This window comes from Dendrobates tinctorius, unplaced genomic scaffold (genome assembly GCF_039654945.1).
Source record: "Dendrobates tinctorius isolate UK_male_01 unplaced genomic scaffold, ASM3965494v1 ptg000154l, whole genome shotgun sequence".
Taxonomy (NCBI): Eukaryota; Metazoa; Chordata; class Amphibia; order Anura; family Dendrobatidae; genus Dendrobates; species Dendrobates tinctorius.
The window spans coordinates 5,533,675-5,605,763 of NW_027361821.1; positions in this window are offsets into that span (position 1 = coordinate 5,533,675).

Consider the following 72,089-nt stretch of genomic DNA (forward strand, 5'->3'; position numbering starts at 1 on the left):
ATCCATACTGGGCCTAACACCGTCTGAGCCTGCCTCCTGATGTGTAGACATATATTTTGAATGTGTACGCTATCCATACATGTTATCTGGGGATACGGTACCCTTTCTCACCTTTGTGCAATCACTTGCAAGCCATACTGTGCCTGACACCATCTGAGCCTGCCTCCTGATGTATAGACATATCTTTTGAATGTGTACGCTATCCATACTTGTTATCCGGGGAAACGGTACCCTTTCTCACCTTTGTGCAATCACTTGCAAGCCATACTGGGCCTAACTCCGTCTGAGCCTGCCTCATGCTGTATAGACATATATTTTGAATGTGTACGCTATCCATACATGTTATCCGGGGATACGGTACCCTTTCTCACCTTTGTGCAATCACGTGCAAGCCATACTGGGCCTAACACCGTCTGAGCCTGCCTCCTGATGTATAGACATATATTTTGAATGTGTACGCTATCCATACATGTTATCCGGGGATACGGTACCCTTTCTCACCTTTGTGCAATCACGTGCAAGCCATACTGGGCCTAACACCGTCTGAGCCTGCCTCCTGATGTATAGACATATATTTTGAATGTGTACGCTATCCATACATGTTATCCGGGGATACGGTACCCTTTCTCACCTTTGTGCAATCACGTGTAACCCATACTGGGCGTGAGAACGGCTGGCGAGCTGTTAAGCAAGCTACAGCACCTGTGGTTTGCACACATAAGTTTTTCATTTTTTTCAGGAATGACGGTTAGGCCTAATTCCGGAACTGCGGTTGACCTGCACTTACTGGGAAATCATCGTTCGCGAGTAATAATTGTAATCAATGATCCCCATCACTAACGTTGTTCAGCGGGTTATCTGCACCTGTAAGCGACAAACGCTGGCCTTTTCAGTGTAGCGCACATGCAGCCACGGACATGTAAGGGCATGACACACCAGTTATTGGCCAATCTCATGTGCCAGAGCCTCACGTGTCCCTCTAGTAAGCCAGACTCGGACCGCGGGGCATGACGGAGTCTCGTTCGTTAACGGAATTAAGCTTGCAATGTGTGCATCTGTTCTGTAGCTGGCATGGTTGAGGTTGCCCGTGTTGAGTCAAATTACGCCGTAGGCTCCACTCCTGGTGGTGCCCTTCTGGACATTCCTTTAAGGTTCAGCTTTGCAACCATACTGCCCACGTAAAACAAACACTTTGCCTTCATGAACGCTGTTTGGAGGGTCATGACTGGTGGGAATAACGCCGCCCAATCAGTTAACCTGCTAGAGAGATCCTTCGTTGCTCCCAAGCATGACATCACACTCCCTAGGAGGAAGGTAATGCCACTGTGGCGACCGTACTCCTGGGGGCGACACAAGTGCACTGATGCCCAGCCACTGCTCGATGAATCTGCTGGTACATTGACCCAGACCACTACATTCCCCTCGCATGCTACCCGGCCTGAATCTGACCCTGATGAAACTCAGGTTACCCTTCCCATATACAGTTCCATCTTACACGGTGACAAAGAGGAAGCTGCAGATGAAAGTGCAGGTTCGGCCCACCCGCCATCAGACACACCACCGTACTATCAGGGGCCCTGTGCCAGTGCTGTCGCCAACGAGTGGGCCCCCCCTGCTTGCTCAGGATCACAGCACTTGCAAGGTTGAAATACTGTGCAGTGAGATGGAAGATGGGGATGACGAGGAGTCCAGACTAGTACAGGGATTCCCTAGCGAGGAGACTTATTTGATTGTTTTCAATGTTGGGACAGCAATTTTTGGGGAGCACTATACTCTGGAGAATGATAGATGGGGCCCACCATACACTGGAACATTCCAAAGGTGGACATCAGACACTGGAGCAGCATTTACATGGCCCATTATACACTAGAGCATTAGAAATGGGGCCCATTATGTTTGGAGCATTATTTGGGCCCATAAGACAATGGAGCTTCATCCATGGGGACCAACATATACTGTAGCATTATGTGGAGCTCATCATATACTGTTTCAAACATTATATGGGACCAATGATTCTGTATGGAGAAATAGATGGGCCTCGTCATGAGATGTAAAAAGTGAAGTATTTTTCATTGTACTATACCGCTATTTCTCTGCCGTATCGGAGCATGATGAGTTGTGGTATTATGTGGTAAAGGGGCACTCTTTCGCCCAGGGCACATGAAAACCTGGAGCCAGCCCTACCCCCCCACAACTTTAGCCAAATAACCCCCATTTTTCAGTGCGTAACTAGTATTATGAAGTTAATTAAGGTTGACCAGCTTAAGTAAGAAGAATTGATGCTTTTGGCATTCAAATGGGCACTGTAGGTGTGTTTCCTGTCCTCCTCTCACTGCCAACTTTTATTCCCCATTGACTTACATTGGGTTTCGTGTTTCGGGACGACCCCGACTTTTCCCTATAATCGGCCGATCTTGCTCGACCCGACTTTTGGAAAAGTCGGGTTTCACGAAACGAAACTCGACCATAAAAAACCAAAAGTCGCTCAACTCTAATTATTACCATTACCATTCCACTTTGTTACAGCCAGACACACTATCCCCCAGTTAAAATTTCAGATTATCGAGCATGTCCCTTTACCCAGGAGAGGGGGTGACCATGTCCAGACCCTAAAAAGAAGGGAGGCCTTTTGGATACATGAACTTGAGACCTTATCCCCCAAGGGTCTCAACAGGGAATATGATTTGTTGTCCTTTATTTAACTGTTTTCCTAATTTGCATGTACCCTTTAATTCCTGCATTATAAATTGGAATGGTTTCAATGTTCAATCTGCATTCCATTTCTTCGGGTTTGTTTTTTGCCAACATTGTCTCAATACATACTTGTATATGATTTATATACTAACATATTGTCCTCTCTTTGCAGAGTCGTCGATATTGAATTGACGTCACGCAATTGTCACATCCTGATCCTCCTTCCCCTTGGACCTCCCTGCCCTTTTTTCCTATTTTTGTCCACCAACTGCCCTTGGTCCATCTCCTATTTATTCCCATTTTCTGTCCTGTTCGTCAGCTATGCCTTACACAGGTCACATAAAACACCTCAGGGTTTCAGCTTCTATAATCACGCTGCTGCTAGGGTTAAATGATACCCAACACACCCACGGTGATGTGCCTGACATGGAGCTCTGCCCCAAAACCCTCCTGAAACGCAGACTCAGCTATGAGAAGCAAACAGTGACACTCTTCCGGGCTGAGCAGGGACGCTTGTCCCGCCCCTTGCTTTCATAAACCCTGAGAATCTGCACACTGACTGCCCAGGAACAAGCGGTGGAAGCCGTGTTACTGATTGGCAGGCAGCACCATTATTCACCACTGGTAAGGCACACTTTATGCTTTTATAACTACTCCTTTTTATGGATGTTTATGGGACCATACTAATCTCTTATACAGACGTCCACACAGTCTGTTTACTCTTAGAGTCCTCCCACAGCACACTGACCATAACTCTAGCACTTTAGTATACACTTGTTTATATTTTATTCCAGGACAGATTGAGTCCGTGGACAGCACTTTGGAGATACCTGTCATTTTGGTTTAGCAGTCACAGAACTTTAACACATAACAGGTTGGTCATATAGGATGGGGATATATTTATTTACCAATGTCCTCTTACCTGACAAGATTCCTTTATCACCCCATAGAAGATCCCTATACATTCTTGATACACCCAGTATTCTTAACCAGCTGTCACAGGACCTTACTAAACAGGTTGGTCACACCATATGGCTTTCATATTTTAATTGCGGTCCAATTTTCTGATAATGGTCCTTTTTCACCTTATAGAATAACTCTCCACAGCAGGGGTATTGTAACCGAATAGGAGTCTATGATTCTCTCCATTTCAGTGTATCTATATCTTAGTGATTTTATAGAACAAATGACCAATATGCTTCTAGGGACCCACACTTATTGCCATATTCCTTTAGACTCCATGTACACGGACCACAGAGGAGCAGTCTGGTATGTGTTTTCCTCTCCCTTCCTATGTTTTTCCAATCCCTCATCACTTGTGCACTATTTGACGCATTTTGTCGCCTATTTTTCTTGTTATACTCATGGATGTAATTTACATAGTTGTATTTATTTATTTTCCTGTGATATTTTGGTTTCTGCAGTGTATTGATGAAGGTCAGATGTATTGACCGAAACGTTTACTGCCTTTGACTGCAAATAAAATCCTTCATTTATTCTCAAGTTAAGTGCCAATAATTTACTTTATTACCTTCCAAACAGAGACCTGCAGCTGATGTCGATATGCTCATCGCAGGCGGCGCATGATGTCACTGCCATGCACTTCCCCTCCTCCCTCCACCAGTAATGGAGGAGAGAACACTGCTCACTATGGGTGGCTGTGGAGGAGCGGATACTACTCACATCACATTAGAGAAGGGAGAGGGAAAAAGAGTCTATTATTTTTTAAATGTGTTGGAGTAGAGTGCCAGGACAGAGGACAGTTTTAAATGAAGGCACCATGATGGGTGACATTATTACATGAAGGTGCCAGGACGAGAGATATTATTAAGGGAAGGGGATAGATTAGGGCTATTATTAAAGAAAATGGCCAGAAATAAGCCTTAATAGATCAGAATGTAAGTTTTTCACAGTTACCGTATGGTATATCAAGTAGCTCAGGAGACAGATGGATCCTTCTCAATGCTCTCTGTGACATTTTCAAGAAATGCAAAATTAAATGGTTATCTTGAGAATGCATCACTTCTTCAAGAATTTCAGGCTGAATAGAAATTTATTTACATTAGCAGTGGCTAATTTCTCCAGTTCTTCAGTTATGGCATCACAATTCTTCAATATAGGTTCCTAATTTAGTAGTGTCATATGTATAGCTAATTCACTTGAATCAAGAGGGTGATCACTTCAGAAATAGAACCTGATTCTATGTTTCCTGTGGTCTAGCCATCATATTCCCCATGGAAAGTGACATCCACACTTGATAGGACATACAGACACAGTGTGTTATGAATAGGTCACCGAGGAGGATGGCAGGAATAGGCTAGGCCTCCTGGAAACAAATGGAAACAAAGTTTGTTACAAAAACTCACATTTAATCCACTATCTGCTTTCTTGTCAGAATTAAATGTTATTCTGAATGAAGCTACTGATAGTGGTATTATAAGTAAAAAATTGAGTCAGGCATTAATTATGAAAGAACCATTTATACCCACCTTTTATCTTCTACCAAAGATTCATAAGAGTCTAACGTCACCACCTGGGAGACCTATTGTGTCTGGTAATTCTAAAGCCTCCGTTCTCATAGCGATATCGCTAGCAATATCGCTGTAATGTCACCGATTTTGTGACGTAGCAGCGATATTGCTAGCGATATCGCTATGTCTGATACTTACCTCCGACCGGCTCCCCCGCTGCTCATCGCAGCTCGCGCGAGAACATCCTGGACCATTTCTCGTTGTCTGCTTCCTGCTGGGCTTCCTGTGGCGCCGACGAGCAACGCGTGGACGCGGGCGAGAGGACGTCAGGATCGCCGCATCTGACAGGTAAGTAGCGACCCCCGACCCCTGTTATGTCGCTGGTGAGATCTGCCTGTTTGGCAGCTCACTAGCAACCACTTAGCTATGCACCAGCGATCCATATCGTTGTCGGGATCGCTGGTGCATCGCTAAGTGTAACGGTACCCTAACTTTCTAGAAAATGTGGGTAAATATATTGATTCCAAACTACAATCTTCAGTAGAGTATCTTTCATCTTATATACATGATGCTAGTGACTTTTTGAGGAAAATTGATGGCCTATACATTGATGACAATGCATTGTTAGTTACATGTGATGTTGAATCACTATATACTAGTATCAAACACTCTGACGGTATACAAGCTACTAGATATTTTTTATCAATGTCAAATAATTCTCTTCCTATTACTACAAAGACAGGGATCGTCGAACGGTGTGCTGCCTACCTGGCACTCGAGTCCGACATATCGCTGATCGGGTTGGGAGGGGCTGTTGAGGATCCAGCGGTCATGGTGCACACTGGCACAAATGACAAAGGTAGAGGTAGGTGGAAGGTCCTTAAAGATGATTTCAGGGAATTAGGCTGTAAGCTTAAAGCAAGGACCTCCAAGGTGGTATTTTCAGAAATACTTCCTGTACCACGTGCCACGCCAGAGAGGCAACGGGAGATTAGGGAGGTTAATAAGTGGCTCAGGAATTGGTGTAGGAAGGAGGGGTTTGGGTTCCTGCAGAACTGGGACGACTTCTCAGTTGGCTACAGGTTCTACACTAGGGACGGGCTGCACCGCAATGGGGAGGGTGCAGCTGTGCTGGGGGAGAAAATGGCTAGAAGGTTGGAGGAGTCCTTAAACTAGGGATGGGGGGAGGGTATTCCTTTTATAGGAGAGGAAGACAGTGCAGATAGAGACCTGGGCACAAATAATGAAATTGGGGGTGGGGGTGGCATGGGGGGTGGGGTTAGAACAGTTAATAATTTAAGAAAGAATAGAGGTACAGAGAGATACATAAAGTGCATGTATACTAATGCCAGAAGCCACGCCAACAAAATGGAGGAATTGGAGTTAATGTTGTTGGAACATAATTATGACATGGTGGGGATATCTGAGACATGGCTGGATGAGAGCCATGACTGGGCGGTAAATTTACAGGGCTATAGTCTGTTCAGAAATGACCGGACAAATAAACAAGGGGGAGGCGTGTGTTTATATGTAAAATCATCCTTAAAACCCATCCTGCGTGATAATATATATGAGTCTAATGAAAATGTAGAGTCCCTGTGGGTAGAGATAAGGGGAGGGGGGAAAAATAATAAATTACTGATAGGGGTTTGTTGTAAGTCTCCAAAAATAACGGAAGCAACAGAGAATACCCTCATAAAGCAAATAGATGATGCAGCGACTCAGGGAGAAGTCATTATTATGGGGGACTTCAACTACCCTGAAATACATTGGGGAACCAAAACCTGCAGTTCCAGCAAAGGTAATAGGTTTTTGACAACTATGAGAGACAATTACCTTTCACAACTGGTTCAGGACCCAACAAGAGGGGGAGCACTGCTAGACCTAATATTAACCAACAGGCCAGACCGCATATCAAATGTAAGGGTTGGGGGTCACTTGGGTAATAGTGATCACAAATTAATAAGTTTTCATGTATCCTTTAATAAGATGTGTAGTAGTGGGGTTACAAGGACACTAAACTTCAGGAAAGCAAATTTCCAACGGATGAGAGATGATCTTGGTGCAATTAACTGGGACAATATCCTGAGACATAAAAAATACACAAAGAAAATGGGAGAAGTTTATTAGCATCCTGAATAGGACCTGTGCACAATATATACCATATGGGAATAAACATGCGAAATATAGGAGGAAACCACTATGGCTAAATAGAGCTGTAAGGGGCGCAATAAGAGATAAAAATAAAGCATTTAGAGAATTAAAGCAAGTAGGTAGTGATGAGGCATTAACTAAAAACAGAAGATTAAATAAATTCTGTAAAAAGCAAATCAAGACAGCAAGGAATGAGACAGAGAGACTCATTGCCAGAGAAAGTAAAAATAATCCCAAAATATTCTTTAACTACATAAATAGTAAGAAACTAAAAAATGATAGTATTAGTCCCCTTAAAAATAGTCTGGGTGAAATGGTGGATGAGGATGAGAAAAAAGCCAATATGCTAAATGACTTTTTTTCAACAGTATTTACACAAGAAAATCCCATGACGGATAACATGATCAGGGACAAAAATTCTCCATTAAATGTCACCTGCTTAACCCAGCAGGAAGTACGGCGGCATCTAAAAATCACTAAAATTGACAAATCCCCGGGCCCGGATGGGATACACCCCTGAGTACTGCAGGAATTAAGCACAGTCATAGATAGACCATTATTTTTAATCTTTAAGGATTCCATAATAACAGGGTCTGTACCACAGGACTGGCGTATAGCAAATGTGGTGCCAATATTCAAAAAGGGGACAAAAACTGAACTTGGAAATTATAGGCCAGTAAGTTTAACCTCAACTGTGGGTAAATTCCTGGATGGTTTTCTAAGAGATACTATACTGGAGTATCTGGAGAAGAATAACCTCATGACCCAATATCAACATGGGTTTACAAGGGACCGTTCCTGTCAGACTAATCTGATAAGCTTTTATGAAGAGGTAAGTTTCGGACTGGACCAAGGGAATGCAGTGGACATGGTGTACATGGACTTTTCAAAAGCTTTTGATACGGTGCCACACAAAAGGTTGATACATAAAATGAGAACAATGGAGAGTGGGGAAAATATGTGTAGGTGGGTTAAGAGCTTGCTCAGGGATAGGAAACAAAGGGTGGTTATTGTTATTAATGGAGCACTCTCGGACTGGGTCACGGTTAGCAGTGGGGTACCACAGGGGTCAGTTTTGGGCCCGCTTTTTTTAACATATTTATTAATGACCTTGTAGGGGGCATAGAGAGTAGAATTTCAATATTTGCAGATGACACTAAACTCTGCAGGGTAATCAATACAGAGGAGGACAATTTTATATTACAGGAGGATTTATGTAAACTAGAAGCTTGGGCTGATAAATAGCAAATGAGCTTTAATGGGGATAAATGTAAGGTCATGCTCTTGGGTAGAGTGAATAAGATGTATAATTGTGTGCTTAATTGTAAAACACTAGGCAAAACTGTCACTAAAAAGGACCTGGGTGTATGGGTGGACGACAAACTCAATTTAGTGGCCAGTGTCAGGCAGCTGCTGCAAAGGCAAATAAAATAATGGGATGCATTAAAAGAGGCATAGATGCTCATGAGGAGAACATAATTTTACCTCTATATAAGTCACTAGTGCGACCACAGTTAGAATACTGTGTACAGTTCTGGTTTCCGGTGTATAAGAAAGACATAGCTGAACTGGAGCGGGTGCAGAGAAGAGCGACCAAGGTTATTAGGGATCTAGGGGTCTGCAATACCAAGACAGGTTATTAAACTTGGGCTTATTTAGTTTGGAGAATCGAAGGCTTAGGGGTGATCTTATTACAATGTATAAATATATGCGGGGACAGTACAAAGACCTCTCTAATGATCTTTTTACTCTTAGACCTGTGATGGGGACAAGGGGGCATCCTCTACTTCTGTAGGAAAGAAGGTTTAAGCATACTCACAGATGCGGATTCTTTACTGTAAGAGCAGTGAGACTATGGAAATCTCTGCCATATGATGTTGTAATGAGTGATTCCCTACTAAAATTTAAGAAGGGACTGGATGCCTTTCTTGAAAAGTATAATATTAGAGGGTATATACACTAGTTTCCTTAATATTGCGTTGATCCAGGGAGCTAGTCTGATTGCCGTATGTGGAGTCGGGAAGGAATTTTTTTCCCCAATGTGAAGCTTACTGTTTGCCACATGGGTTTTTTTTGCCTTCCTCTGGATCAACATGTTAGGGCAGGTTAGGACAGGATATGGGTTGAACTAGATGGACTTAAAGTCTCCCTTCAACCTTAATAACTATGTTACTATGTTACTATGTTACTAACTTTATTACAGAGATTCTTGAATATAGTTTGTCTCCCAATTTTTTTTACTTTTAAAGGGTCCCTCTACCTGCAGCTCCAGGGTACTGCGATGGGGGCGCCATACGCATCGGCGTATGCAAATTTATTCCTGGGGCTGTGGGAGAGGGACCTCTTTTCATCTGATGATCTTCATCTAATGTATCGTGTCCTATTGTGGACACGATACATTGATGATACTTTCTTTATATGGCAGGGCTCTGTTGAGTCCCTGGAATTATTTATGTCTCATCTCAATGACAATTCTTTGAATATTCATCAAAAATGGTCAGTTTATGAGGATTCGCAAAATTTGCACAGACGAAAATGATTTTTTGGACCAAGCCTCTGATCTCTCGAGATGCTTTTTAGAGAGAGGTTATAGTAAGAGACAAATCAAGAAAGGTTTTAAAAAAAGCCTTTACAAAACCGCTTGAAGATTTGTTATATGGACATTCCAAAAAAATCAGAAATACTGAGGTTTAGCAACCGGTTAGGTTGATGACGGATTTTAATAAACAATGGCATGAATTATCTCTCATTGTCAGAAAGCCTTGGAATGTCCTCAAGACTGACCCTATACTGAACAAAACATTACCTGACCATCCATCTATTGTGGCAAGGCGTTCGAACAACCAGAGGGACTTTCTGGTCCATAGTCATTTTGATGCATTCCCTTCTAGATCCTCCAACTCTTCAAAAGGGTTTTTCCCTTGCGGTTTTTGTAAGGCATGTGGGAATTTGGTTAAAAGTAGACATTTCTGCAACTTCAATGGTATCAGAGAATATGAGATTCGGAAAACTCTAAATTGTGCATCTAAGGGCGTTGTCTACCATGCGGAATGTCCCTGTAAAAAGATTTACATAGGCCTTACCACAAGGGAATTAAAAATTCCTACCAGAGAACATGTGAGGGACATCGAGAAATCTAATTTGGTTGAGGATATAAACTCTCGAAAGACTCTCCCCAGACATTTTAAAATCGCCCACAACAGCAATCCTGTGGGTTTAAAAATAAAAGCAATTGACCAGATTTCTTTAGGTGTTAAGGGTCGTGATCTAGGAAGGGCCTTGGCACAGTTAGAATGCAAATGGATCTATAGATTGGGAACATTAGCACCTCAAGGGTTAAATGAAAATCTGGGTTTCAGTGCATTCTTATATTAATAATAGAAAAATATTCAGGATTGAGAGTCCTCAGTAGTTGATACCTTTTAATGGCTAACTGAAAAGATGGTAATACATTGCAAGCTTTCGAGACTACTCAGGTCTCTTCATCAGGCTAGACTAATACAAAATCTGAAGTCACATATTTATGCACAATACAGCCTAGAAAAAATGCAATAGATAAGACAAGTGACGTGAAGCAGAACTATCAATATGGGAGAGGGAGAAACATAAATATAAACATTGGACCAGTTCATAGATAAGGAGTCTGGATGTTTTATGGTCCTCTGATTGGGGTCTAGTTCTGTGTTGCCCTGCAAGGTTTTAAAAGGAAATTCCTTAATTGATGTAAAAAGACATAAATCCATGCGACACATTCATTCCAGCACTGAGAGTGTCAAAGTTCGTCATAAATTTGTACTCCCAAACTCGTCTCTCTATCTGAGATGTGAAGTTACCTTTCAATACCAGTAATTTCATATCCATGCTGCTGTGATCAGGGATACAGAAATGTTTTGCCACAGGTAGATCCATTCTTTTTTCTCTTATTGTGTGACGATGAGCATTCATCCTTGTTCTAAGCTTTTGCCCTGTCTCCCCCACATACAGACCCCCAGTTGGACATTTAGTACAAATAATTAAGTACACCACATTAGATGTAATGCAGGTGAAAGTACCTGGGATCTTGTAGTCCTGATGTGAGTTGGGGATCTTTATCTTGTCCGTGGTCATTATAAATAATAATAATAATAATAATAATTTTTTAAATATATTGTCTGGTTACCATTTACATGTTTTTAATTTACCTGTCTTTGCATGGTTTTAAATATTTATATCTAATTTATTTAATTTTTCATTCAAATTTTTCACCTTTAGTCTTGTTTCTACAAATTGAAGAGTTTACTGTTTCTGCGGTGGTTGTGTCCATTTTACCTTTGGAATTCCCCTATTTAATCCTTTTCTTGTCCTGGAATCTGTTCATCAGGACTTTTGTGTCGTGGAAGGACTTCACATTTGTCACTCGGCACTTTATTTATCTGTTATGTACCTTTTTATTATGGAAGGACTCTGTAATTTTCATTTTTTATTTGCACTTTATTTATTATGATATATGTGTACATATTTTCCCTCTGGTACTCAGGTCTTTTTGCGGCACACTTTCACCTTAATCTCGCTCCTTCTGCGATATTGCCACCTCTTCCCTCATTGCACTTCATTGAAGGGAGGTGAGCTTCTGCTCTCTCAGTCCGCCCTGACTTCCGGTCCTGCACAGTTGGTCCACTTGCGCTCCAGCTTGCGTTCCAGCGTGGTTACAGGAAGTCATTTTTCACTTCCGGGCGGGTCGGTCAGTAGTGGAGAAGCGCCCGTCACTGCCCACCAATGAATTTGCACGGTTACTCAGAATCCCGTATTTAAGAGACTGCGTTAAACCATGTAAATTATGCCCCCATAGATGAAGCATTTGCAAACTGGTGCTGTCGGGGTGAGGACACGCTCCTGTGGGACCGGCACTTTACAGCACTTCAGGTATTGTTGCACATTACTTTTTCACATTTCGGTTGCCTTACCTGATGTCCTCAGCATTTCTTTCACTGCAACGATTTGCATACTTCTTTTTATGTCATTTTTGTGTAGCTTGATTCAGGGTCCATTATATGCACTTTGCTCTTTACCAATGATATTTCATGGTCATTCCTTGTAGTGATATTTACACTGTAACTTGTGAGTTTACTTGTAGTATAATATATATCCGTAAAAATTGGAGAGGAGGAGGGGTTTGTCTTTATGTAAAGTCTTGTCTAAAGTCCACTTTAAGGGAAGATATTAGTGAATGGAATGAGGATATCGAGTCCATATGGGTCGAAATACATGGAGGGAAAAATAGTAACAAAATTCTCTTTGGGGTCTGTTACAAACCCCCAAATATAAGAGAAATTATGGAAAGTTTACTGCTAAGGCAGATAGATGAAGCTGCAACCCATAATGAGGTCCTTGTTATGGGGGACTTTAACTACCCGGATATTAACTGGGAAACTGAGACCTGCGAAACCCATAAAGGCAACAGGTTTCTGCTAATAGCCAACAATAATTATCTTTCACAATTAGTGCAGAATCCAACCAGAGGAGCAGCACTGTTAGACCTAATATTATCTAACAGACCTGACAGAATAATAAATCTGCAGGTTGTTGGGCATCTAGGAAATAGCGACCACAATATTGTACAGTTTCACTTGTCTTTCGCTAGGGGGACATGTCAGGGAGTCACAAAAACACTGAACTTTGGGGAGGCAAAGTTTGACCAGCTTAGAGATGCCCTTAATCTGGTTGATTGGGACAATGTCCTCAGAAATAAGAATACAGAAAATAAATGGGAAATGTTTAAGAACATCCTTAATTGGCTCTGTAAGCGGTTTATGCCTTGTGGGAATAAAAGGACAAGAAATAGGAAAAACCCAATGTGGCTAAACAAAAAAGTAAGAGAGGCAATTAACAGTAAAAAGAAAGCATTTAAACTACTAAAGCAGGATGGCACCGTTGAAGCTCTAAAAAACTATAAGGAGAAAAATTCTTTATCTAAAAAAATAATTAAGGCTGCCAAAAAGGAAACAGAGAAGCATATTGCTAAGGAGAGTAAAACTAATCCCAAGCTGTTTTTCAACAATATCAATAGTAAAAGAATCAAAAGTGAAAGTGTAGGCCCATTAAAAAATTGTGAGGAAAGTACGGTTGTAGATGATGAGGAAAAAGCTAATATATTAAACACCTTCTTCTCCACGGTATTCACGGTGGAAAATGAAATGCTAGGTGAAATGCAGAGAGAAAGAAAATCCTATATTAAGGGTCACCAATGTAACCCAAGAAGAGGTGCAAAACCGGCTAAATAACATTAAAATAGATAAATCTCCGGGTCTGGATGGCATACACCCATGAGTACTAAGAGAGCTAAGTAATGTAATAGACAAACCATTATTTCTTATATTTAGAGACTCTGTAGTGACGGGGTCTGTTCCACAGGACTGGCGCATAGCAAATGTGGTACCAATATTCAAAAAGGGCTCTAAAAGTGAACCTGGAAATTATAGGCCAGTAAGTCTAACCACTATTGTTGGTAAAATATTTGAAGGGTTTCTGAGGGATGTTATTCTGGATTATCTTAATGAGAATAACTGTTTAACGCCATATCAGCATGGGTTTATGAGGAATTGCTCCTGTCAAACCAATCTAATCAGTTTTTATGAAGAGGTAAGCTATAGACTGGACCAAGGTGAGTCATTGCATGTGGTATATCTTGATTTTTCCAAAGCGTTTGATACCGTGCCACACAAGAGGTTGGTACACAAAATGAGAATGCTGGGTCTGGGGGAAAATGTGTGTAAATGGGTAAGTAACTGGCTTAGTGATAGAAAGCAGAGAGTGGTTATAAATGGTATATTCTCTAACTGGGTCGCTGTGACCAGTGGGGTACCGCAGGGGTCGGTGTTGGGACCTATTCTCTTCAACATATTTATTAACGATCTGGTAGAAGGTTTGCACAGTAAAATATCGATATTTGCAGATGATACAAAACTATGTAAAGCAGTCAATACAAGAGAAGATAGTATTCTGCTACAGATGGATCTGGATAAGTTGGGAACTTGGGCCGAAAGGTGGCAGATGCAGTTTAACAATGATAAATGTAAGGTTATACGCATGGGAAGAAGGAATCAATATCACCATTACACACTGAACGGTAAACCACTGGGTAAATCTGACATGGAGAAGGACTTGGGGATCCTAGTTAATGATAAACTTTCTTGGAGCAGCCAGTGCAAGGCAGTCAAGGCAAACAGGATCATGGGGTGCATTAAAAGAGGTTTGGATACACATGATGAGAGCATTATACTGCGTCTGTACAAATCTCTGGTTAGACCGCACATGGAGTACTGTGTACAGTTTTGGGCACCGGTGCTCAGGAAGGATATAATGGAACTAGAGCAGGTACAAAGAAGGGTAGCAAAATTAATAAAGGGGATGGGGGAACTACAATACCCAGAGAGATTAGCAAAATTAGGATTATTTAGTCTAGAAAAAAGACGACTGAGGGGCGATCTAATAACCATGTATAAGTATATAAGGGGACAATACAAATATCTCTCCGAGGATCTGTTTATACCAAGGAAGATGACGGTCACAAGGGGGCATTCTCTGCGTCTGGAGGAGAAAAGGTTTTTCCACCAACATAGAAGAGGATTCTTTACTGTTAGGGCAGTGAGAATCTGGAATTCCCTGCCTGAGTAGGTGGTGATGGCGAACTCAGTCGAAGGGGTCAAGAAAGGCCTGGATGTCTTCCTGGAGCGTAACGATATTGTATCTTACAGTTATTGTTAGGTTCTTTAGAAGGACGTAGATCTGGGGATTTATTCTGACAGAATTTTATAGGCTGAACTGGATGGACTAATGTCTTTTTTCGGCCTTACTAACAATGTTACTATGTTACTATGTTATATAAACTGGACAAAAAAATAGGTTCCATTAGAATCATTACTTTTCATTTTTTACCCCCTATTGTGCAGTTGACATTTAATATTAATATTAACATCTTTGTGGTTTGTATATATAGTTTTTGTGAATACCTTGAGCTTATACAATTTTTAGGTACTTACCGTGTATCCCTTGGTCTGTGTTCTTTGATTGTGGTTCTAGTATTCTTGATGTGACTTTTTTATCTACTTTTTATTCTATATCAATAAAGATGACCTATTTCCATTATTTTGCATCGCGTCGTCCTTTTTCTCCATTCATTATATGGAGTATGGGTATATTGTTTATGTACCTTGGACATTTTGTTGCTATTATTGTTAGACTGTGTTAACATATAGAAATATATGCAGTGTATTGCAGTGCTAGGTAGGCAGGGAGTGTATGCATATCAGTGCAAGGCATGCAGACACTGTATGTGGGTATATAGATAACTGTTGTAGTCAGTCAGGCACTGTATGTGGCATACTTCACTGCATACATCAAGAAGGTCCATTCCATTACTGTCTGCTGCTGCTGCCTATTACAGATATTGACTGTATATACATAGACCCAGGTATCAGTGGCTAGGAATAATTTTTTTGCATCTTAATCCTGACTATTTTATTCAAAAGCAATCCAGAGCACACTTTTTTTCTCCATTTGCTTGTTGACACTGCAGAATACAGCCAGATTCTTTTCATAGTACAGCGTGAAAATCCAGCTATTTTAAACGGGTTTGCCCATTCCAGCGATCACATTTGAGTGCACAGAAAATTCTGACATTTTTTGGTAGAGTAAAATTTTTTTTGGAGTGTCTTATACAATTTCTTTTCACCATTTTGCTGCCAAAAATCATTTAGCTGCCAAAAAAATTTAGCTACAGAGCAGATATTTTCCACGGGGTTTTGTCCACCACACGGATTGAATATCATTGCGGTCAAAATTGTGCCATTTCAGGCCTCCATAGAATAGATTTTGTTGTGTCTTAGCCTTACTTATTGACACAATGTTACTGGCAAAAGAATAAAAAATACAGGCAAGATATTTGAAAGTGTGGTATCTCCGTTAAACGCCTCATCTATCTGTGGGTTACAAACTGTGGCATTTGAGACATCCATTCAATGTTTTTGCTGTGTGTAACCCTAGTTCTTGACACTATTTTGCTGTGAAAAAAAGAAAAATACAGGCCACATATTTTACAGTGTGGTATCTCCATTCTCCATTACACGCCTCATCTATTTGTTGACTACAAATTGTGGCGTTTGGGGCCTCCATTAAACTCTTTTTGCTGCATGTTACCCTAGTTCTTGAGACTATTTCCATGTAAAAAAATAAAAATACAGGCCACATATTTTACGGTGTGGTATCTCCGTCACACACCTGATCTATCTGAGGGATGCAAATTGTGGCATTTGAGGCCTCTATTCAACTGATTTTACTATGTGTTATCCTAGTTCTTGACATTATTTTCGAGTAAAACAATAAAAATACGGGCCACATATTTTACAGTGTAGTATCTCTGTCACGTGCCTCATCTATCTGTGGGCTGCAAATTGTGGCATTTGGGGCCTCCATTCAATTGTTTTTGCTGTGTGTTGCCCTAGCTCTTGACATTATTTTCCAGTAAAAGAAAAAAAATACAGGTCACATATTTTACAGTGCGATATCCACGTCACACGACTCATCTAACTGTGGGGTACAAATTGTGGCATTTGAGGCCTCCATTCAACTGTTTTTGCTGTGTGTTACTCCAATTATTAACACTATTTTGCTGTAAAAATACAGGTCATATATTTTACAGTGTGGTAACTATGTCACACGCCTCATCTATCTGTGAGCTGCAAATTGTGGCATTTAAGGCCTCTATTCAACTATTTTGCTGTGTTTTACCCTAGTTCTTGATGTTGTTTTCATGTAAAAAATAACAATACAGGTTGCATATTTTAGAGTGAGATATCTGTGTCACATGACTCATCTAACTATGGGGTACAAATTGTGGCATTTGAGGCCTCCATTCAACTGTTTTTGCTGTGTGTTACCCTAGTTCTTGACACTATTTTCCTGTAAAAAAAGAATGCAGGCCACATATTTTACAAAGGCTTATTGGTGTGCGTGAAACTTTGGTGCAGGGCAGGCCTTGCATTCAATGCAAAGGCAGACAGTATTAGAGGACCAAATGAATAATGGGACCTTTGGTTTCATGTGGACATCCTGGACATCGATTCAAAGGTTTATCGGGGTACGTTTAACTTTGGTGCAGGGCAGGCCTTGCATTTAATGCATAGGCAAACAGTATGGGAGGACGAAATGAATATTTTGGAACTTTGGTTTCATGTGGACATCCAGGACTTTGGTTCAAAGGCTTATTGGGGTGCATGTAACTTTGGTGTGTGCAGGCCTTGCATTCATTGCATAGGCAAACAGTATGGGAATACCAAATGAATAATGGGAACTTTGTTTTCATGTGACCATCCAGGACATCTGTTCAATAGGTTATTGTAGTGCGTCCAAATTTGGAGCAGGCCTTCTATTCATTTCATCAGCAAACATTATGGGAGTACCAAATGACTAATAATGGGAACTTTGTTTTCATGTGGCTATTGAGGACGTCTGTTCAGTGGGTTATTGGGGTGCGTCCAAATTTTGGGCAGCCCTGCCACTCACTGCATACGCAATAACAGTATAAGAGACCCACTGTTTAATAATGGGAACAACAAACCATAGCCAGCTGATGGCTCTCTTACAATAGTGAGGGCCAACTGCTGGCTCTATAAAAATAGGCTTTGTGGCTTTCAGAGTCCCTTCTTCATAAATGAAACAGGATGTGTCTGATGATGTGTCACTAGTGATGAGCGAGTATACTCGTTGCTCAGGTTTTCCTGAGCATGCTCAGGTGTCCGCCGAGTATTTTGGCATGCTCGGAGATTTACTTTTTGTTGCCGCAGCTGCATGATTTACGGCTGCTAGACAGCCTGAATACATGTGGGAATTCCCTAACAAACAGGCAACCCCCACATGCAAATCATGCAGCTACATCGACACAAACTAAATCTCCGAGCACGCCAAAATACTTGAAGGACACCCTAGGATGCTCCGGAAAAACCCGAGCAACGAGTATACTCGCTCATCACTATGTGTCACACACCACATGGCCAGATAAGTCATGTTCAAATGACATTTCCCAGTGAATGGATTTCTCCTGGTTGAAAGCAATGCTAAAGTTGAAAAATGCATCAAAAGTGCTATGTGTGAACATAGCCCAAGTGGTGGAGGAACATTTTTGTTTTTTGTTATTTATTTTGCCTTGCATACAAATCATTACCCTGGAAAGGATCTTCCTTAACATATTTTGCAGGAAAATCCATTTTGGTTTCATTTTTGCATGTTTTATTGTGCGCCTGTGAAAGTAGCGTAAGACTGACAACATTGTTCACAGCTGTGACCTGGGAGTCAGAAATGCTTCCAGGGGTCTTCCCCATGATGTTCCCATGTCATTTGAGCACTGTTCCCATTGATTTCAGATATTTTTAGACCTTAAAAGGACCCCTAGGGGGGGTCGTGGAAAAAATGCTCGGGTTTCCCATAGACTTACATTGGGCTTGTTGCTCAGGTTGAGCACCCGAGCATTCCAATTTGCTCAACCTGAGCAATGAGCACCCAAGCATCTTAGTGCTCGCTGATCACTAATTTAAATCCTTAAGACCTCTCCAGGGAGGAGGCATGCCCCTCTCACATTGGACATATGATGAAGTGGGAACATTATATATAGCTAGGAAGTGAGTAATACTAATTAATATACAGGGTAGGCCATTTATATAGATACACCTGGGTGGGCCATTTATATGGATACACCTAAATAAAATGGGAATTGTTGGTGATATCAACTTCCTGTTTGTGGCACATTAGTATATGGGAGGGGGAAAACTTTTCAAGATGGGTGGCCATTTTGGATCCAACTTTGTAAATGGCCCACCCTGTATACGAAGAGCTAACAACTCAAGATCTTTTTTAAGTCGGGACTCGGTGCAGTGTCCAAGTAATTAAACAAGATCTTCCTTGAGGTCTAGATACTAAAAGGACATGTGTTTACTCATAGGCAGAAAAGTATATAAGTTTCCTTTGCTCCCAGGAAGAACATAATAGGTTGAAATTATTTTTCATGAAAATGTTCTGTTTTAAACAATTGGCCTCTGGGGTTTAGCTAGGAACATTAAGGTTTGCATCAATCTGATATTTATGGGACATAGTCTTTTTTTTTTTAACCTTTTATAGTCTTTTACGCTTGCTGCCATTTTGGTGAATCCACAAGGAAGTGAAGTGAATGACAAGGTTTTTTTTTAGAATTCGAGAAGAACTAAATTCCACCTCGAAAATATTCACCCATCTCTAGTGGGCAACCCTTTAAATGGATTGTTTGCACATTTAAAACACGCATTGATTGCACTTTGTCATTTATTATGACAACTAAAGTCCAGACTGCAGCTACTAGTATATTGAAGAATAAATTGGGTCAGTTGAGATTCTGGCCTCTAGTATCAATGGAAACAATTACTCTGGTATGATGTATCTAAGTTATTTATGTCTTAGCATCTATGTTAGCTTCAAAGATATGCCGACAGACTCTGGTACATGTCCAGAAAAATATGTGATGCTTATTCTGTTGTCTTTTTTAGTGTCAGTGAGCAAATAAATAGATTTAAAGCGAAATGTTAAAGGTCACATCAAACCTGAAAAGATCTGGGAGGCTAATAGAAATGTAAAATGTGACTCATTCTAATAGCAGTGAAACACAGAGAATAGACCAAAACTAACAAAAGGAAAATTAAATTATATATAACCTATTTTCAAAAATCAATCTGGATAATAAATTATAATACAGTGACACTTTCTATGTGATTTCATTTGTGCTTCATAAACATGATCTGGCCATCATCTGGTCATGTAGGTCTGTCCAATGAGCATCTAATGTATATGTGCATATTAAAAGCGTTGTCCACCTTTGGGGACTATTTTTTGTTTAACTTAAATGCACGCATTTGGAGCTAGAAATAATTTTTGCAACTCTGTTACATTAAAAATTTGGCTCCATTTGCTTTTTACAGGCTTTGCTTTGATGTTGCATATCATGTAACTTGCAAGTTCGTTAAGCAGAATATTATTCTGCTTATGTGATTTTTTTTATAAACACTGCCTATATTTCTGGATTAAATATAAAATTTAATAGCTCTGCTCATTTTGCTCTGTAAACCGCATCACTGAAGCCATACACTGTGTTCAACTGGCCTGTGTAAACAATTGATGGTGGCAGCAAGCAGTTCTTTTGTTATTGTGGAGTTGGCAGTGTCCATACAGGGGGTTTATATATGTATTCCATGCATTGGAATTGGAGGTGTATTTACCATACGCTCATGGCGATTTCCTCAATAACCGGTTTAGTAGTGTGAGCAGCTGCAGTCTCCTCCATCACTAGTCAGACAATTGCGTAATTGTCCTGATGATTGGAGATAGCAAAGTTGTGTTCCCTGACAAAAAGGTAACAGAAGGTGGATCTGTGTGACCCACTGGTTGTGTTTCATGACGTATTAACCCTCCGTCAGGAACAATATTCGCACTAACTCGTAATGGAACAATGTGCCTGTCAAGCGCAGGCTAGAAAAGTGCCTAGAATATCTAATTTTCTCAATTTCAGTGATCTAAAAGTGATCAGAGACCTTCATAGGGATGTAATAAAAGAGACTACACATTATCAGGTGCAAAACAAACCCATTTACTCAGCATAAAAGTAATAACTTTGATATACACAAATTTCAAAACTCCTGAGAAGCACACTTTCATTTGTAAGAAAATCTGCCTTATTTATATGAAATATCCACAAACCTTTCTCTATCCATTCATAAAACAAGCTAAATAAACAATAGTAATGACTAAAAATATTTCATACCAACCTTATAAAGTGTGATGTGTTCAGGACCAATGAGCCTGAGAAGCCAGCACAGCTATATCTTCCTTCCTGAAGCTCTGCAGACCAACTGTGGTATCAGGTTTCACACAGCAGCTAGAGCCAGGAGACTATCTACAGGGAGGGGGTTTCCTGAAAATCTGGTGAGAAGGGAAAAATGAAAGCAGAAGAGCTGCGCCTGTCAGATCCCTTGTTCCTGACGGAGGGTTAATATTGTTTTTTTATATAAAGAGTACAGCTGCAGTTCTGAATAAGCTGTAATGTTGCCCTGGCTATCTTAAAATTTCATTAAACTTTTCGATTGGGAAGTTTTTATTCCAGTCCAATTTCCCGAGAAGATTTAGAATTCATTATTCCAATGTGTTTCAAAGTCATGTGAAACTCCAGGAGAGCAAGCTGAGAAATATCAGTAAAGTATTGTTGAAAAGTGATTGCAATTGTTGATGTCAATCAGTTAGATTGATTACAGGATGCAGGAAGACTGAGGCAAACATCAGGCAGATACGTCTGTCTCAAGTCTTACTGCAAAATTCCTCCTGAATGTGATTTATGATTCGCTTTCCACATGAGAACTGTGAACTTATCTTTGAAGGCTGCAAGATCTAGAAAATACCAAATCAGTATACATGATGAATTAAGCCCAAGATCTCTGGGCTGAAGAGCCAAACATTAAAAATAGTTGCAGTAACATCACATAACCTTTAAAGCTTACACTTTTGCATAACTGCTGTAGCATATATTTTAAGGTTGCAATATATTAGTCCTATGAATGATGTCAGCATTGAGTTCTGACAACCAAAAGTTGAAGCAGGTTATGTGATTAATGACAATGACACGTATTATCTGAAATCATTGACAATTTGATTTGTGATAAATTGCTTGCTTATGGACAGAAATAAAGAAAAAGTAATTGAAAAGCATTCGCTCATGTATATTCATATACATATTGTGTATCAAAACTGTTATCTGACAACATTGACTTAAAACCAACACAAACTGATAAGGAAATGTGACAAATTGACATGGTCCTTGACAAATATATAGGACACCTGGTCAAATTGTCAATTTGAAAGATCGGAAGAATACTGTACTTGAAATCCATCAGATTGCATACCACATTTGCATGTATTTTGTAGCGACAAAGACACATAGAACTGCATAAGAAACCATAAATAGTATGATTTTGCCACAATTAGTATTGGCTGAATTGCGATGCAAATTCTTTAATTAAATCTTTAAGGGTATGTGCACACGTTGCGGATTACTGTGCGGCTTTTTCCACGCGGAATCTGCATCTCTTGGCAGAATCCGCAGGCCAAAATCCATGCATTTTAAGCGGATTTATTGCGGATTTTGCGTGGTTTTGGCATGCATTTTTACACCTGCAGATTTCTAAAATGGAATGGGTGTAAAAACGCTGCGGAATCCGCACAATGAATTGACATGCTGCGGAAATTGAACCGCTGCGGATTCCGTGCGGAATTTTCCACAGCATGTGCACAGCCAACTTTTTTCACATAGGTTATCATTGTACTGTAAATCACTTGCGTATCTGCAGAAGCAAATCCACTGCGGATCTGCAACAAATCCGTAACGTGTGGACTTACCCTTAGGCATGTTCACACAGAGTTTTCAGGTCTGTAGCAAGAAAACAATTTTCTAGTGGAAACTACTTCAAGAAATGCTCCTTCTTTGGGGAGACTTTGCAGATTTATGTTTCCTGAAGTGATTTTGAAGATTTTTCTACTAAAATTTTTGCAGCCTTTTAATTGGATTTTGCCCAATTTGGATCAGATTAAATCTTGAGCCTCCCTTTATTCTTTTTCTTTCTTTCTTTCTCTCTTTCTCCTTTTTTCTTTCTCTCTTTCTCTTTCTTTTACCTTCTTTCTTTCTTTCTTTCTTTCTTTCTTTTCCATGTGATGCGTCTCCACCAGCAGAACAGAAGAGAAGAGTTAAGCGAATTTGTTTGGATTCAGTTTCGAATACGATCGGCAGCGAATATTTTTGCAATATTTGTTGAACACAGCCGAACATCATTAGAGTCAATGGGAGTAGAAATTACTGAATATGTTCAGAACCGATCATCAAACATACATTCGGCATGAATAGGGAACCAATATGGCACGAATATGGCAAATTCAGATTCGGCGACAAAATTCGAGCCAATTCGCTCAATTCTACAGAAGAGCTGGTCAGTTTGTAAGGAAAGCTGCACTAAGAAGAGATAGCGGCCAAATGCTTTCCCTGAGGATCCGCCAGTGAGCTCATTCTGACAGTCTAACAAAAAAGTTTGAAACTCTTGTAATTTTCTAAGATTCATTCAGCTGATTTATTACCACAGATTACGGTAAAGTTAAATATGCTTGAAAACAGAGAGCCTGTAAAACCAAGATGGTGAAAACTTTGTAAATAACCAGGCAACTTAAATGTCAGATGTAAAAAATAAAAGAATCCTCATATTCACGTTACCACTTACCTGTTTGACTCCTCCGCTCTTGACCATTACTCATATGGTTTTCATAACATCTTCTGATCACTGCTGCCCATGATGAAATCCTCACAAGCATGCAGAAGGTCACAGTGTCATGGCACAGAACCATCCCAGTCTCATTAGCACCTGAAGACCCAGAAGATGTGGCAAGGACCAGATAGGTGACAGTGAGGAGAGGAGGGGCCAGAGAGGTCAGTGGTGTGGTAAGTATAAGGACTTTTAACCTTTTATGGTCTTTTACGCTTGGTGAATCCACAAGGAAGCAAAGTGAATGGCAATTTTTTTTTTTTTAGAATTCGAGAAGAACTAAATCCCACTTAGAAAATATTCACCCATCTCTAGTGGACAACCCCTTAAATGGATTGTTCACACATTTAAAACACGCATTGATTGCATTTTGTCATTTATTATGACAACTAAAGTCCACACTGCAGCTACTAGTATATTGAAGAATCAATGGGGTCAGTTGAGATTCTGGCCTCTAGTATCAATGGAAAAAATTACTCTGGTATGATGTAGTTAAGTTATTTATGTCTTAGCATCTGTGTTAGCTTCAAAGATATGCCGTATTAATATTGAATGTAGACGTAAGCTCAAAGACAAATTGTAAACTAGAGAGGAACCTTACTTGTACCAAGCATATAATAAAATAGAATCAACCTTTATTGAGAAATATCTAAAAACAAGACAACCACACAGATTAACCAACAACCAACCTTGTCGCCTATTATGGCCCTGCACTGAGGCCCTGATGATGACTACCTAACAGCGGAGGTTGGCACCCTAAACACAATCGAGATTGGTGCCCCCGCTCCACGACGGCTGAACCCTGATACTCCTGATTAACCCTGGACTGGTGCTGCATACAGTCACTGATTTACCCAGGAAAAGAGTGTAAAGGTATTGCCAATGTAGGTAGTCTAATAGACAACAATAGAAAAAGTGCAAAAAAGTGCTGTAAACACAAGACATAAGTGACATGTGCAAACAAATGAGTACCTGACTAAACTGTTCCCTGTGACTGAACATCTTCCTGTCAGCGGAGGTTGGCACCCTACTGGTCAGCGGAATGGCGCCCCCGCTCCACAACGGCTACCCCTTAAATCCCTGATATAACTCATAATAATTCAAATAGGGGTAGCAGATTAATAAATTATTGGAAGGTACATTTTAAGCCAATGGTCCATTTGTGACCCATATGGAAAAAAGAATATAAATCACATTCATAACAGTAAATGGTACTCAAGGTTATCCTGATGATCCTTATTAAGAGAAACGCGTTGAGGTTCTACTTCATCAACTACTAACCTTGAGTACCATTTACTGTTATCAATATGATTTATATTCTTTTTCCATATGGGTCACAAATGGACCATTGGCTTAAAATGTACCTTCCAATAAGTTATTAATCTGCTACCCCTATTTGAATTAATATGAGTTATATCAGGGATTTAAAGGGAATCTGTCACCCCTTTTTTGAGATATCATATAATGATATCATTCAATTGTGTGTCACATAAGGATTCTCTTAGTACTTTTGCTTCCCCCTGACCCCGCACCTTTCATGCATAAATACCTTTTTTATATCTGTTAAGATGTATGTAAACTGCCACGGTCCGGTCCGATGGGCGGGGCTTATTCACCTGCTCCCCCCCCTCCCTGTCTTGCTCTACGCATTTCTTCTTGTGTAGAGCAAGACAGGGAAGGGGGGAGCCGTTGAATAAGCCCCGCCCATCAAACCTGAAAAGATCTGGGAGGCAAATGGAAATGTAAAATGTGACTTATTCTAATAGCAGTGAAACACAGAGAATAGAGCAAAACTAACAATAGGAAAATTTAATTATTTATAACCTATTTTCAAAAATCAATCTGGCTAATAAATTATAATACAGTGACACTTTCTATGTGATTTCATTTGTGCTTCAGAAACATGATCTGGCCATTGCCTGGTCATGTAGGTCTGTACAATGAGCATCTAATGTATATGTGCATATTAAAAGGGTTGTCCACCTTTGGGGACTATTTTTTGCTTTACTTAAATGCACGCATTTGGAGCTAGAAATAATTTTTGCAACTCTGTTACATTAAAAATTTGGCTCCATTTGGCTTTTACAGGCTTTGTTTCCTTTGATATGTGGACATAATTCAGGTCAGAAAAAGCTAGATAAAAAAAACTTTTCATCAGACCTTCAGAACAAGTTTACCAAGCAATTCTGCAAACATCCTATAGTCAGCAATTTTTATTGTGGCACAAAGGCTTATAAGGCAAATAATGTGACATGTTAATTAATCCAAAATTGAAGGGTTTTTTCTTTAGCCCTAAATGCATTTAAGGTAAAATATAGTTGCCAAAGGTGGACAAAGCCTTTTATTACCTTCTTGATGTCTGATGTACATCTTATTCACGAAGGTGTTCCTGTAAATGGGTGTACTGGTACAGCAAGCATGGTGATCATGAGGGTACAGAATCTCTGCCTGACTCAATCATGGGAGATAGGTGATCAAACTGTTTCAAACTCAAATTTGCCTTTGACAAATCTTCCAAAAGAAAATAGCTGAATATGACTTGGAGGTTTCCTATTACTGTATTGACCCCCTTTTTGTTTTAACTCTTTTGAGCTCTTTAATTTAAACACAGACTTATTAATTTCCAACCTATCTGGCTAAGGGAAAATTGATTTTTAACCAGTGGTAAATAACATGGTATTACCAACACACTGCAGTATCAGACTCGCTATGCTATTTAAATTGTAGAAACAGTCTAAACGTTATCATTTTTGGGGACAGATATTTATACGCAGACAGTTCAAACAGAGAAAGCTGTGACTTTTTCCCATGGAGTGGTGCAAAATATGTCTGGTTGAGGAGTTTCAGGAACTTTTTTTAAATGAAAAAGCTAAAACTTTATCACAACCAGTTAAAAAAATGATCCATTTTTTTAGGGAGCAAAAACAATTGTGAACTGCACTTTTGAAAGTGAGGAAGTAATAGCTTTTCAACTAGTAGGGAAAAAATTATCCCTTTTTTGGGATAAATAAAAAGTTTGTTGTTTTCAAAGCAAGTCACATAAACTTTTTAATCAACCTTCCAAAAATTATCCCTTTTTTATAAAGTAGTAACAGACTAGCTGATTCAAAAGTGAAGAAGCAATGGCTTATTGCAAGAAGTATTTCTAAAATTAGCCCTATTTTGTGAGCTGGTTGATGTAGGTGTATAGAACCAGACCTGGCAGCAGCAGTAGAGTCTAGCACTATAAATATAGTGAGCCCACAGTAAGGAAAATTCCCTTTTTTGCTTTTAGAATGAATGCATGAAAGCATCCCTTTGCTTGATGGTAACAATACATCTGTCATCCCACAAGCATTTTAGCATGCATATTGCCATGCTGGCCAGCACAACGATGGGCTCTGTTTTTTTTAGTTTTATCACCCCACTGGAATGGTTGGTGTCCATGCCCAGTGTCATTGTTTTCATTCTGTCAACCTTGTCCCCTTACTGTGTCAGCTTTATGTCCCCTTTCACATCTACCTGATGCACATCCTGCTCCTTCTTATCCTCCTCCAAATCTTGGTGCAAGCACCTTGGACCTTGACGGTCCCTCAAAAGACAAAAGCAGCAATGAGCATGTGTAAATTGACATTTTTTTTCTTCCCCTCTTGCACTCTGATGCTTTTTTTTCTGGACAAACATGAGAGAGATGACATCATTGATTTCACACTTGTCCCTGTTGACAAATTTGGTTGCCTCTTCAAATTGCTTCAGTAGGCGACAAACAACTTTCATTAGCTGCCAGTGGGTGATCTCAAAGTAACCCACACTACTTTACATTGCTCATACAAATGCTCCAACATATGCATTAAAGAATTCCAGTCTGTTGTAACTTCTCAAATCAGTCGATGCTCAGGTCAATACATCTCTTTGTACCGAGTAAATAAACTAATAAACCATATATACACAATATATTTACACACACACACACACATATATATATTTTACCACTGGCATCCATATCCTCACTCCATGACACAGACAGTGCCACTGCTTTCTACAATGCCACTCTCGCATCAGCTATTGACGCAGTTGCCCCTCTCCTTCATGGCAGAATGCGACGTATCAACAGACAACCCTGGCACAACAACACCACTAAAAAGCTCCAGAAAGTTTCCAGGATTGCAGAGCGGCGCTGGAAGAAAACAAATTCGCAAGATTACTTCACCACATTCAAACAGGCAACACTCTATTTCAAATCTGCCCTCACCTCTGCTAAACAGGCCTACTTCACAACCCTCGTATCTTCCCTATCTTACAATCCCAAACACTTATTCAAAACTTTTAACTCCCTCCTCCGCCCACCACTACCTCCTCCAACCTCACTCATCTCTGTCGAGGATTTTGCCACTGTGACAACCGGGAAGGTAATGTCCGAGAGTGGACCTCTGGACCGCGGCACTGGAGCTCCCGGGGGCGAGCGCGCCAGGTGGTGCCGACCCCTACACAGGGACCGTTAGGGGCAGACCCTCGGAAGACAGATACTGCGACTGCTAGAACAAAGAGGGGCGGCTCAAGGGACAAGAGAGGAGCTGGCGGAGTTTTGGACTGAATGCAGGGTACCGGACAGAAAATGGAGTCCCGGGCCGAGGCACGGAGTACAGGACGGAGGTGCAGAATACAGGACGGAGGTACTGAGTACAGGACTGAGGTACAGAATACAGGACTGAAGTACGGAGTACAGGACTGAGGTGCGGAGTACAGGACTGAGGTACGGAGTACTGAGGCACGGAGTATAGGACAAAAGTGCAGAGTACAGGACTGTGGTACGGAGTACTGAGGCACGGAGTACAGGACAAAGGTGCAGAGTACAGGACTGAGGTACGGAGTACTGGACTGAGGTACGGAGTACAGGACAGAGGTACAGAGTACAGGACTGAGGTATGGAGTACTGGACTGAGGTACGGAGTACAGGACAGAGGTACAGAGTACAGGACTGAGGTGTGAAGTACTGAGGCACGGAGTACAGGACAGAGGTAGAGTTGCAGGGAAAGCCCCTACAACTTGGCCAGAATACCGCAGGAAAAGCACACGATAATCAGGCATCTCCTCCATCTTGGAGATGCATGATATAGCATGTGCAGCGGTCTGATTGGTGGCCAGAGCTCTGGGCGGGCGCTGCAGGGTTAAGGAACCCGCAGAGCGCGCGCCAGCACCCTAGAGCGAGCGCACGTGGCCCGCAGGCACGGGGGGGACGGAAGTGAGGAGGAGTCAGCCATAGTGCGGCGAGGCAAAGACGGGTGAGTATCGGCAGCGGCGGACCCCGCCGCTGCTGGAACGGCAGCGGCTACCGCCGCAGCCGTGACAGTACCCCCCCTTTACGTCTCCCCCTCCTGAGGCTGGACAAAAACTTTTTTAAAAGAAGAGGAGCATTAACATACTCCCTGGGTTCCCAAGACCTCTCCTCAGGACCAAAACCCTTCCAATCGATAAGGAAGAGGGTTCGCCCCCGAACTCTTTTCATGGCTAAGATATCCCTTACCTCGAAGATGTTATCAGCCCCTACTGGCTGAGGGGAAGGAGGTGGTACAGGACGATACCGATTAATAACAACAGGTTTAAGGAGCGAGACATGGAAGGCGTTAGGGACCCGGAGTGAAGCCGGCAACCTCAATTTATAGGCCACGTCGTTAATGCGTCCCAGAATCTCAAATGGACAGATGTATCGTGGACCCAGTTTGTAAGAGGACATCTTTAGGCGAATATGCTTAGTTGACAGCCAGACTTTGTCGCCAGGTTGGTATGGCGGAAGGTCTCTGCGTCTCTTGTCAGCATGTCTCTTACTCCGGATACTTGATTTTTCAAGTGCTTCTCTAGTCTCTCTCCAGACTTGAGAAAACTCAGAAGAAAGCACATCTGCTGCAGGAACACCAGAAGGCGAGGAGAGAGGTAGCGGAACACCCGGATTCTGGCCAAAAACCACGAAGAAAGGTGTTTTAGTGGTGGACTCATTAGGATGGTTGTTATGGGCAAACTCTGCCCATGGCAGGAGAGACTCCCAGTTGTCTTGATGGGTGTTGGAAAAGTGACGCAGGTAGGCTGCCAGTACCTGGTTAATCCGTTCCACTTGTCCATTGGACTGAGGGTGATAGGCAGAGGAGTAGTCCAGAGATATACCCATGAGTTTGCTGAGCGCCCTCCAGAATCGGGAGGTGAATTGAACTCCTCGATCGGAGACAATTCGTTGAGGAAGTCCATGAAGCTTGAAGATCTGGTCGATAAAGACCTTGGCCAATTCAGGTGCGGTGGGTAATCCGGCCAGCGGGATAAAATGGGCCATTTTGGAGAAGCGGTCGACCACTACTAGGATGGTAGTACACCCGGAAGAGCGAGGTAGGTCGGTAATGAAGTCCATACCAATCTGTCGCCAAGGGGCCTCAGGAGGAGGCAGAGGGTGAAGCAGGCCGGCCGGCAAAGTTCTGGGTACTTTGTTCAGAGCACAAGTCGTGCAGAAGGTTACGAAATCTGTCACATCTTGGTGAAGAGAAGGCCACCAATAGTAGTGAGAGAGAAGGCTGAGGGTTTTCTTGACCCCGACGTGGTCCGCAACCTTGGAGGAATGCCCCCAGTCTAGGACTTCCGACCTCTTATTCTGTGGGACGAAGGTCTTGCCCGGCGGAATGGGGGAGAGTGTCACGGGTGCCACGGAGATACCTTTGGCAGGCTCAATGATGTGAGAAGAAACCTCCTCCATCTCAGATGACTGCAAGGACCTGGATAGGGCATCCGCCTTGATGTTTCTGTTTCCAGGTCGAAAATGGAGTTTGAAATCAAACCGGGAGAAATATAGTGACCACCTGGCTTGCCTGGAGTTGAGCCTTTGTGCCGACTGAAGATATGCCAAATTTTTGTGGTCCGTGAAGATTATGAATGGATGGACTGCCCCCTCCAGAAGGTACCACCATTCCTCCAAAGCCATCTTAATGGCCAGTAACTCCCGATCTCCAATTGAATAGTTGCATTCTGCGGGGGAGAATGCTTTCAAGAAGAACCCACAAGGCACCAATTGACCAGAAGATGTTCACTGGAAAAGGACCGCCCCTGCCCCAGTAGAGGACGCATCCACCTCTAGGATGAAGGGCCTATTAACTAACGGCTGGTGTAAAATCGGGGTAGTAGCAAAGGACCATTTCAAGGCAAGGAAGGCCTCTTCAGCCTCTGGAGTCCAGGCATTTGGTTTGGTCCCTTTCCGGGTCAAAGCGGAGATGGGCTTGATCACCGAAGAGAAGTAGGGAACGAACTGCCTGTAATAGTTTGCAAAACCCAGGAACCGTTGGATGGCCTTTACTCTGACCGGACGTGGCCAGTTGAGCACAGCAGACAACTTTTCGGGGTCCATCTTCATTCCGGAGTCGGTGATGATATACCCTAGGAAGAGCAATGAGGTTTGCTCGAACAGACATTTCTCTAGTTTAGCGTAGAGTCGGTTTTCCCGTAAGCGTTGCAGAACCAGCCGAATACTCCTCCTGTGGGTGGATAAGTCAGACGAAAAGATGAGAATGTCATCAAGATACACGGCGACACATGAGTAGAGTAGGTCTCGGAAGATTTCATTCACGAACTCTTGGAAAACCGCCGGAGCATTGCAGAGACCAAAAGGCATAACCAAATACTCGTAATGGCCATCCCGAGTATTGAAGGCCGTCTTCCACTCATCCCCGGCACGAATTCGGATCAAGTTATAGGCTTCCCGCAGATCCAATTTGGTAAAGATCCGGGCCCCTCTCAGGCGGTCAAAGAGTTCAGAGATCAGTGGAAGGGGATACCTATTTTTGACGGTGATACTGTTCAGGCCTCGGTAGTCAATACATGGCCGAAGGGATCCATCTTTCTTCTGTACAAAAAAGAACCTTGCTCCAGCAGGGGAGGAAGACTTCCGAATAAAACCCCGAGCCATGTTTTCCTGTATGTATTCGGACATGGCCACGGTCTCTGCCGGAGACAGAGGGTAAGTTCTTCCCCTGGGAGAAACTGCTCCAGGAATCAGCTCAATTGGGCAGTCGTATGAACGATGTGGCAGCAGGGTCTCAGCCTCTTTTTTACTGAAGACATCGGCGTACAAGTGGTAGGCCGTAGGAAGCCCAGGAAGATCGGTAGGAGCTGGCTGCGGACCAGGGTGAGATACCGGCAACAGACAATGTTCGTGGCAGAAGTGTCCCCAGCGGAGGATCTCCCCAGAACGCCAGTCCAAAACAGGCTCGTGTAGGCGAAGCCAAGGTAAGCCGAGAAGCACAGCGTGGGATAAACTGGGCAAAACTTAAAAGGCGATCCTTTCTCGGTGAAGAGCTCCAACTTGTATCTCCACCTCGACAGTGACCATGGTGATGGGTTCTGGTAGCGGTTTACCATCCACGGAGGCGATGGTGCGTGGATTCTCTAGCATAACCACCGGAATCCGAAACTGGTCTACTTCTTTCAGCCGGATGAAGTTACCAGCCGCACCCAAGTCCACATATGCCTCCACAAACCTGCGCTCCCGACCTGAAACAATTAAAGCCGAAATGGTAAGGGGCAGTGAGGAATCGGTGTTACCTAGGAAGGCCTCTCTTACCTGGCCTAGGCGGAGGCATTTCCCGGCCGCACTGGGCAAGTACGCACAAAATAATTGGCCCCGCCGCAATAAAGGCATAGCCCCTGCGTCCTTCTCTCCCTGCGTTCTTGCTCTGATAAACTTACTCGGTCCACTTGCATGGGCTCAGGAGTGGAATTACTAGAAGACGCCGGAGAGCGGGGAATGGGCGCTTGGTATAGCCTAAAAGATCTCTTCTCCCTAACTGACTCCTGGGAGCGTTCCTGAAACCGTAAATCTATATGGGTGGCTATGGATATAAGATCTTCCAGGGTGGTAGGAGTGTCTCGGCCGGCAAGCTCATCTTTTATTTTACCGGAGAGTCCCCTCCAAAAGGCCCCGACCAAGGCCTCATTATTCCATCACAATTCAGAGGACAGTGTCCGGAAGCGGATAGCATACTGTCCTACGGTGAGGGAACCCTGGCGAAGATTGAAAAGAGCCTCAGTGGTGGAGGCCACACGTCCAGGCTCATCAAATACCCTGCGGAAAGTATCTAGGAAGCTTTGTATACTTGATACCACCGGGTCATCTCTCTCCCACAGGGGATTTATCCAAGCCAAGGCCTCCCCCTCAAGATGGGACACAATCTTTGGCTACTTTGGCTTGATCAGAGGGATATTGCTGAGGCAGGAGCTCAAAGTGCAACCGGCACTGGTTTAGAAACCCCCGACACAACTTGGGGTCGCCACTAAACCCTGGGAGGTTTCCCCAAGCGCGGTGGCGGGTGGGATACTGGGTCCCGAGATAGGGCTGAAGCGGCAGCAGAGGACTGCAGGGACAGGAGTCGGTCGTCCATGGACGCCATGTAGCTCAGAATGTGGGACTGGGCGTCACGCTGCTGCATGAGCTCCCGCTGGAGTCCCGCTAGCAATGGGACATTCCCTGGATCAGCAGTTTGTAAGGCAGAGAGGCGCGTGTCCATGGATTTCATAAAGGACACTATTCTGGTCTGGTTCTCATGCAAAAAGAGTAATTCTTTCTGCGTGGCCGCCGAGGCGCTAGCAGGGTCCATGGCCTGATTATACTGTGACAACCGGGAAGGTAATGTCCAAGAGTGGACCCTCTGGATCGCGGCACTGGAGCTCCTGGGGGCGAGCGCGCCAGGTGGTGCCGACCCCTACACAGGGACCGTTAGGGGCAGACCCTCGGAAGACAGATACCGCGACTGCTAGAACCAAGAGGGGCGGCTCAAGGGACAAGAGAGGAGCTGGCGGAGTTTTGGACTGAATGCAGGGTATCGGACAGAGAATGGAGTCCCAGGCCAAAGCACGGAGTACAGGACGGAGGTACAGAATACAACACGGAGGTACTGAGTACAGGACTGAGGTACAGAATACAGGACAGAGGTACGGAGTACAGGACTGAGATATGGAGTACAGGACAGAGGTACGGAGTACATGACTGAGGTATGGAGTACTGAGGCACGGAGTACAGGACAAAGGTGCAGAGTACAGGACTGAGGTACGGAGTGCTGGACTGAGGTACGAAGTACAGGACAGAGGTACAGAGTACAGGACTGAGGTACGGAGTACTGGACTGAGGTACGGAGTACTGGACTGAGGTACGGAGTACAGGACAGAGGTACAGAGTACAGGACTGAGGTGTGGAGTACTGAGGCACGGAGTACAGGACAGAGGTAGAGTTGCAGGGAGAGCCCCTACAACTTGGCCAGAATACCGCAGGAAAAGCACACGATAATCAGGCGTCTCCTCCATCTTGGAGATGCCGGATATAGCATGTGCAGCGGTCTGATTGGTGGCCAGAGCTCTGGGCGGGCGCTGCAGGGTTAAGGAACCCGCAGAGCGTGCGCCCGCGCCCTAGAGCGAGCGCACGTGGGGGACGGGGGGACAGAAGTGAGGAAGAGGCAGCCATAGTGCGGCGAGGCAAGGACGGGTGAGTATCGGCACCGGCGGACCCCGCCGCTGCTGGAACGGCGGCGGCTACCGCCGCAGCCGTGGCAGTCACACACTTCAAAAACAAGATTGACCAAACAAGGCAAGTCTTCACTCAACCACCACAACCCCTTTGTATACCAGACCAATGCCCAAACCCCATAACCTCACTCTCCAACATCACTGAAGGGGAGCTTAATCGTCTCTTCTCCAAATCGCACCTCACAACCTGTGCACTCGACCCCATCCCATCCCACCTCCTGTCCAACCTCACCACCACACTTATCCCAACCCTAACCAACCTCTTCAACCTATCACTAAGTCCGATACCTTCCCTTCTGCTTTCAAACATGCCACAATCACGCCTATCCTTAGAAAGCCAACCCTCGACCCAACCGTTATGTCCAGCTATCGCCCAATATCATTGCTCCCATTCGCTTCCAAACTCCTGGAACAGCACTTCCACGCTGAACTTTCCTCCCACCTATCATCTAACTTGCTCTTTGACAATCTACAGTCTGGTTTCCGCCCCCATCACTCCAATGAGACAGCCCTGACCAAAATTACTAACGACCTACTTACAGCCAAATCAAATGGACAATACTCTATACTCCTGCTTCTAGACCTGTCCTCTGCATTCGACACAGTTGACCACTGCCTCCTACTACAGGTCCTCTCCTCCTTTGGCATCAAAGGCCTTGCCCTATCCTGGATCTCCTCATACCTTTCCAATCGCACATTCAGCGTCTCCCACTCCCACACCACCTCCTCATCCCATCCTCTCTCTGTTGGAGTCCCCCAAGGCTCTGTTTTAGGACCCCTACTATTCTCAAACTATACACTTGGTCTGGAGCAACTCATAAAGTCCCACGGATACCTTTATGCTGATGACACCCAGATCTACCTCCCTGGCCCAGACGTCACCTCTCTGCTGTCCAGAATCCCAGAGTGTCTATCAGCCACCTTCTTCTCCTCTCGCTTCCTCAAGCTCAATGTGGACAAATCTGAACTCATCATCTTTCCTCCATCTCTCAGATCTTCCTTACCCGACCTAGCTATAAAAATTAATGACATCACACTTTCCCCAGTACCGGAAGTCCGCTGCCTCAGAGTAACCTTTGACTCTGCCCTGTCCTTCAATCCGCACATCCAAGCTCTTTCTACCTCCTGTCGCCTCCAGCTCAAAAATATTTCCAGAATCTGTCCTTTCCTCCACCCTCAGTCTACTAAAATGCTTGTGCATGCCCTCATCATCTCCCACCTCGACTACTGCAACATCCTTTTCAGTGGTCTCCCTGCTAACACCCTCGCACCTCTCCAGTCCATCCTTAACTCTTCTCCCCTCTGCAAATCTCTTCTCTGGCTCCCATTCCCTCAGCATATGCAGTTCAAATTACTAATGCTGACCTACAAGACCATCTATACCCTGTCTCCCCATATGTCTCTGAACTAATCTCCCGATACCTTCCCTCACGTAATCTCCGGTCCTCCCAAGACCTCCTTCTCTCCTCCACACTTATTCGCTCCTCACCCAACCGCCTCCAAGACTTCTCCCGAATAGCCCCTATTCTCTGGAATTCTTTGCCCCAACAAGTCCGACTATCAACCACATTTGGATCCTTCAGACGAACTTGAAAACCCACCTCTTCAAGAAAGCCTACAGCCTGCAATGACCCCGCTACCTCCTTCTCTCTCACCACTACCGGTGATATCACCTCAACCATTCTGTAGCATGTAAGCCCAAAAGGGCAGGGTCCTCTCTCCCCTCTGTATCAGTCTGTCATTGTTAGTTTGTTTACTGTAAGTGATATCTGTAATTTGTATGTAACCCCTTCTCATGTACAGCACCATGGAATCAATGGTGCTATATAAATAAATAATAATAATAATAATAATAATAATAATAATAATAATAATATACTGTATATATTTATATTTTACTACCATTCAAAAGTTTGGGGTCACCCAGACAATTTTGTGTTTTCCGTGAAACCTCATACTTTTTATCAATCAAATGAGTTGCCAAATGAACTTAAAATCTAGTCCAGACATTGACAAGGTTCGAAAAAAGGATTTTTATTTGAAATAATAATTTTCTCCTTCAAACTTTGCTTTCATCAAAGAATGCTCCCTTTGGCATTCTAGCAGTTAATTTGCTGAGATAATCTGGAGAAATTTCACCCCATGCTTCCAGAAGCCCCTCCTACAAGTTGGTTTTTGCTTGATGGGAACTTTTTGCGTACCATTCGGTCAAGCTGCTCCCACAACAGCTCAATGGGGTTGAGATCTGGTGACTGCACTGGCCACTCCATTACAGATAGAATACCAGCTGCCTGTTTCCTCCCTAAATAGTTCTTGCATAATTTCGAGGTGTGCTTTGGGTCATTGTCCTGTTGCAGGATGAAATTGGCTCCAATCAAGTGCTGTCCACAGGGTATGCCATGGCTTTGCAAAATGGAGTGATAGCCTTCCTCATTCAAAATCCCTTTTACCTTGTACAAATCTCCCACTTTACTAGCACCAAAGCAACCCCAGACCATCACATTACCTCCACCATGCTTGACAGATGGCGTCAGGCACTCCTCCAGCATCTTTTCAGTTATTCTGCATCTCACAAATGTTCTTCTGTGTGATCCAAACACCTCAAGCTTGGATTCGTCTGTCCATAACACTGTTTAGCAATCTTCATCTGTTCAATGTCTGTGTTCTTTTGCCCATATGAATCTTTTCCTTTTATTAGCCAGTTTCAGATATGGCTTTTTCATTGCCACTCTACCCTGAAGACCAGCATCCCGGAGTCGCCTCTTCACTGTAGACGTTGACACTGGCGTTTTGTGTGTACTATTTAATGAAGCTGCCAGTTGAGGACCTGTGAGGCATCGATTTCTCAAACTACAGACTCTAATGTACTTGTCTTGTTGCTCAGTTGTGCAGCGGGGCCTCCCACTTCTCTTTCTACTCTGGTTAGAGCCTGTTTGTGCTCTCCTCTGAAGGGAGTAGTACACACCATTGTAGGAAATCTTCTTGGCAATTTCTTGCTTGGAATAGCCTTCATTTCTAAGAACAAGAATAGACTGTCAAGTTTAACATGAAAGTTCTTTTTTTCTGGCCATTTTGAGAGTTAAGTAGAACCAACAAATGTAATGCTTCAGATTTTCAACTAGCTCAAAGGAAGGTCCAGTTTATAGCTTCTCTAATCAGCCAAACTGTTTTCAGCTGTGCTAACATACTTGCACAAGGGTTTTCAGGGGTATTCTAATCATCCACTAATTAGCCTTCTTACACAGTTAGCAAACACAAAGTACCATAAGAACACTGGAGTGATGGTTGTTGGAAATGGGCCTCTATACACCTATGAAGATATTGCATTACAAACCAGACGTTTGCAGCTAAAATAGTTGTTTACCATATTAACAGTGTATAGAGTATATTTCTGAATCATTTAATGTTATCTTCATTGGAAAAAACTGCTTTTCCTTCAAAAATAAGGAAATTTCTAAGTAATAATAAACCTTATACAAACTTGCGCTGATAGAATGTGTCCTGATTAGGTAGGAGATATCTTGTGGGGAGGTCTGTTACCTTTACTGAAGCTTAATACGGTGAGCCCAGAGAGACAGAAGTCCAGGTCCTTCCCAGAGAAACTCCCCGGCACAGCGGTAAATAGAGTTGCTGGAGCTAAAGGGAACTACCTCTTAGCTTGCCGCCGTCCCGAGAACGCTGAAGTACCCCAAGCCCTGCGAGCTACCAGGGAATATGTTGGGAACATACCGAGGGAACAATTCCTTAGACATAAAATAAAAAATAAAGAAAACCCCATTATAGATGAGGTTCCTATTATCACTCAGTATAATTCAAATAGCCATATTTTTAGAAAAATCGTGAATAAACACTGGGGTATTTTGAAAAATGATAAAATCATAGGGGAAGATTTACCAGCTCGCCCTAGGTTTGTCTTTAGAAGGGCAAATAATTTGAGTAATCTGGTAGCCCCCTCTATTTCTATACCAACATTAGGCCCCAATTCTCATTTACATCAGCCACTAAATGGTTTTTTTCCCTGCAAAAAATGCGCATCTTGCAAAAAATTAGGCAGTAAAAAACAACTCTCGATTGTGAATAAGTCCATGGAGATTCAGATCCGTGATTTCATCACCTGTGACATGAAGGGGGTGATATATTGCATCACATGTCCATGTGATAAATTATATATAGGAAGAACTATACGTCCCCTAAATGTTAGAATTGGGGAACATTTACGTAATATCTGTAATAAATTTACAGGTCACCCCCTTTCTAATCACTATCTTACACACCATGGGAGCTCTTTAAGGGACACTAAAGTGACTAGGATTCAAATTGTTAAAAGAAGCTTGAGGAAAGGCAATTTTATCCACCAAATGTCCAGGATAGAGAGCAAATGGATTTTTGAATTAAATACTCTGATCCCAAATGGTCTAAACAGTGAAATTGAGCTATTTGCTTTTAATGCTTAATATGATGTTTTGTTAATAGAGGATATATACTGGAGGCTATATAAGGGTTATTCCTGTTTCAGGGGGCCATCCCTGAAGAAGGAATCAGTGAATTCCGTAACGCGTAGGATCTATCAGTGTATTTTGGCCCCTTCAGCGCTTCCTAGCATTTTTCCTGCCTGTCACGTGACTTCCCACGTGACTGTGACGTCACGCAAGGTCCTTCAGCGTTCTCGGACCTTGCAGGCATGTTTTTCTAAGCGGCGGCTGGCTTCTGTACAGCCTGCCGTCACACACCTCTAGCTGCACGCCAGTCACCGGCCGGGACGGCGGCAAGCTAAGAGGTAGTTCCCTTTAGCTCCAGCAACTCTATTTACCGCTGTGCCGGGGAGTTTCTCTGGGAAGGACCTGGACTTCTGTCTCTCTGGGCTCACCGTATTAAGCTTCAGTAAAGGTAACAGACCTCCCCACAAGATATCTCCTACCTAATCAGGACACATTCTATCAGCGCAAGTTTGTATAAGGTTTATTATTATTTTCATTGAGACAATTTGAGTGGCGGATTGTTTTTAATACTTGCTGCTTTGTGTCCTGGTGCTGCACGGTTTTGCGCCATTGGTTTATATGTATACACTAAATTTCTAAGTAACCCTAAAATTTTGAACGGTAGTGTATGTATATACAGTATATATATATATAGATAGATAGATAGATAGATATATATATATATATATATACGGTAATGTGAGATTAAATTCTTGAGAGAACCACCATAATACGCGTATACATATGTGAAATTTCAAATTGGACATCCGGAGGAAGTGAGAGCTGTGACTGCTGTTTCACTTCTTCCAAATGTCAATGGAGAGGACAGCAAAGTCAGTGATGATTGGCTGGAGGAAACACGTGACGTAACTTGTTCTGAAATACCTGGCATTGAACCATACATGTTGACTTGAGCTCTGCTGTGCAGGAACATTGCATGTGGCTGCTCAAGCCTGCTGCAGTTTATTGGCAAGGACTCTGGGTGTCAGAACTCCAGTGATTCAATGTTTATGACCTATTCTGAGGACAAGGTATCAGTTTGTTGCAACTAAGAAACCTCTTTAGGCTGTGTGCCCACGTAAGCATTTTTTTTCACATTTTTGAAGCGTTTCTCCCGGTCAAAATGCTTCAAAAACGCATACAAGAAGCATCCCATTCATTTTAAATGAATTCCGCACTTTTTGTGCACATTGATGCTTTTTTCCCGCAAAAAAAACGCTTCGAGGTAAAAAATGCAGCATGCTTATTAAATTTGCTGAAAAGTCCGTGTTTTAGCTATTTTCTATGAGTCAGAAGACGCGCGGAAAAAACGCATCAGAAACGCATGGTTTTTCCGCAAAAACACGTGGAAAATGCGCAAATAACGCACGGAAATAAAACGCACGTTTTTTGGGAAGGAGTTTGGTTTTGAAGCAGAAATTTTCTGCATACGTGGGCACATAGCCTTAGCCATGTGCTACAGGAGCATTTGTTCTCTCATGCAAGAGAACTGGACCTATTAGGGTATGTTCACACGCTGTGAAATCACCTGTGGATTTTTCCGCACGGATCCGCAGGTAAAACCGCAGATAAAGTGACCTGCGGTTTACCTGCAGATTTGCCAGTGGTTTTCCCCTGCGGTTTGACACCTGGACAATGGAACAGGTGTCAAACCGTAGTGGAATCCGCAGAAAGAATTGACATGCTGCGGTTTTAAAACCGCAGGGAAAAATCTGCAGAATGTGCACTGCGGATTTGAAATCCCATTGGATAACATTGTACTGTACACTGTCTGCGGAACTGCTGCGGATCCGCAGGGCCAAATCCGCTGCAGATCCACAGCAGAATCCGCAGCGTTTGTACATACCCTTATGCTAACGACACTCTGATTAAACTCTGTGAAATTGTGATCCGAGTGTCATCTTACTGTGATCTGATTCTCTCACATGAAATAATCGCAGGACAGATGTGGAGAAAACAAACAACTTAAATTCTCTCTCTTGTCCATTCCCTGTGTCCGTGGATGTTGGACTGCACTCGGATCACATTCAAGTGCAGTCCAATGTTTCACACATACCCATAGACTTGTATGGATGCATGTGATCTGATCATTGGATGCACCAGCGGCATGCCACAATTGTTTTCTCATGCCAAATCTTCCCTGCCCCATAGTATAGCATCAGGCTGAGTGCTATCCGATAAAACATAAAACTCTTCTATTATCAACTTTTGAAAAACCATTCCCTGACGCAATACCTCTTATGAGAGTTTGTTATACTAGATAAATTACTATTTTTTTCATTCCTTCCCAGCTTACTTATTGTTTTCTTTTTCCATTCCAATTTACTTATAACCTAAACTTCCCAAATCATTTTACATTTTGTATTCTGGTTGATATTATGCATCTACATCTGAGAAAGCAAATAGTGCAGAGTCATAAAGAATAATCTGAAGCTCTGAGTTTTTGCTTCATTCATTACAGAACACCCCAAACCCATTGCTTTCTATTTCTAAAGTCACTGAAAGTGTTTTTCCACCTCAAACTAAAAAAAAGCATCTTCTGCTTGTTGGAAATACAAATTAATATTATTCGAAGCATGTATCTCTTCATACACATTTTCAAATGAAATTGCAATGCCCTAATGTTAAATGTAGCACTGTTCAAAGTGAAAACCCTTTGGACTATAGTATTTGATTATAGCCTTGAAGATAATATCTATTGCTATCTGTTCTGACATTTCATATTGCCTTTCCAATCAAGTAGGCAAAAAAATAGTCTAACATATAGATTACAATTTCAATACGAGTACACCATATATTTTGGCTTGTACTGATATTTTTTTCTGAATTATACATAGAAAGAGCAAAGCTATTTTCAATACCAGGCCTAAGTTTTCTTTTTATTTTCTTATGGATGGAAAATTGAAGTCAAAAGAAGAATCAAATGAATTTTAAGTATGATAAAAAAAGCCCAGGTTTCCTCTTAATTTTCTGACCTAAAGCACAGTTTTGTCCAGTCGGCTTTACAGACCCATTTCATGCCTAATGGAACTGTATCTGCCGTTAGTGCTGACAGATGTTCAACATTGTGCAAGGAAGCAAGGTATGGACAGGACAGTTCTTTCATTAATAACTGCACTTTTGTTGGAAAAGCACACGGGGGACTGCGGAGGAACATCATTTGCTGACTTTATGATGTCATTTTCTTTTTTCCTTAAGGTTTATCGGTAGTCCCACCATTTGCTTGTATCTTTGTTATTTTTCTATTATTTAGTAATAATTCTCAGCATCATTTCTAGTACTGATAAATTCTTTCCAACTTTTTTTTATTATTCCATTTCTTTGCTCCAGCTCTTATTTTTCCACTGTATTTCAATAGTTAAAGGTAAAGCCAAGCGGAGCTGCTGTGGCGTGACTGCAATTTGGCTAAAAACGGCTGCAGTGTCAAACCCCTACTGTCTTTCAGATTTTTGGTAAAACAGTGACATGATTTTGCAGTGGAGCAACTGATTCAACTGTAGAAGCTGCATAGCTATTATAACCGACTGCATGGTTTTTCGGCGGTAAAATAGCTATTCTCCTGCAAAGTCAAGTGATCTATTGTCTATTTGATGTCACCTCAAGGTCCCATTCAGACGTTAGTTTTTCTGGTATGAGTAGTAGCCATGTTTTACTTGGATAGAATTAGTGCCTAGTTTACTCTATCGGGCTGGTCTCATGTCCTATTTTTCCATGGACCGAATGGTCTGCGCTAAGACTCAGAGACTTGTCCGATATTAAACTGAATGTCAGATCAAAATCGTCAGTGCAAGTCTATGGGTCACTAAAAAGTTCTCTGGTTCCATCCATGTGCTGTCTTTTTCTCTACACAGACTGATAGTTAAAAGAAGCCGGAGAAAATTTTCCGATCATAGTAAAACTGATTAAACTCTTCCCAACTCTGATGAGATTCTCATGAAACTTTAATGAAACTCTAATCAAAAACACTATTAAAGCTCATGCATGAAAATTACACAATGAAGCCTAAGGCTTACGTCTTACATTCACATGTCCGTTTTCCAAGCATGTGTTCTAAGTTTTTCATAAATGTAACACGTAACCATTATAATTAGAGATAACTGAACTGATTGAAATTCAAATTCAGCAATTTCACTGGATGTTCCTGAAAAAAAGGATTCTCAATATCAAAGTCATGCTACAAATCAGTTAATTGCTTAGACAATAGGTCAAGAATACGCCAAGGTCTAAAAAGACTGTATTGAACCCTCTATTGCTCTTTAATGTAAATACCTCCTTAATAATGTCCAATTGACCTAAACCTATCTGGCAAGATGTAAACGGATGGTACCTGGTGGTAATTCATTAGTCTACTGAAACAGTTATAAAACCATAACTTTTTTTATTTGCTTATTTTATTAAGTTATGCCTCCTTGTCAAAAAATCAAACATATGTAGCCATAAAATACAGTACCATGTGACTAGATACAGGTACATTTGCGGAAAGTAATTTTTGGCTACAGCCCAGAGTATTGTTCTGGAGCATACAATTATTTAGTTTGACTATTAATACAGTTGTAAAACCTTAAATTAATTTTTTATTTATCTTTTTCTTTACGTTTTCCAGTTTCTTGCACAAAAATACAGCATAACTCAAAATAGTGCATTGCAAAGTAGGTACACTCAGGTTTATTCCTGGAAACAAAGAATGGCAACATTATGCATTATGGTCATGGGACACTTGGTTGACAATTAGAACTATTTAAATAGGTGTTGGAAACTTAAAATGTGTGTTTTATATGATAGATTTAAAGAAAAAATGTTGTACTGCCGGTACTTTCCAAAATTAGGATAGGACAAGAAAATCTTGTCAGATTTGTGACACAAAAGGAAGCACCTGCAACCAACAAGAGAAAGAAGTGTGTATAATGGATGCGATCAACCCCAGGGTCATAACCACAATATAACACAAAAATATATAAACAAATGAATAAATTTTATTAACACAAAAAATTCCACACAAAAAGTGACATTGATATGAATAAAAGCAATTCAAAAAAGGCCAGGACAAATTGGCCGTGTGCAACACTCCAAAAAAGGTTCTAAAATAAGAACCCAATGCTCCACTCCGCCACAATGCTAAGGAAAAGGGTTTGTATAGGAAAAAATATACAGTACTCTATACAGCAAAAATGCAAAAATAATGCACAAGTAAATAATTCAATAGAAAAAGATGTCAAATATAATAATGATATGCATCATGACAAGTAGAAATGAGCGACTTTGGCTTTTTTTAGGGTCGAGTTGGGTTTCATGAAACCCGACTTTCGCAAAAGTCGGGTCGAACGAAATCGGCCGACTATAGGGAAAAGTCGAAGGCCGACTGAAAAACGAAACCCAATGCAAGTCAATGGGAAAGCAAAGTCGTCAGGGAGTGGAGGACAGTAAACACTCCTACAGTGCCCATTTCAATGCCAAAAACATCAATTCTTATAACTGAAGCTTGTCAACCTTAATTTACTTCATAATAATAGTTACGCATTGAAAACTGGGGCTTATTTGGCTAAAGTTGTGGGGGGGGTAGGGCTGGCTCCAGGTTTTCGTGTGCCCTGGGCCAAAGAGTGTCAGTGCGCCCCTTTAACACATACCACAGCTCATGATGCTCCGATATGGCACAGAAATATAGGTATAGTAGAATGACAAATACTTCACTGCTTACATGACATGACTGGTCTATTTTAAATTGTACAATAGCTCAAAAAAAGGACAGTATATTACTCCATACAGTGTTATTGCCACCACATTGTGCGCCATACTGAATAATGAGCCCCATACATTTCTCCATACAGAATAATTGGTCACATATAATGTTCCATACAGTATATGATGAGCTTCACATAATGCTCCAGTATATGATGGGCCTCATGGATGATGCTCCAGTGTATGATGGGCCCTAATAATGCTCCATATATAATGGGCCCCATTTCTAATGCTCCAGTGTATTATGTGCCCGATAGATGCTGCTCCAGTGTCTGATCTGCCCCATTTATAATGCTCCAGTATATGATTGGCCTCATGGATGATGCTCCAGTGTATGATGGGCCCTAATAATGCTCCATATATAATGGACCCCATTTCTAATGCCCCAGTGTATCATGTGCCCCATAGATGCTGTTCCATTGTCTGATCTGCCCCATATATAATGCTCCAGTATATGATGGGCCTCATGGATGATGCTCCAGTGTATGATGGGCCCTAATAAGGCTCATTATGGATTACACCAGAATCTAAATAGCTAAAAACATTACTGTATCAGAAGCGTACAGCTGTATACAGTGTTGGCCAAATTTGAAATCTCGGTATATATTTCTGGAGTCACCCTCAGACGCTCACTCAGTCTGGGTTTGACCATAATAAAAAATGTTGTAAAAAAGGTAAAAAGATAGCAAGTATATATATTATAGGGTACATTTGAAACCTCAGTATACATAGTCCCGTAGTCACTCTCAGACGCTTACTCAGTATGGATTTGACCGTAATACTAAATGTCGAACAAAGGTACTGTATAACAAGATACAAGCTGTATCGAATATAGGGTAAAAATTGGTATCTCCGATTCACCGTATATATAGAAGGCGTAAACCACACACGCTCACTCACTATGGATGATATCGTAATACAAAATTTGGAACAAAGGTACTGTATCAGCACATAGCAGGTGTATCCAGTCTAGGGGTAATTGTAAATTTCCGTCTATACTTCTGGCGTCAGACACAGACACTTACAGGCTCACTATGTAATACACAAGAATTTAAAAAGTAGAAAAATGGAAAGGTAGTCGTAGGTAGGTAACCTCCCGGTAGATGTTGCAGAGGCGATGCAGACCCTCAATTACTGTGTCTGTGAAGACAGCAAAAAAGGTTCTTTGTGAAGAAAAGATAGCTTTATCGCAGTAGCGTGGATCACATCACCGTTAGGCTGGTTTCACATTTGCGTTTTTTAGCGCTGGAAAAAAACGCATACGTGCGCATGCGTTTTTTCCCCTATATTTAACATGGGTGCGCATACCTGCGCGCTGGCATGCGCACGTATGCGATTTTCATGCGCTGCGTTTTTTTGGGGTGTGCGTTGGTATTTTCCAGACGCAGCATGTTGCATTTTTTGGCCCTGCAAAAAAGCGCATGCGCACGTATGCGCACGTTTTGCGCTAAAAATGGCCATTATAGCCTATGGGTGCGCATATGTGCGCATTGGCATGCTTATGTATGCGTTTTTTTGCACATGCGTTTTTTTTTGTTAACCATGGAATTTAGGGGTTTGGGTTAGAGTTAGGGTTAGTTAAAGGGGTTTAGGGTTAGGGTTAGGGTCAGGGTCAGGGTTAGGGTTGGGGTTAGGGTCAGGGTTAGGGTTAAGTATGGTTTGGTTAAGGGTTAGGGTCAGGGTTAGGGTTAGGGTTAGGGTCAGGGTTAGGGTTAAGTATGGTTTGGTTAAGGGTTAGGGTCAGGGTTAGGGTTAGGGTTAGAATTAGGGTCAGGGTTAGGGTTAAGTATGGTTTGGTTAAGGGTTAGGGTCAGGGTTAGGGTTAGGGTTAGGGTTAGTTAGGGTTTAGGGTTTGGGTTAGGGTTAAGTATGGTTTGGTTAAGGGTTAGGGTCAGGGTTAGGGTTAGGGTTAGGGTTAGGGTTAAGTATGGTTTGGTTAAGGGTTAGGGTCAGGGTTAGGGTTAGGGTTAGGGTTAGTTAGGGTTTAGGGTTTGGGTTAGGGTTAAGTATGGTTTGGTTAAGGGTTAGGGTCAGGGTTAGGGTTAGGGTTAGGGTTAAGTATGGTTTGGTTAAGGGTTAGGGTCAGGGTTAGGGTTAGGGTTAGGGTTAGTTAGGGTTTAGGGTTTGGGTTAGGGTTAAGTATGGTTTGGTTAAGGGTTAGGGTCAGGGTTAGGGTTAGGGTTAGGGTTAAGTATGGTTTGGTTAAGGGTTAGGGTCAGGGTTAGGGTTAGGGTTAGGGTTAGGGTCAGGGTTAGGGTTAGGGTTAGGGTCAGGGTTAGGGTTAGTAAAGTCATGGTTTGGGTTAGTGTGAGGGGCCACCTAATGTTGGAAAAAAACGCAAACGTGGTAAAAACGCACTAAAAACGCATACAAACGCATAAAAACGCTGCGTTTTTTTCATGCATGCTCATAAAAATGCTTGAAAAAAACGCAGCAGTTGTATGCTTTTGTATGCGTTTTTTCAATGCGTTTTTTTGCAGGAAAAACGCGCTGCAAAAAAAAGCAAGTGTGAAACTAGCCTAACTCATCTCCATCAAATTGTGATCACTGGAAGAGATGTAGACATGGTCCTCACTGCCTATCAATGTAAGCCAAAAACAGTTCCTGATGCTCCGGCTTTAAAAGCAGTCTATCTACTCCCAGAAAACGGAGCCTTACAGGCCTTCCAGAGCTACACCATGACGCAGGCTCAACACTTCCTTGCTCAATGGTGGCAGGAATGTCACACGTCTGTGACTATCACAACTGTGAAAGGTGATCATAAAGCACCACTGCATCCACTTGTAAGTTGACGTCCATTACAAATGGTAGCCATTAATCATCTGAAGGTAGAGGCCAGCAGGACTGGCCATAGCTACATCTTAACCATCCTCGATCAATACCCCAAATTTCTAGTGGCTGTCCCTGTGAAGGATTTAACTGCCCAGACTACACAGCGGTGGAGCAGGGAGAGGTAAGTATTGCAACTTGCAAGTGCTGTGGCCATGACCAAGCAGGGGGGGCACATTCATGGTCGATGGTACTTGCACAGGGCCCCTCATAGTACACTGGTGTGTCTGATGGCGAGTGGGCCCCCCCACCGTCAGAGACACTGTATTGTACTATGAGGGGCTCTGTGCCAGTGCTGTCGGCCATCAGTGGGCCCATCCACCTGTTCAGAACAACGGCACTTGCCTGGGTGTGCCAGGTGTTGACCCCAGCCCTTGGGGTGGGTGGGCAGCCCTGTTAGGGAGGTTTAAAAAATGGCATATGTTGATGTGTTGGCTGGACATTCAGCTGCTGCAAAGGGCTGAATTGGGCAAGTCTGAGGTAGAGGAGGACAAAAGTGTGGCAGTTTTCTGGCAACCTATGTGTCATCAAGGGAAGGTGGGACAAAATCTTTTGAAACCCATGCATGGTTCATTTTAATGAAGGTTAGATCATCAACATTTTGGGTCGACAGACGGGTCCTTTTTTCTGTCAGGATTGATCCAGCAGCACTGAAGACTCTTTCAGATAACACACTAGCAGCAGAGCAAGCGAGCTCCTGTAAGGCATATTGTTCCAATTAAGACCAGGTGTCCAGTTTAGAGGCCCAATAGTCAAAGGGGAATGACCTGAGAGGGAGAACATCGATATGGGAGGAGAAGTAGTTTGTAACCATAGTTGACAACTGCTGTCTCCTGTCACTTTTAATCGATGCAGTATTAGCAGTCGTGTGAGCGGTACTTGAGAAATCATTCCACAACATGGTCATTAAACCCCTTTCTCCAACGCCACATCGGCTGTGTGCACCACGAACACCTCTTCCATTGTGCCCACTACGGCTCGTTGGAGAACCAGCACCGCTGCTGTGTGCTGGGAAAGTCTCAAACAAACGGTTTACCAGAGTTGCTTGTTTGTTTGCCAATATTATCTCTAGGTTCTCCTGTGGCATGATGTTGTGTAATTTGCCTTTGTAGCGTGGATCGACGATGCTGGCCAGCCAGTAGTCATCATCCCTCATCATTTTGGAAATACGGGGGTCCCTTTTTAGGATCCGCAAGGCATAATCGCACACGTGGCCAATGTGCCAGGTGTCAATGCTGCACTGCTAGGTGGAGGAGCACTTTCTAGCAAATCCACATCCCTACAGTCATGCACAAACACTGTACCTGACCTTGGCACGCCCACATGTTCTCTTGCCCCCTGAGAAGCATCCTCAAGCCCAAAATAATCATCCCCCTCCTCCTCCTCTTCCTCTTCTTCATCCACCTCGTCCAGGACAGTTCCCTGACCAGAAAATGGCTGTCATCAAGGTTTCCCTCCTCTTCTTCCACTGCAGATGCCTGATCCTTTATGTGCGTCAAACTTTGCATGAGCAGACGCATAAGTGAGATGCTCATGCTTATGATGGTGTCGTCTGCGCTTACCAGCCATGTGCATTCCTCAAAACACTGAAGGACTTTACAGAGGTCTTTCAGCTTTGACCACTGCACACCTGACAATTCCATGTCTTCCCTCAAACTGCCTGCCCGTGTATCCTCCCACAAATGCATTACACCCTGCCTCTGTTCGCACAATCTCTCAACCATGTGCAGGGTGGAGTTCCACCTTGTTGCAACGTCTATGATTAGGCGGTGCTTGGGGAGGTGGAGCAATCGCTGCAGCTTCTGCCTACGACTGGAGTGTACAGCCGAGCGACGGATGTGCAAGCACAGTCTTCGCACTTTATGAAGCAGGGATGTTAACTCCGGATAATTATTAAGGAAGCACTGCACCACCAGGTTCAAAGTGTGAGCCAGGCAAGGTATGTGTGTGAGTTTTGCACGGGCTATGGCTGCCACAAAATTACGGCCATTATCACTGACTACCTTGCCTGCCTCATGATGTAGACTGCCCAGCCATGACCCCCACATGTATTGACGGTGAAACAAGATGAAAATACAAACAAAGGCAGGAAAATAGGCTGAGCAAACGATGGGGCCCGGCTAACTAAAAAGGACAGGAAAGGAAAGACACTGTCTGCAATCTGCCAAAAAAACCTACAAAAATATTGTCCAACACTTCTGATAGCAAAATTAACCCTGAAGTCACTAGACTTCTGAACCTATATCAGCACTATGAAATATTCTGAGACAGAGCAAAAAAGAGGCCAATCTAATTAGGAACAAAAAGCAGATTGGCAAATGCTGATTAATAGGAGTGGAAATTCAGCATAGCCCCAGCAGAGGCAGGCTGATTACAAAAAAAACTGAATTGACCAACAAGCGCAAGTGTGAACATTAGCAAAAAACAAACTTAACTTGAGAAGACTGAAAGAGAGCTGAAGTCCAGGACCTGAGAAGCAGACTGAATCACCAGCACCAGGATAGGACGTCGGCTGTCTTACATCCAGTCTGATACTCCAGAGATCCAATCGTTATCTTCCTCATCAGGTGGCAGATCACTACCACTTAAACCAACCGCACTACCTCCTGTCACCACCAGAGGGAGAATGGAAGGGGAACTCTCAACTGGTGGAGCAGAAAATGAGTTCATGACAGGTAGCTTCTATTTGTCCATGCTAGAAGGCGGTGCATGGTATTGTGTGAGGAGCATACACTGCTGTACGGTGTGTGTATGTAAAATTGTCAAGCTCCGTGTATTTGTATATGGACTGACACACACTGTCTCTGTCTAGTTTTGACCGTTATCAAACAGCAGTTATACAAAACTGTTTGAAAAATGGACACAACTCTAAGATGTAGGTCTCGAAAAATGGAGAAACTCCTCGTTTTTTTTGCAGAGTCACACACTGGTAGCTTCTATTTGTCCGTGCTAGAAGGCATACACGGTAGTGTGTGAGGCGCGTACACCGCTGAACGGTGTGTGTATGTAAAATTGTCAAGCTCCGTGTATTTGTATACGGACTGACATACGCTGTCTCTGTCTAGTTTTGACCATTCTCAAACTGCAGATATATAAAACTGTTTGAAAAACGGACACAACTCTAAAGTGTATGTCTGGAAAAATGGAAAAACTCCTCGTTTTTTTTTTCCAGAGTCACACACAGGTAGCTGCTATTTGTCCGTGCTAGTAGGCGGTACACGGTAGTGTGTGAGGAGCGTAAACCGCTGTACAGTGTGTGTATGTAAAATTATCAAGCTCCGTGTATTTGTATACGGACTGACACACGCTGTCTCTGTCTAGTTTTGACCGTCATCAAACAGCAGATATACAAAACTGTTTGAAAAACGGAAACGACTCTAAGGTGTAGGTCTGGAAAAACAGAAAAACTCCTCTGCTTTTTTTTCCAGAGCCACACACAGGTAGCTTCTATTTGTCCGTGCTAGAAGGCGGTACATGGTAGTGTGTGAGAGGAGCGTACACCGCTGTACGGTGTGTATGTAAAATTGTCAAGCTCCGTGTATTTGTATATGGACTGACACACGCTGTCTCTGTCTAGTTTTGACCGTTTTCAAACAGCAGATATACGAAACTGTTTGAAAAATGTACACGACTCTAAGGTGTCGGTCTGGAAAAACGGAAAAACTCCTCGTTTTTTTTTCCAGAGTCACATGCAGGTAGCTTCTCTTTGTCCGTGCTAGAAGGCGGTGCATGGTATTGTGTGAGGAGCATACACCGCTGTACGGTGTGTGTATGTAAAATTATCAAGCTCCGTGTATTTGTATACTGACTGACACATGCTATCTATGTCTAGTTTTGACCATTATCAAGCAGCAGATATACAAAACTGTTTGAAAAACGGACACGACTCTAAGGTGTAGGTCTGGAAAAACGGAAAAGCTCCTCGTTTTTTTTCCAGAGTCACATACAGGTAGCTGCTATTTGTCCATGCTAGAAGGCGGTACATGGTAGTGTGTGAGGAGCATACACGGCTGTACGGTGTGTGTATATAAATTTGTCAAGCTCCGTGTATTTGCATATGGACTGACACATGCTGTCTCTGTCTAGTTTTGACCATGTCAAACAGCAGATATACGAAACTGTTTGAAAAATGGACATAACTCTAAGGTGTAGGTCTGGAAAAGCGGAAAAACTCCTCAGCTTTTTTTTCCAGAGTCACACACTGGTAGCTTCTATTTGTCCGTGCTAGAAGGCGTACACGGTAGTGTGTGAGGAGCGTACACCGCTGTACGGTGTGTGTATGTAAAATTGTCAAGCTCCGCGTATTTGTATATGGACTGACACACGCTGTCTCTGTCTAGTTTTGACTGTCATCAAACAGCAGATATACAAAACTGTTTGAAAAATGGACACAACTCTAAGGTGTAGGTCTGGAAAAACGGACAAGATTCTCAGTTTTTTCTTCCAGAGTCACACCCAGATAGCTTCTATTTGTCCGTGATACCAGCCGTTACACGGTAGTGTGTGAGGAGCGTACACCGCTAGACGGTGTCTGTATGGAAAATTGTCAAGCTCCGTGTATTTGTATACGGACTGACACACGCTGTCTCTGTCTAGTTTTGACTGCAATGAAACAGCAGAAATACGAAACTGTTTGAAAAACGGACACAACTCTAAGGTGTAGGTCTGGAAAAACGGACAAGATTCTCAGCTTTTTCTTTCAGAGTCACACCTAGATAGCTTCTATTTGTCCGTGATACCAGCCGGTACACTGTAGTGTGTGAGGAGCGTACACCGCTAGACGGTGTCTGTATGGAAAATTGTCATGCTCCGTGTATTTGTATACGGACTGACACACGCTGTCTCTGTCTAGTTTTGACTGCAATGAAACAGCAGATATACGAAACTGTTTGAAAAACGGACACAACTCTAAGGTGTAGGTCTGGAAAAACGGACAAGATTCTCAGCTTTTTCTTTCAGAGTCACACCGAGATAGCTTCTATTTGTCCGTGATACCAGCCGGTACACGGTAGTGTGTGAGGATCGTACACCGCTGTTCGGTGTGTGAAAAAATGAATGCTCAGTAAGTCACCAGGACAAAATAATAAAATTTGGAGTGCTTTGAAAAAAGCAGTTTGAACAGCAGTGTGCACACAGCAATGGAGCTAGCAGGTAGCCTAAAAAAAGGCAGCCTAATCACCACCAACGCTGCTGCACACAACAAAAATCCTCCCCTTCCACTGCACACTAACTGTACAGTGAAAAACGCTATCAGCAGAAGCAGTTTTTTTTTTCTTCTTCCCTGCCTAATGCTCTCCCTGTTCAGAATCAGCAGCAGCACCTCTCCCTATTGTAAGATCGGCAGAAGTAAGATGGCGATCGGTGTTCACAGCCTTTTATACCCACTGTGACGCCACACAAAGCAAGCTAATCACTTCAATGCCCTTCTCTAAGATGGTGCTGGCTGCTGCGCATGTCATCGCATTGCCCATAGTGTGCGTCCTCCATCATTGGGTGAGAAAAGGCGCTGAAAGCATTATTTGAAACGCGACTTTGGCGTGCTGATCGGCGACCTCATGGCCGACCACATGCTAGGGTCGGATTTCCATCGGCAAAACCCGACTTTGGCAAAAGTCGGCAATTTTTGAATCTGACCGACCTGTTTCGCTCAACTCTATTGATGACCTAGCTGTAGGTCTCTATTATGAGACTGGTGAAGGTCCAACACCAGACATACTTGCCAGTGAGCTGAAATATGCTTTTGCATTTGCAGGATTTAAGTGAGGTATGGTCAGAACTGAATGAGAGATAAAGGGCAGTACTCGGCAGTGGCTTTTTATCAAGGTATGGGGCTGCTGTGTTTCATTCCGTGCATCTCTTTTATCTGGTCGCTATTGGGGCAAATTTTAGCTGATCGGTAGGGGTTCCAGATGCTGTTTACCCCACAGATCTCATTGCTCAGTCTCAGACTTTCCATTTAACTTGAGATAAGAAAAACTAGAGTTGTATTTTTGACTAGTGTTGCCCTCTAAGCATGATTGTATTATGGATCTGTGTTGTATGAACAAACATTAATTAGTCTTTATTGTCCCCTTTGTGTCTCTGATTTTACTGAAACCTATATAGTTTTAATTCTGAGGAAAAAAGTATGGCCATCATTGCTTGTTGGAGACAGCAAGGTGTCTCAAAGAGGAACTATAAAATAGCACACAGTATATATATGTGTCAATGACATGGCCCTGTAGATAATCCCTGCAGGGTTCTGGCACATGGCATTACTTTGTGCATGAGACCTAATTGTACTTATTTTTATAAAAACTACAAATGTTCATCTTTACTTCAAAATTGAAAATGTATTGAAAAATAGGAAAACATTGGAAAATTACAGCATTCTTTTACCTTGGAGAGGGAACACCTACTAAAAGTAATAATCTTTTGGCATGGTTTGCATCTACTGTAACTATCACATATTGCATTGTGTCTGGTGTCAAAACAATCTTTAGACATGGAAATCTGCCATTCTTGTGCTCTGGGATATTGAATAGTCAGCTAGGTGAAGTGTGCAGAAACAGAACACAAAATATTTGCTGACTGAACACAGCAACAGATCAATATCAAGCAGATTCTTATTAATGAGGTTCTGGTTATTTGACATTTCCCAAAGACGCTCATTGAAAACAACACAGAAAGGTCAAATGCTAGCTTTTCCACTCAAAGCTGATCCAACAACATACATTTTATTTTAAAGCTGAAGGTCAAAATTTGTCATTTTACAATAGATTTGGCAACTGGTAATTATAGATGTTGATGTGAATTAAAACATCCGTAATCTAAAACCATGAAGCCTGGCTAAAGCAATTCAAGATAGTGTACGGAGAGGACTATATTAATAATATCGCAATTGTTGTACTGCCACAAAGATGCTTGTATCCCTACTCAGGGAAAGCCAGCTCCTGATCAGACTACAGGGCTCATCCCTTAATGTACAGGGCTTATCCCATAATATCCAGGCAGAGATTTCATGAAATCATCAAGTTGATTGTAGACAGAACTGTGCAGCTCAACAGTCACAGCAACACAGTCCTGTCTTTTTCCTGCTCTCATCTCAGTACAGGAGGAAACAGTAAGCAGAATCACTGATGTTCAGCATCCTTGTATTTGCCAGGACAATGGTGGAGCATGGAGAGCGTTAAGTAACCACTGACCCTTTGTTATGCAACATTAACCTACACTGACCTGTATTAGGGATCTTAAAGTGAATTTCTTAATAACATCAACCCCCTAAGTGCATATATAGAGGGGCATGCAGATCTTTGACATATAAATCCAATCAAACCTTTAAATCTTCAATCTGTTGCTGCATTCCTGTGTAATTAGCATTTTCATGCATATGGTGCATTAAGAGCACTGGGTGTGACCAAGCACTTAAAGAGCCTCTGCCTCCTGAAGTTGTTTCTTCTCTCAGTACTGTCCTCCTTAGACTATGTTCACATGTCCAGTAGTGAACAGTTAGAACGGATCCAGCAGCATACCATAGGCAAATAGTTGTACAGACATCCGTTTCCTATAAACTTCAATGTTAAAGAAACCAGATTTAGCTGATATCAGTTATTTAAACACAGACTAAAAGTTGTGTTTGCACAACTTTTTTGCCAACAGATTGCTGCTGGATCCTTTCTAACTGATCACTACTGGGCATATGAACACAGCCTAAGGTTGGTTGATAGCTCACTGTCTATGTGATATCAGGCAAGGAAATCATACACTGAGCTATGAATCAATCTATAAAAGCTGGTACTGGAGGGGGAAATACCCTCAGGAGGCAGAGGCTTGTCAAGTATTCTGTCATGCCCAGAGTTATGAGTGTCAAAGCACATTCACACAGGTAATGTACAAACCAGGGAGTCTGAACCTGAGAGATCCTTGCTCAGACTAGGTAAAGCCCTTCTCTGTCACTGGTCTGTCCCTGCCTGACTCCAGAGGTTGGCAAACTAAGATAAGGCAATGGAGCCCCCCACTCGACGTTGGTTTAGCCTGATTGTCTTTAGCAAGATAGCTAGAGTAGTAGTTCCCTTAGGAATAAAGTAATCACACACAAAACAACTGCAACCAACACAAACTACAGCAAAGTGAATAAATCCAACAAAGTCCATAATCAGCAGAAAACACCAGTAGGGGAAGATATTTAAAGCTGCACCTGAAAAATAATAGGACAGACAAACACAGTAAATGAAAAACATCTCTGTTAAGCTAGACAGCTTAAATAGTAGAACTCAAACACCCAGAGAAAAAGTGTCTTCTGTGTCTCAACAGACAGAGAAGCCGACCACAAAACACGAACTCAAGGGATCGAATCCAGGAGCATGACACCCAGAGCACATAATGCCTCATTCAGATGAAAATACAGTGGGGGAAATAAGTATTTGATTCCTTGCTGATTTTGTAAGTTTGCCCCCTGACAAAGACATGAACAGTCTATAATTTTAAGGGTAGGTTAATTTTAACATTAAGAAATAGAATATCAAAAATAAAATCCAGAAAATCACGTTGTATAAATTATATAAATTTATTTGCATTTTGCAGTGAGAAATAAGCATTTGACCCCTCTGGCAAACAAGACTTAATATTTGGTGGCAAAACCCTTGTTGACAAGCACAGCAGTCAGACGTTTCTTGTAGTTGATGATGAGGTTTGTGCACATGTCAGGAGGAATTTTGGTCCACTCCTCTTTGCAGATTATCTCTAACTCATTAAGATTTTGAGGCTGTCGCTTGGCAACTCAGAGCTTCAACTCACTTCATAAGTTTTCTATGGGATTAAGGTCTGGAGACTGGCTAGGCCACTCCATGACCTTAATGTGCTTCTTTTTGAGCCACTCTTTTGTTTCCTTAGCTGTATGACTTGGGTCAATATCTTTCTGGAAGATCCAGCCACGACCCATTTTTAATGTCCTGGCAGAGGGAAGGAGGTTGTCACTCAGGATTTTATGGTACATGTCTCCATCCATTCTCTCATTGATGCAGTGAAGTAGTCCTGTGCCCATAGCAGATAAACACCCCCAAAACATAATGTTTACACCTCCATGCTTGACAGTGGGGATTTATGTTCTTTGGGTCATAGGCAGATTTCTCTTCCTCCAGACACGAGTTGAGTTAATGCCAAAGACCTCAATTTTTGTCTCAAATGACCACAGCTCCTTCTCCCAATCACTCACAGAATCATTCAGGTGTTCATTGGCAAACTTCAGATGGGCCTGCACATATACCTTCTAGAGTAGGGGGACATTAGGGGCACTTCAGGATTTTAAACCTTTACGGTGTAATGTGTTAGCAATGGTTTTGTTGGAGACTGTTGTCCCAGCTGCCTTGAGATCATTAACAAGTTCCCCCATGTAGTTTTAGGCTGATCTCTCACCTTCCTCATGACCAAGGATAACCCACTAGGTGAGATTTTGCATGGTGCTCCAGATCAATGTCAATTGACAGTCATTTTGTATTTATTCAATTTTCTTTCTATTGTACCAACAGTTGTCTCCTTCTCATGCAGCGTCTTATTAATTATGATTTTGTAGCCCATTCCAGCTTTGTGCAGGTCTGTGATCTTGTCCCTGACATGCTTATAAAGCTCTTTGGTCTTACCCATGTTGTAGAGGTTAGAGTCTGACTGATTAATTGAGTTTGTGGACAGGAGTCTTTTATAACAATTGACAACATCAAGCTTTTCCCCGTACCAGAAGTTCACTGCCTCAGAGTAACCCTTGACTCTGCCCTGTCCTTCAAACCGCACATCCAAGTTCTCTCCACCTCCTGTCGCCTCCAGCTCAAAAATATTTCCAGAATCTGTCCCTTCCTCAACCCTCAATCTACTAAAATGCTTGTGCATGCCCTCATCATCTCCCACCTCGACTACTGCAACATCCTTTTCTGTGGCCTCCCTGCTAACACCCTTGCACCTCTCCAGTCCATCCTTAACTCTGCCGCCCGACTAATTCATCTCTCTCCTCGCTACTCCTCTGCATCTCCCCTCTGCAAATCTCTTTACTGGCTCCCATTCCCTCAGCATATCCAATTCAAATTACTAAAACTGTCCTACAAGGCCATCTATAACCTGTCTCCTCCATATATCTCTGAACTAATCTCCCAATATCTTCCCTCAGGTAATCTCCAGTCCTTCCAAGACCTCCTTCTCTCCTCCACACTTATTCGCTCCTCACCCAACCACCTCCAAGACTTCTCCCGAATATCCCCCATCCTCTGGAATTCTTTGCCCCAACATGTCCGAATATCAGCCACACTAGGATCCTTCAGAAGGAACCTGAAAACCCATCTCTTCAGGAAAGCTTACAGCCTGCAATGATCCCCGCTGCCTCCTCACCACTACTGGAGCTGCTGCAACCCCCCAACTTACTGTCTCCTTCCCCACCATCCTGTAGAATGAAAGCCTGAAAGGGCAGGGTCCTCTCTCCCCTCTATATCAGTCTGTGATTGTTAGTTTGTTCACTGTAAGTGATATCTGTAATTTGTATGTAATCCCTTCTCATGTGCAGCACCATGGAACCAATAGTGCTTAATAAATAAATAATAATATAAAGATGACTATGTAAGACATCTGTCTTTCATGCAGGTAACTAGTTGATTAGGAGCGTCTAACTGGTCTGTAGAAGCCAGAACTCTTAATGGTTGGTAGGGGATCAAATACTTATTTCTCACTGCAAAATGCAAATAAATTTATATAATTTATACAATGTGATTTTCTGGATTTTATTTTTGATATTCTATCTCTCAATTTTAAAATTAACCTACCCTTAAAATTATAGACTGTTCATGTCTTTGTCAGTGGGCAAACTTACAAAATCAGCAAGGGATCAAATACTTTCCCCCACTGTATGAATAAAAATGCTAATTATTAAGGAATATAGATAGATGTAAAAGTGTCAATAGACTTACATTTCAAAGTCCTGCATGCTTATATATGTGGTCCTTTAACATGCAGGTCATAGAAAGCTGAATAAAATAATACCTTGATATATAATGTTTTATTCCAGGGAAATCCACATGTAAATAAACTGTTAAAGCGAACCTGTCTGCAGTTTTGGCCAATATAAGATGTGGCCACTGCCTTTCAGGGCTTATCTACAGCATTCTATAATGCTGTAGATAAGTCCCCGATCTGACCTGCAAGAGAAGAAAAATAACTTTTATACTCACCCGGGGGGTGGTCTGGTCCGAAGGGTGTCGCAGGTCTTGGTCCAGTGCCTCCCATCTTCTTGCGATGCTGCCCTCCTGCTTGCTTCACAGGCTCCCCAGCGTTGCGCTCCTGCGCAGGCATACTTTTCTGCCCCTGTTGAGGGTAGAGCAAAGTACTGCAGTGCATGGGCGTCGAGAAAGGTCAGAGGGCCCAGTGCCTGTGCACAGCAGTACTTTGCTCTGCCCTCAACAGGGCAGATAAATACGCTGCCTGCGCAGGAGCGTGATGCCGAGGAGCCATGAAGCAAGCAGGAGTGTGGCATCGCAAAAAGCTTGGAGATCCCGACTCGGACCTGCGACACCCATCGGACCGGACCGCACCCCCCGGGTGAGTATAATAAAAGTTATTTTTCTTCTTTTGCAGGTCAGATCTGGTGCTTATCTACAGCATTATAGAATGCTATAGACAAGCACTGAAAGGCAGTGGCCGCATCTTATATCGGCCAAAACTGCTAACAGGTTCCCTTTAAATCTATGGGCCGGGTATGAATCTGTGACAGCGGAACATAAATCTGCCTTCGGTGATCCCAGGTCACCGATGGATTGGCATGACAACAAGAGGTCTTCTGGTTGGCACTCATAGCAAGTGAGGTATTCTGCTACATACAGGTGATCTGATCATCGCCTATATGTAGCAGAGCCGATCGGGTTATGGCAGTTTCTAGTCTCCCATGGAGACTAATGAAGAATGCCAAAAGTAAAAAATAAATGTTTTAATAATATTAAAAAAATGTAAGAAAATAAAAGTTTAAATCACCCCCCTTTCAACCCATTCAAAGTAAAACAAAAAAAAAATCAAACATGCACATATTTGGTATCACCACTTTCAGAATCACCTGATCTAGCAATAAAAAAAGGATTAACTTGATCACTAAACAGCGTAGCAAGTGGCGATTGAATCATAGAATCATAGAATCATAGAATCGTAGAGTTGGAAGGGACCTCCTGGGCCATCTGGTCCAACCCCCTGCTCAAAGCAGGATTCGCTAAATCATCCCAGTCAGATGTCTGTCCAGCCTCTGTTTGAAGACTTCCATTGAAGGAGAACTCACCACTTCTCGTGGCAGCCTGTTCCACTCATTGATCACTCTAACTGTCAAAAAGTTTTTTCTAATATCTAATCTGTGTCTCCTCCCATTCAGTTTCATCCCATTGCTTCTAGTCTTTCCTTGTGCAAATGAGAATAAAGTTGATCCTTCTACAATGTGACAGCCCTTTAGATATTTGTAGACAGCTATTAAGTCTCCTCTCAGTCTTCTCTTTTGCAAACTAAACATTCCCAAATCCTGCAACCTTTCCTCATAAGACAGGGTTTGCAGACCGGTCACCATTCTGGTCGCTCTTTTCTGATTGAGATCTAAGCTTATCATTGACACCTGGCATTGGAGCCATTTTCCTGAAGCCTGCCAGGAAATCAATCTGTGCAAGCGTATCCCTTATTATAGGTTCTATTTAACATACGTGTATGGTAGCCTTGATCTGAAGATGCTGCTGATCCCTGTCTAGCAATTAAGGAGAATTCAGAGGCCTACCTTCACCTGTTGACCAGAAAGTAGCCGGCTCTCCAGCAAAACGCTGTCATGATATGGAAACTTATTAGAAATAACTAGAAATTTACTTAAAGAATCTTCCAATAAGGAGATGCAATAATTGTAATCTTACAACGGAACAAACAATGTGACCACGCGTATGCTATTTTATGACCAGACTTACGGTCAAGAGCTGACTAGTTTCAGCCAGAATTATTTCAATCAAGGAGAAGTAAGTGCTTAAGTTCTAGTCAGCATGTGACCGCAAGTATGCAAATTACATACATGTGTCACATGGCTGCCCCCCTGCGTTAAGAATAAAGGGAAATCGAGACAGTGTGCGCATCACACAGTGTAATGATTCAGCAGTCTGCAGCCAGAGTGACTTCAGACTTTTTTTTCAGACTAGAAAGCCCTTTTAACTACTGCACCAACAACCCCCATATTTTTTAATGCCCCACCATTCACTAAACTGACTCTCACGCCTTGCCATTGTAACATGCCATACCACAGCCATGTAGCCACTTGAGAATGCTAGTGATCCTGGAATGAGAGGATAGTAACAAATTCTCTTCCACCATCTTACACTGCTACAAAAGACCCAAGCATGTGGGGGCTGATGTTCAATACTGACTCATTAATTATAGGAATGCAAAATTGTTCAATGACCAATTCCTTGTGACTAATGTATTCTGTGGGATCAATATTATGTTTATTAAAGTGCTAATTCCTAAGCAGTTAATGAACAATATACCGCATGGGCTTTGGTAGCCAAGGAAAGTGCAGGATGATAAACCCTACAATTATAAGATAGGACATAAGCTACTGCAGGACCCATGCATGCATATGCATTGGTCATAACTGTACGAGACATTATTCAAATTTTTATGTTAAGGAAATTGCTGTTGGTTTTTATAGCATAAAAACTGACTTTATGCATGTAATTGAGTATTAAAGGTCAGTTCTTTTTCATTAAATTATGGCTGCTAAAATATGTTTCACAGTGAAATATTACCTATTAAGTGTAAAGTTAAAAGAGTATTGGTAAGGCATGATTTACCGTACCACTTGCAATCTTTTAAGGTTTAAGCATTTATAATACCTTGCTAGGATATTTTATTGCTTCTTTCCCCCTGTGTATACTGTAGCTGTTCTAAGGAAGGTTCAAGGGGTTTCATGAAAATTACTGAACAGCAGGTGATATGATGACATAATAAAATAACATTAACCCCTTAAGGACCAAACCACTTTTGTAGTTAAATGTCCAGGCTTAAATTATGAAATCTGACCACTGTCACTTTATGTGGTTATAACTCAGGAATGCTTCAACGGATCCCTGTGATTCTGAAACTGTTTTTTCATGACATATTGTACTTTATGATAGTGGTAAAATTTCTTGAAAATTTTGTGTGTTTGTTTTTGAAAAAAATGTAAGTTTGGTAAAAAAAAATTTAAATTTCACAATTTTCAAGCTTTTAGTGTTTATACCCCTAAATTAGAGCGTTATGTCACAGAAAAAAGTTAATAATAACATTTCCCACATGTCTACTTTACATCAGCACAATTTTTGAAACATTTTTTTTTTTAGCTAGGAAGTTATAAGGGTTAAAAGTTGACCAGCGATTTCTCATTTTTCCAACAAAATTTACAAAACCATTTTTTTAGGGACCACCTCACATTTGAAGTGAATTTGAGGGGTCTACATGACAGAAAATACCCAAAAGTGACATCATTTTAAAAACTGCACCCCTCAAGGTGTTAAAAACCATATTCAAGATGCATATTAACCCTTCATGTGCTTCACAAGAATTGAAGAAATGTGGAAGGGAAAAATGAACATTTAACTTTTTTTCACAAAAATTTTAATTCGGACACTTTCTTTTATTTTCTCAAAGGTATCAAGAGAAAATGAACGAATATATTTGTTGTGGAATTTCTCCTGAGTACGCTGAAACCCCATGTGTGGATGACGACCACTGTTTGGGCGCACGGCAGGGCTTGGAAGGGAAGGAGCTGTTTCATGTTTTGAAAAGCAAAATTGGCTGGAATCGAGAGCAGACACCAAGTCACATTTGGAGAGCCCCTGATGTACCTAAACAGTGGAAACCCCCCACAAGTGACCCCATTTTAGAAACTAGACCCCTCAAGGGACTTATCTAGATGTTTGGCGAGCACCTTGTACCCCCAGTTGCTTCACATAAGTTTATAACGTAGAGCCGTTAAAATTAAAAATCACATTTGTTCCACAAAAATCATCTTTTAGCACCAAATTTTAACGAAAGTAGCAGGAGAACATGGACCCCAAATATTGTTGTGCAATTTCTCCTGAGTACGCTGATACCCCATGTGTGGAGGAAGCCTGCTGTTTGGCCGCACTGCAGGACCTGGAAGTGAAGGAGAAAGGTTTGACTTTTTGAACACAAAATTGGCTGGAATCATGCGTGGATACCATGTCGCGTTTGGAGAGCCCCTGATGTGCTTAAACAGTGGAAACCTCCCCACAAGTGATACCATTTTGGAAACTAGACCCCTAAAAGAACTTGTGTGGTGAGCATCTTGAATCACCATGTGCTTTACAGAAGTTTATCACAGAGCTAAGAAAATAGAAAAAACACATTTTTCACGCAAATATTTTTTTTTAACCCCAAATTTTTTATTTTCTCAAGGGTAACAGGAGAAAATGGACCCCAGAATTTGTTGTACAATTTCTCCTGAGCGTGCCTATACATCATGTGTGGGGGAAAACTACTTTTGAGGCACAGTATAGAGCTCAAAAGAGAAGGAACACCATATTACAGTGCAAATTTTACTATTATGGTTTGAGGCACATAGCATCTCACGTATCTGTGTGAACGACATACTATGCAGACCTTATTAGTGTGCATTATTTTCTACTAGGCAGCCAACCCCTCCATAATCTGGTAGGTGTGAGGTGGCTGTTCTTATCAGTAGCTTGCACCTGTGCTTTTCCTTGCTTTTATTAGTGGAGGCCTACTGCATCCTGCTAGTAGTGCATTTGTTCATCAGACAGGGTTTTGGAAGGGCCACATCCATATGGTATGTGATTTTTATGGTTTGAGGGTGCCATGACCCACTGGGAGTGTCCCTGAGGTGCCAGAACCGTAAAACGCCACGTTACTGGTAGTACAAAGGCTCTGTAAAAGCACTATAGCTCCTCGCCACCCACAAAAAAAATCCAACAAATTCTGCACTCCCAAATCCAAATGTTCCCCTGCCTTCTGAGTCCCATAGTGTGCCTAAACCACATTTTTGGCATTTCTATAGCGATGACAGACCACCCAATTTATAAATGCATGTCTCCAGAAGCATGAGTTGGGCAAAATGTACTGGTCAATACAATACAGCCGCAGTTTGCATTTGTCACACAGCAACTTCCTCAGTGGCTTGTTTCTAATTTCCAAAATGGGGTCACTTGAGGACAAATCCTGCTCTTCTGGTACTTAAGGGCTCTGTATATTGAGTCTGCAAACTATTCTACAATAATTTGTTCTCCAAGAGTGAAACAGCGCTCCTACCCTCTCAAGTCTCGTCAGGAGTCTAAGCACTAGTGTACAGCCATATATTGAGTATTGCCACATTCAGCAGAAATTGTCTGACACATTTTGGCACCACTTTTAGCCATTTCCCCTTGCGAAAATGCAAAATCTGGGGCTAAAACTTTTTTTTGTGATAAAAATGTAATTATTTTTTCTTCACTGTCAATGGTATAAAATTCTGTGACACATCTGTGGTGTCAATATGATCACTGCATGCCTTTATGAATTCATTGAGAGGTGTAATTTGTAAAATGGGATCACTTATGCAGGACTGTGCTGTTCTGGAACCCCAGGGGCTCTGCCAATGTGACATGGCACCCTTAAACTATAACAGTAAAATCTGAACTACAATATGGCTCTCCTTCCCTTCTGAGCTTTTCACTGAGTCTCGTCTCAGATTTAGTTTTCATCCACACATGGGGTATTGGCACACTCAGGAGAAGTTGAGAAAAAATTGTACAGTTCGTTTTCTTCTATTACCCCTTCTGAAAATTCTAAACTTGGGGTCAAAGCCAGATTTTAGTGGAAAAAATAGTAATATTTCACTGCCTGGTTTTAATAAATGTTTTCATCTGTGATCCCATGTTGTCCTGTCAGTATATTCTCTTTTGTATCCTCCAGGAGCTATGGTATAATCAGATTATGTTCCTGCATGGTCAGACACAGCCATTGCACAAGACATAACAAGAGCACATTTATAAGATTATCTCAGCACAGGAACTTTTTCTAAACACATCCACTTGAGGAACTTATTATTCAAAGATCTATTGATTAAAATGTTGATTAAAATTAACTTTATTCGTGGAAAAACCCCTTTGAGTATGTGAGAGCAGGATTTATATTTACCTATCCTGACTTCATTTTAGTTTCTTTCTACATATATTTCTTTCTTTCCAAGATGGAGTCCATGATCAGAAAAGGGGTCTCTGGAATGCCTGTCATGATCCCAGTGCAGGTTTTTGAGCTGCACACCAGGGGTTAATGTCTGGAGCTCGGTGCAGGTTTTGACCTGCACACTTGGGGTTAATGATTGTGGCCTCTTTCTGGTTCTGGGAGAGCTTCTTAAACCCCTGGGAAGCTTCAATCCCTGCCAATTATACTTTTGCCTTTGGCCTAGTGTGCTGACCCCTGTGTGCCTGTTCGTTGTTATAGCTTGTTTATATGGTTCTGACCCGGTTCTGTTTCCCGTTGTGAGTTTGCCTGTTGATTTTGTACTGCGTTATTATCTCTGTGTATGACTCGTTGCCTGTGACCTGACTACTCTCCGCTCACCCCTCTTGTACCTTTGCAGCTATCTCTGTGTGTGAATCATCGGCTACGTCTTGACTATTCTCCCTGTCTATGCCCCCTGGTAACTTTGTCTCGCAGTTACCCTGCTAGGAGTTATCTTGCAGCTCCTAGCTCTCTGGAGTTTAGGCCATGCCCCTAACAGTCACGTGCTTCAGGTCCTGCGGCTCTGAAGTACGCATCTACTCGGCTGCTGCCCGCTCCACAGGTATCTTTGAGCACTGTTCGCTTTACTCAGGACACACGCACTGGCTCAGTGAGCAAGTTTAGTGCAGTATTCCTGACAATGCCTTTGTCTAATAGACTGAGCAAAACATAAGAAAGTGAGAGAAACAAAACTTAGAGGCAATATAACACCTACACCACAAGCTGGGTGTTAAGTGTTAACTTACCCTATTAGAAGTATGTATGCTAATGCAAGCATATATTTAGAGATAATATGAGGCAAATATATTGTTATATTGCATGAATACTAATAATCTATAAAAACCCAACGAAGGTATGGAATAATTAGAGATTTGCTTTGATTCTTTATGTATTAGCGTGATTCTTCTGTGCAGGTATTTGAGTTTTACAATTTAATTTGGAACAGGCACAATGTTTCAGAACACATGGAGAAAACAGAAGAATGGCACCAAGAATAGCCTACTCACTGGTGGAGGTATTAATGTCTGAGTTCCAGACACCTGGGTGATTTCCAACACGGTTGATCTGGTGCTTGCGTGAAACCACATGTAGTAGCAAACCAAAATCCAGAGGAAAAAGATGCAACACTCTTCAACTCCATTAAAAAACCAAAGTCCTTTATTGAACTAGTTGGACAAGGTTAACATCGGGCTAGTTACATGAACACATGCAGTGAAAAAAGTAGGACTACAGCTGTTTAGCATTATCCACTCTTCAACAGGTCCAGATGGAACAGGCACAATGTTTCAGAACGTCCCACATAATGTGGTGACAAAAAGAATTTAGGGAGAGTTGACATATAATAGATACAGGATAAAAAGGAATTACTGTATTTGCAAATTGCAACATGTTTGGTAAGTTGAGTGAAAATGATGACAATGGGTCAGAGATGATAATAAAATATGTAAGCCTGCTGGGTGGTGGTAAAAGAACCATATAAGGTAGAAAACAGTAGAATCTTTTGTTGCCAGTTTAACCAGTTGCAAATTAGGCTGCTGGCTAAAACTTGCTGTAGGCCTCCATGTTGAACCTGTTTTATACAGCAATACACAGCCACATGTAATAGTCTATCTTATGGTTCTACTGTAGTACAAGGACTTTGGCAGAATTGTACAAAACCAAACTCAGATCACCGTAGAACCTCCCCTGGTGTGCTAGCCAATTGGTAATTTATCCCAAATCAGTTCCCACAATCCCTCTCACCTGATCCTCTACTCAGTCTTATATATTTAGATGCCTCCTAAGGGGGGCACGTGTGCGGGGTCAAGCACGTGTCTCCCTGCAGCATAAGTATCACTGCAGCAAAAGTATCTTGAAGATGCAGTTATTACTATGGCAGTTAGTCACGGCAGGAGTCAGGACCCCACACTATGTACCTCTCTCTTTTGGGTATGTCTGCTGAGGAAGCACTTCTTATTACTTGAATCTAGCTTTTCTATTAACTCTCCTACTCCTTCACCATGTTTACATATGCCCTCAGAGTGTTTGCTCCTTTAACCCCTTCACCCCCAAGGGTGGTTTGCACGTTCATGACCGGGCCAATTTTTACAATTCTGACCACTGTACCTTTATGAGGTCATAACTCTGGAACGCTTCCATGGATCCCGGTGATTCTGACATTGTTTTCTCGTGACATATTGTACTTCATGTTAGTGGTAAAATTTCATTCAAATAACTTGCGTTTATTTGTGAAAAAAATGGAATTTTGGCAAAAATTTTGAAAATTTCGCAATTTTCCAACTTTGAATTTTTATGCCCTTAAATCACAGAGATACAGCACACAAAAAACTTGATAACTAACATTTCCCACATGTTTACTTTACATCAGAACAATTTTGGAACCAAAATTTTTTTTTGTTAGGAAGTTATAAGGGTTAAAAGTTGACCAGTGATTTCTCATTTTTACAACACCATTTTATTTTTAGGACCACATCACATTTGAAGCCACTTTGAGGGGTCTATATGATAGAAAATACCCAAAAGTGACACCATTCTAAAAACTGCACCCCTTAAGGTGCTCAAAACCACATTCAAGAAGTTTATTAACCCTTTAGGTGCGTCACAGGAATTTTTTTGAATATTTAAAAAAAAATGAACATCTAACTTTTTTTCACAAAAAAAATACTTCAGGTTCAATTTTTTTTATTTTACCAAGGGTAACAGGAGAAATTGGACTGCAAAAGTTATTGTGCAATTTGTCCTGAGTACGCTGATACCTGATTTGTGGGGGGAAACGACTGTTTCGGCGCATGGCAGAGCTCAGAATGGAAGGAGCGCCGTTTGACTTTTTCAATGCAAAATTGGCTGGAATTCAGATCGGACGCCATGTCACGTTTGGAGAGTCCCTGATGTACCTAAACAGTGGAAACCCCCTACAAGTGACCCCATTTTGGAAACTAGACCCCCCAAGGAACTTATCTAGATATGTGGTGAGAACTTTGAACCCACAAGGGCTTTACAGAAGTTTATAACGTACAGCGGTACAATTAAAAAATCATATTTTTTCCACAAAAATGATCTTTTCACCCCAATTTTTATTTTCCCAAGGGTAACAGGACCCTAAAAGTTATTGTGCAATTTGTCCTGAGTACGCTGATACCCGACATGTGGGGGTAAACCACTATTTGGGCGCATGGCAGAGCTTGGAAGGGAAGCAGCGCCATTTGACGTTTTTGGCTGGAATTGAGATCGGACACCATGTCGTGATTGGAAAACCCCTGATGTACCAAAACAGTGGAAACCCCCCACAAATGACACCATTTTGGAAACTAGACCCCCCAAGGAACTTATCTAGATGTGTGGTGAGAACTTTGAACCCCCAAGGGCTTCACAGAAGTTTATAACATAAAGCCGTACAATTAAAAAATCATATTTTTTCCACAAAAATGATCTTTTCATCCTCAATTCTTATTTTTCCAAGGGTAACAGGACCATAAAAGTTATTGTGCAATTTGTCCTGAGTACGCTGATACCCCACATGTGGGGGTAAACCACTATTTGGGAGCATGGCAGAGCTCGGAAGGGAAGCAGCGCCATTTGACGTTTTGGCTGGAATTGAGATTGGACACCATGTCGCGATTGGAAAACCCCTGATGTACCTAAACAGTGGAAACCCCCCACAAATGACACCATTTTGTAAACTAGACCCCCCCAAGGAACTTATCTAGATGTGTGGTGAGCACTTTGAACCCCCAAGGGCTTCACAGAAGTTTATAATGCCAGGGCATGAAAATAAAAAAATCGTATTTTTTCCACAAACATGATCAATTAGTCCCCAATTTTTTTATTTTCCCAAGGGTAACAGGAGAAATTGAACCCCAAAAGTTGTTGTCCAATTTGTCCTGAGTACGCTGACACCCCATATGTGGGAGAAAACTACTGTATGGACACAAGTCAGGGCTCGGAAGGGAAGTAGTGACGTTTTGGAATGCAGACTTTGATGGAATGGTCTGCGGGTGTCATGTTGCCTTTGGAGAGCCCCTAATGTGCCTAAACAGTGGAAACCCCCCACAATTGACCCCATTTTGGAAATGAGACCCCCTAACGAACTTATCTAGATGTGTGGTGAGCACTTTGAACCCCCAAGGTCTTCACAGATGTTTATAATGCCCGGGCATGAAAATAAAAAAATCGTATTTTTTCCACAAACATGATCAATTAGTCCCCAATTTTTTCATTTTCCCAAGGGTAACAGGAGATATTGGACCCCAAAAGTTGTTGTCCAATTTGTCATGAGTACGCTGACACCCCATATGTGAGAGAAAACTACTGTGTGGACACACTTCGGGGCTCGGAAGGGAAGCAGTGACGTTTTGGAATGCAGACTTTGATGGAATGGTCTGCGGGTGTCATGTGCGTTTGGAGAGCCCCTGATGTACCTAAACTATTGAAACTCCCCACAAGTGACCCCATTTTGGACACTAGACCCCCCACGGAACTTATCTAGATGTGTGGTGAGCACTTTGAACCCCCAAGTGCTTCACAGAAGTTTATAACGCTTGGACGTGAAAATAAAAAAATCATTTTTTTCCACAAAAATGATATTTTTGCCCCCAATTTTTTATTTTCCTAAGGGTAACAGGAGAAATTGGACCCCAAAAATTGTTTTGAAATTTGTCCTGAGTAGGCTGATACCCTACATGTGGGGGTAAAACACTGTTTGGGCGCATGACAGAGCTTGGAAGGGAAGGAGCACCATTTGACTTTTTCAACTCAGAATTGGCTGGAATTGAGATCAGACGCAATGTTGCATTTGGAGAGCCCCTGATGTGCCCAAACAGTGGAAACCCCCAATTCTAACTCCAACCCGAACCCCAACACACCCCTAACCCTAATCTCAGCCCTAACCCTAACCCTAGCCCTAACCCTAGCCCTAACCCTAACCCTAACCCTAGCCCTAACCCTAGCCCTAACCCTAACCCTAATGGAAAAATGGAAATAAATACATTTTTTTTATTTTATTATTTTTCCCTAACTAAGGGGGTGATAACGGGGGGTTTGATTTACTATTTATGGCGGTTTTTATGTTTGGCAGCTGTCGCACGCTAAAACACGCTTTTTATTGTAAAAATAGTTTTTGCATCACCACATATTGAGAGCTATAATTTTTCCGTATTTTGACCCACTGAGTCATGTGAGGTCTTATTTTTTGCGGGACGAGTTGACGTTTTTATTGGTACCATTTTCGGGCATGTGACATTTTTTGATCGCTTTTTATTCCGATTTTGGGGACGCAGAATGAACAAAAACCAGCGTTTCATGAATTTCTTTTGAGGGGGTGCGTTTACACCGTTCCGCGTGCGGTAAAATTGATAAAGCGGTTTTATTCTTCGGGTCAGTACGGTTACAGCGATACCTCATTTAGGTTTTTTTTATGTTTTGTCGGTTTTATGCTATTTTATATAAAAAATAATTATTTTTGCATCGCTTTATTCTGCGAGCTATAACTTTTTTATTTTTTTGCTGATGATGCTGTGTGGTGGCTCGTTTTTTGCGGGACAAGATTACATTTTCAGTGTTACCATGGATATTTATATGCGTCTTTTTGATCGCGCGTTATTACACTTTTTGTTTGGCGGTATGATAATAAATCATTATTTTTTGCTTCGTTTTTTATTTTTATTTTTTAAGGGGTTCGCTAAAGGGGTTAACTAATGGGACAGTTTTATAGGGCGGGTTGTTACGGACGCGGCGATACCTAATATGTGTACTTTTATTGTTTTTTTTTTTTTTATTTCCAAAAAATGGATTTATTTGGGGGAATATTGTTTTTTTTTTTCTATTTTATTTGGCGATTTTTTTTAAATTATTTTAACACTTTTTTTTTAACTTTATTAAATAGACCCAGGTGGGACATCACTGTCCTGTGACAGATCACTGATCTGTCACATCACAGATCACTGTGACAGATCAGCAATCTGTCACAGGCATTGAAGAAGACTTCCTCTTGCCTGCGCTTTGCAGGCACTGAGGAAGCCAACTTCCTGCAGGCCCCCGAAGGCCCCCGTCGCCATTTTGGATTCGGGGGCCTGCAGGAAAGGAGCGCTGCCGTGGGGGGCTCAGGGAAGCACGGAGGGAGCCCCCTCCCTGCCGATGCTTCCCTTTAACCCCGGTACACCGCGATCATGTTTGATCGCGGTGTGCAAGGGGTTAACGTGTCGGGGCGGTCCGTGACCGCCCCTGACACATTGTGCCGGGTGTCAGCTGTGATAATCAGATGACACCCGGCCGCGATCAGCGGCGCTCACCACGTGGGCGCCGCTGATCGTGGTAGACGTAATATCCCGTCCATGGGCATAGGGGCCCGGGTCCCATGGACGGGATAGTACGTCTGATGTCAGAAAGGGGTTAATCCTCACTCTCCTTCGCTATCCCCAAACCCCAGCACCCTCTAACCAAATAATCATCTTGTCTTCCCTCTTACCTCCCCACCTGACCTCCTCTGCTGAACTGCTCCTCAACCTCAAATCTGTCCTAATGAAACATAAAACAAGCTACCCACTCTCCTCCCATCTGCTATCCCTTTCTCTGCTTCTTCTCACTGCTGGCGACATATCTCCCAATCCTGGACCCCCACAGCTCATACCCCCATTACTACCCCTTCTTACAGCTCCCTATCTAATAAAAACTACCGCAATCTGTCCAACTTAAAACCTGTGCCATTGACACCCAACCCCCTGCTTCCTCTCTCGGGAGCACTTTGGAACTCCAGCTCCAACTGCTATAAGCTCCATGTGATTCATGACCTCTTTCTTTCTTGCAATCTTGCCTTCCTCAGCCTCACAGAAACATGGCTGACACCCTCTGACACTGCCTCCCCTGCTGCACTGTGTTACGGCGGCCTCCACTTCACCCACGCTCCTCGCCCTGGCAATAGACATGGTGGAGGAGTGGGTCTTCTCCTTTCTTCCAACTGCACCTTTAAGCCAATCCCACCTCTTCCCCCCTAATCCTCCCCTCTTTTGAAGTCCACTCTGTCCGCATCTATTCTCCTTCTAACCTCCAAGTGGCTGTCATATACCGACCTACAGGCCCAACCACTGCCTTCATTGACCAATTCTCTACCTGGCTTCTTCATTTTCTTTCAACTGACATCCCCACTATCATCATGGGTGACTTCAACATCCCCACTGATACCCTTCAGTCAGCAGCCTCCAAACTCCTGTCCCTTACCTCATCCTTTGGACTTACTCAGTAGTCCTGCTTAGTCACCCACACAGACAGACACACATTAGACCTGGTCTTCACCTGCCTCTGTTCTCTTTCTAACTTCACCACCTCCCCTCTCCCTCTATCCGACCACCATCTACTCACTTTCTCATCCCTGTCCTCCTCTCTTGGCACCCATGTCCAGCAACATGCGTACCCCCACAGAAACCTCGCACACCTAGACACGCACACGCTCTTTAACTCTATTCTACCACTGGAATCCATATCCTCACTCCACGAGACAGACAGTGCCACTGCTTTCTACAATGCCACTCTCGCTTCAGCTCTAGACATCGTCGCACCTCTCGTTCATGGCAGAATGTGACGTATCAAGAGACAACACTGGCACAATAACA